Source organism: Panicum virgatum, chromosome 5K (genome assembly GCF_016808335.1).
Source record: "Panicum virgatum strain AP13 chromosome 5K, P.virgatum_v5, whole genome shotgun sequence".
Lineage (NCBI taxonomy): Eukaryota > Viridiplantae > Streptophyta > Magnoliopsida > Poales > Poaceae > Panicum > Panicum virgatum.
Genome location: NC_053140.1, coordinates 23,494,463 through 23,566,200, shown reverse-complemented (window position 1 = coordinate 23,566,200; position 71,738 = coordinate 23,494,463). Strand labels below are relative to the sequence as shown.

At 47.0% G+C, this 71,738-nt stretch overlaps 2 protein-coding genes and 1 long non-coding RNA gene across 11 annotated transcripts; all 3 read right to left on the bottom strand.

Moving 5' to 3' along the window:
- Window positions 1-30,988: 30,988 nt before the first annotated feature.
- Window positions 30,989-31,939, bottom strand: LOC120709487. The gene is made up of 2 exons (XR_005689691.1): window positions 31,545-31,939; window positions 30,989-31,458 (listed from the first exon to the last, which is right to left on the bottom strand). It is a non-coding gene; the product is annotated as an uncharacterized LOC120709487 (long non-coding RNA).
- Window positions 31,940-44,347: 12,408 nt separating this feature from the next.
- On the bottom strand, window positions 44,348-50,961 carry LOC120709486 (nuclear pore complex protein NUP98B-like). 2 transcript variants are annotated; one of them, XM_039995144.1, is made up of 10 exons: window positions 50,903-50,961; window positions 50,691-50,782; window positions 49,599-49,709; window positions 48,146-48,304; window positions 47,034-47,500; window positions 46,813-46,938; window positions 46,605-46,727; window positions 46,411-46,518; window positions 46,161-46,308; window positions 44,348-45,265 (listed from the first exon to the last, which is right to left on the bottom strand). In XM_039995144.1, exons 3-10 carry the CDS (start codon window positions 49,705-49,707, stop codon window positions 44,676-44,678), a joined length of 1,830 nt encoding a protein of 609 aa, XP_039851078.1. In that variant the 5' UTR covers window positions 49,708-49,709; window positions 50,691-50,782; window positions 50,903-50,961; the 3' UTR covers window positions 44,348-44,675. The 2 variants fall into 2 exon arrangements, with proteins under 2 accessions (XP_039851078.1, XP_039851079.1); XM_039995145.1 differs by having other exon boundaries at window positions 46,813-46,875; window positions 50,903-50,960.
- A 5,165-nt stretch (window positions 50,962-56,126) lies between these two features.
- On the bottom strand, window positions 56,127-66,112 carry LOC120709485 (LEC14B protein-like). Of its 8 annotated transcripts, XM_039995135.1 has the most exons (12): window positions 65,956-66,111; window positions 64,513-64,629; window positions 63,406-63,893; window positions 63,162-63,281; window positions 62,289-62,366; window positions 60,274-60,447; window positions 59,326-59,403; window positions 58,692-58,864; window positions 58,443-58,550; window positions 57,797-57,952; window positions 57,249-57,309; window positions 56,127-56,580 (listed from the first exon to the last, which is right to left on the bottom strand). In XM_039995135.1, the coding sequence occupies exons 3-12, from the start codon at window positions 63,769-63,771 to the stop codon at window positions 56,368-56,370; spliced, it is 1,527 nt and encodes a 508-aa protein (XP_039851069.1). In that variant the 5' UTR covers window positions 63,772-63,893; window positions 64,513-64,629; window positions 65,956-66,111; the 3' UTR covers window positions 56,127-56,367. The 8 variants fall into 8 exon arrangements, with proteins under 8 accessions (XP_039851069.1, XP_039851072.1, XP_039851071.1 ...); XM_039995138.1 differs by lacking the exon at window positions 60,274-60,447 and having other exon boundaries at window positions 65,956-66,112; XM_039995137.1 differs by lacking the exon at window positions 58,443-58,550.
- Window positions 66,113-71,738: the final 5,626 nt, after the last annotated feature.

The window sequence follows — 71,738 nt, the reverse complement described above, 5'->3', positions numbered from 1 at the left end:
GCCGCTGTGCTCCCATATCTGACCACTACATATCCACATGCGAGATGCCACCGCTCCCGGAGGAGCTCAAACATGTGCTCCGACATCTGACCACTACATATCCAGCGGTTTGGATCTGAGGATCTCCAAAAAAAAACAGTCAGTTTTAGTCAAATAAGGTATCCATAAATCTAATTTTCACAGTTTGTAACCCAAACAAAATTTTAGAAAAGCAGGCAACACTGAATCCGCACAGCAGCCGAGCGATCACCACGCCTCCCATGCTCACGGCAGCGTGCCCGGCAACATGGTGCATCATTCGTGGCACTAGTGCCTCTTTCGTTGTTGGCAACAGGTTGGGTCATTCATGAATGGCCGTTTGTGCCATGAAATGATTGTTTGGTTGTTTGTTGGCAACCGGATTATTGTTTGGGTCAGCACCACTTGCATCATTATTCATGGTTGTTTGTGCCTTGCCTAGATGAGTGAAGGTTACAACCAATACTACAAAAAAACGATTTGTAGCAACGCCTCGATTTGTTTAGAGGCGGACCAAAAAGTCATCCGCTCCTATAAATGGGGCGAGGATACTGTAAAAATAGTCCGCCCCTAAACATGGCATTTATAGGGGCGGCTGACCCCCTCAGCCGCCCCTGAAAATGGGTGTCATTTTTAGGGGCGGGTGGGGAGGGGAGGTCAGCCGCCCCTACAAACAATCATTTTTAGGGGCGGCTCACCCCCCATCCGTCTCTGAAAATGCCGGCGGTTGAGGGGGTGAGTCGCCCCTAAAAGTATCATTTGTAGGGGCGGCTCATCCGCCCACCTGCCCCTAATAATGTATATAAAATTATGTGACTTCTTCCTCCTCCCGACCCTCCATTATTGGCTCGAGAGAGGTGCTTCTCAAGATCGAAAAAAGAAAAAAAAAGGAGGGGGAGGGTTTCAACTTGATTTCCTTGAACTTTGGGGCTCTAGGAGGTAAGTTGACGCTAATTCCTTATCATTCCTAAGCTCTTTTTGTTAGATTTGTGGCTCAAATGGGGCTCTCTTTCCCTCTAACTAGCTCTAGATCTCCATGGTGTGGATTAGCCATTTGAGACACCATTTACCTCAAACTTTTAGATGAAGTTGTGCTATTTTAGATGGAGAACAATATTTTCTAATCATTAGTATTGGATCTACGTATTTTAGCCACATTTCTAAGTAAAGTACTCACTAGATTTATGGAGGAGAGAGAAGAAGATTTCTTTTTTCCCCTATTTTCACACACATGCATGATAGTTTTTTTAAGATATTGTGGTACAATAATAGGTTTGGTTTTTATTTTCTTATTTAATACTATTTAAATTATATTTTGTTTAATATCTATGCTTATAGATTAGTATATATATTTGTAATGCCATTTATGGTTATTATACTTGGAGAAATGAATTTATGTTTTTTTCTAATTATTTACGTAAGTAGTTGCTTTTTTAATAAATTTAAATTATTTGTTACTGTTCAGAGATGGATAAGACATCGATGTACACTGCAAAAAGGACATACGCCTATTTTTGTGGAGAGCTTAACTGTCGGGTACCGTAATAAGAGGCACCCTAACCTAGGGACTAAAACGCCCCCAAACATGCAAAATGCAATCGGTCACTCGGGCCAAATCCTCCCCTGGAGCAGTGCCATCATCTATGCTTGGATGTCCAAATCCTCTCTAGGTGTAAAAAGCCCAAATACACGCTCGGCCCATGACCTGACGCCACGGTGTGGTTCTTCCGAGGCCTCACAGGCCGCAGAGCAACCTTCGCCTCGCTCGAGGTCTCCCCGCCGAGGCCCCTGGCAGCACGCCACATCTCTGCTTCGCCCAAGGGTGAGGGGTCACCCTCGGAGCGCAGGCGAACTCCGCTTCGCTCGAGGCCCCGTGGGGGGAACTCCGCCTCGTTCGAGACCCCTCCCCCCCTCGGCAGACTGGGGTTGTATCCCAACCACCCGACGGGACTGGCACATTTATTGCTAACCACTCCACAGCATGGAGCGAGAGTCAGACGGCGCCAGCAGCCACGTCGCACAGCGGACATGACCGGAGTCCCGTCTGCCTGTTCTTGTCACTGTGCCGCTATTCCCGGCGCTGTGTGGACCTGCGGTGCGTTGTGCAGACATGTCTGACACTGCACCACCACGGTGCTACCAAATCTTTGTACTTTCTCCTCTGCAGGACCCTCGGCGGGCATGGGAAGCAACCCTCGAACACAGTACGGCCCTTGACTGGGGCAAGGCCACCGTCAGTAGCACCCTCGGCGCCCTGCCTCATCAAACGCAGAGCACAGCGCGCCCTACAGCCACCGCCACGCCGTCGACTAGCGCCACAGGACAGGGACACATCCCGGGCACGGTCAAAGGGCTCCCAAGGATGACGACCACACCCGGCGCCATGCCCCGCAGTGCTTAGCAACAGGAACCATCAACTGTTCTCCCCCGATTCGGGGAGAAAGGGACGACTCCAGAGATCACCCGTGCATGTAACCCGTCCCTCCTTGAGTCTATAAAAGGAGGGAGGAGCACACGAGAAGGACAATGTGGCGGAACCACCCAAAATTACTGGGCCCGGGTGCACTGATCTTTGTTGCTAAGCAACTCTGACCCAAATTGGCACTCACCGGTAGTTCCTCGAGTGAAGCCTCGATAAAAGCCACGCTATTCCAGGATCAGCAGACAACACTCACACGAAGGTGAGCCCAGAGATTACAACACAGAATATTTCATACATCTCAGAGTGATTGCAGCGGAAAGGAAATTTATTACAAACCATGTTCAGAGTAGCAAAGTACTCCGGAGTTCCAACTACTCAATTATTCAAGTCTCATGTTCAGCGGAAGCAGTAAAAGATAACTAGCGAGATATAGTGACGCATCGATAAAGCCCGTACGAATGCGTCACTCAGCGAGAAGGCGATTAGCACCAGCTGAAGGGCCATCCCACTCAACAGACCAACCCGGAGGCAAGGTACAAGGCCAAGTAAGACTTGCAAACAGATCTTCAAAGTTAGTACCTGAAAAACAGTGCCACAAGCAAGGCTGAGTATACTAATACTCAGCAAGACTGACCCGTCTCCGGATATAACATAGTCCGATAACTAGACATACAAGGCTTTTTGGTTGGTGGGGTTTGCTTGCCAAAAATGCCGCTAAGTGTTGATCCTTACTTTCAGGTTTTACTTAGCCGGATTCTAGTGGGATTAACCATTCTAAATTTGCAACTAACTCTACACAAACATGGTAGAGCAATCACTTAATCAACCAGCAGTGCAATCACTTAATCAACCAGCAGTATTATCATCATCATGTTCCACTTGTTACTCTATGTGACCGAAATCATTAAGCAATCTCATACCGTGAGAGGCGGACGATTCCGAATCGAATTTCAACCTGGCCAGGGGAACCTAGACCACACGCATGGGGATCGACTTCGCTCCCGCCCACGCTACTTTTCCCCTTTCTTTCCAGTCCGTGGATCCGGCACACCCTCCCCGACTACAGAGTCCGACCATTCTGTACCCGTACGTCGCGACATAAAAATAAACCCTACTTCTACCAGGAGGGTGCGAGATCGTTCCACTCGCCGGTCCAATCAGGTACTTAAGCTTACCGATTACCATATTTCTCGGTATGTGGCTAGTACTTTCAAACGCTTAACGAAATGAGCCACACACCACGACCTTAGCCATTTTTGACTATACCAGCGGGGTATCACAACTACACAACCCCGCCCGTTATCCTTACATTTCAACAGGAATTAAAGTCAGTACAATTCCTATTTGCTCGCGAGAGGCAGGAAACCACTCGACTTCTACCGTACTTATTAGCATGGCAACTAGTCGATAAAAAGATCCGGTATCAAACATAGGTTCCTAGGGATCATGCATCTAAGGTTTTCGATCAACGCCTAGAAAACTTAAATGCAGAAAACAAAATATTACAATACATTAATAAATAGACAGCTGAATGATAATTCGGAAAAATAGTGGGATTATGCTCTGGGGCTTGCCTTCTTGGGCACTGACAGGCAGAAAAGCCTCTGGGGCTTGGCCCAGGTCTTGAGGCAAGTTAGTACAGTTCAAATTGACCTCCTGCTCCGCTCGAGAGTCCGCGGGCACCAACTCGTAGTCACCGTCCGCGAGATTAACCGTTTCTATATGCAATGCAAGATTATGAGTTATTCATGGATAACAATTTCTGTCCTTCACGATAAAGTTGTAGTCCAACAAAAGTTACTTAAGTGATGATTTCCACAGTTTATTTCATGGGCAGTCATTTATAGAGTAGTAAACCTAACTACGTTTCTTCATGAATGAGTGGGGTTTTGGTTTCCATTTTTAATTTCAACACATAGCATGCTTTCATTATTTCGTAACAACCCAAATTTACTAATGAGCTAGTGAGGAAACACTAAAGTAACCTAGACTCAAATTAAGTACTTATGGTATAGATTTCAGCATTTAACCACAAAGCAAAAACTATAACTATTCGTGCAAGTAGATCACTCTAGTTACTTCATCTTTTTGTACAGAACGTTTAATATGGGTTCTGGTGCTACAAATTTTACGAGAGCAACTTCATAGCATCTACTCAGCACTGAAATTTTTCCAGATTTTATTCACTTATATAACTGAGGTGATAAAAAGAACAAAAACAGCAAGCTTTTAACTAAGATTAATTCTACAGAGAGTTTTACTAGAGATATGGCTCTCAAATTTTTACCAGAGACTAGTCATGAGTTAGAAATACTCCAATTTTTTTTTTCAAGATTTAACTCACTATGGTAAATTAGTTATTCAGTTAACTTAGCATGAGTTTGCATAAATTTCTCAAGGTGCATTTAACCAGTATTGCATATGAACTTTTTATTACAGGTAGAGAATACTCTAAAAAAAATCATGCCCAAAAATAATGATCAGAAACATTGTAGATTACTCAGAACAAAAATATTAAACCTAGCCCTAAGATGCTAAGCATGATTATTCGACAAAGCAAAACTCAGTAACTGCAGCTCCAAATTTTTAGACAGGAACACAGAGCTAAAAAGAGACTTCAGAAATAAATATAGATTTTTCTGAGTATAAGAACTATATATGAGGAATTAAGTTGATTACACAAGCATAAATCATGGTATATAGCAAATGAACTCTAATAAATCTGAAATTTAGGTATTAACAGTGTTTTAGTTTTACATGGACGCAGTAAAAATTTCAGAGCAAGTTCGTGTGTATATTTTCCAGAATTAAATCGAGAAAGCTAACAACAGATTAGAGAATCTTGATTGTTCCAATATGATACTGCTTTGGTTAGGTGCCATATTTTTAATGTTATCTTAGAATTCCATTAGTGATAACCTATCCAAAAATCAAGGTCATTTGATGGGCAGAACTTCATGAACATGCATAAGGTGGTTTTCTTATTCTTTTCCCTAGATTAAATTCGGTTGAGTTTCTGCAAATGTGAATGTTACAAAATTTGTAGATCTTGTTACAAGGAATCCAGATCAGTTGAGTGTGCATTTTTCCGATTTTTCTGTGATTTGTTTCGCATTTTAGGAGTTCACTGGTATACACTGAAAAACTTGCAGAAACACCCTTAGACGAAAAAAAAGAAATTACAACCGGGTCCTTCGCCGGCCTTCTCCGCCGTGGCATCTTGCCGGTGGTGTTCTGCGGTGCAGGGCTTACCGGGGCTGCCACGGGGAGGCGCGTGGGAGAGAAAGGATCGTGGAACACCTACCCTGGTTGACGTTCGAGCGTCTGGTGCACGGGTTCGAGCTCGTCGGCGTCAATGACGGGGTGGTTGTTCGGTTCGCCGGCGCTGGAGGTGAAGGAGGGCTCGGGGTAGGGGAACAAGACGCGCACGAGCACCGCGTGAGCTCGTGGATGCTTCTGGGGTAGCTGTCGTGCTTGGTCTCCTTCGGAGCTGGCCGGTCCGCGGTGAGCCTGAGCTCGCCGGCGGCGGCGCAAAAGGGGAACGGCGTCGGGAGGAGGTTTGGGTTCGATTCCGCGCGCGTGGAGCGTGACTAGGAGGTGGCGAAGCTATTGCGGTGGTCGGAGGGGGCAATGTGGGGCTGGGCTAGCCGGTCCGCGAGAGCTGGATCTCGGCGGCCATGGCGGAGCGGCGGGAGGAGGAAGAAGGGGAAGAAGGGGCGCGACTGTGGGGTTCTGGGGGTCTTTATAGGCCAAAGAGCTCCTGGGTGAGAAATGTAGTGACTGGGGGGGTCGATTTGGCCCTGGGCGACTCGACGGCGAGCGGGCGGAGGAGGCAGCGGCGCTGCGCCAGCCGGGGGTGTCGTGGCGGCTCGGGAAGGGGTCTGTGACGCGTGTGCGCGCGAGGAGGTGCCAAGGGGCGGCCAGGTGGCGCTAAACGGTTTCCCCGGGTCCATTTGGCCGTGGGCGCGCGGTGGATGAAGTCCACCGGCGGCGTACGGCGGGCGGCGGGAAAACAGAGCACCGGGAGAGCGAGAGGTGAAGGTGAGGGCCTATTTGGGATTTCTGAAATTCCAGGGACCTTTCGGTAAACAAAAAATTTCTCCTATTTGGAGGGCTCAAATGGAAAAGTGTTGAATACCACTTTTGCATAACTTTTCAAGATCTACAACTTTCGTGTTATGCAAATTTTCATTTGAACCCCACATTTTGAACTATTGGTACATTTGAATATTTGCACAAAATGACTTTAGTTTTATTCAGTTTTTGACTTGATTTTGGCTGAAGTTCAATTGAGCACATGTCAATTGAAACACCTCTCACGAGCCAACAAAAATTTTGTGCACATTTTTGAATTAAATTTTGAGTAGCTTTTCACTCCTTTTTCTTTTTCCTTTAATTTCTTTTGTATGATTTGTCTTTTATTTGATCCTTTCTCTTTGAATTAATTTCTCAAATTTTTCTTTTAACTTTAACTAAGGTACATTGATTGTATTTAAATGTGCTAACACCTGAGGTGTCACAACCTATCCCCCTAAAAAGAATCTCGTCCCGAGATTGGATGATTGAATTGAGGTGGGGAAAATGATATACCTGAGGTAGAGCTAAGGAAACCCGGATAATGTCGATTAAGATAATCCTCCGTCTCCCAGGTGGCTTCTTCTTCAGTGTGATGAGACCACTGAATTTTATACATTTTTACCACCTTTCGACGAGTACCTCTCTCTTTTTGATCCAGAATTCTGAGTGGATATTCGGTATATGAGAGATCGGGCTCCACTAAAATTTCCTGTTGATCAATGATTTCCGTAGGAACTCGAACACATTTCTTGAGTTGGGATATGTGGAAAACATTATGGATGGCGGCGAGTCGTGAAGGAAGTCGCAAACGATAAGCCACGAGTCCACATTCTTCAATGATTTCATATGGCCCGACATAGCGAGGTGCGAGCTTACCCCTGACTCCGAAACGTTGAACGCCTCGAGTTGGGGACACTCGTAAATAGACGTGGTTACCAACCATGAACTTCAAGGGATCTCTTCTTTTATAGAAATAACTCTTTTGCCGAGACTGGGCTGCTCGAAGATTTGCTTGTACTATTTTTACTTTCTCTTTAGCCTCGACCACTAATTCAGGTCCAAAGATTTGACGTTCTCCAGTCTGGGACCAACTCAAAGGGGTTCGACACCGTCGACCATACAAAGCCTCGAATGGTGCCATCTTCAGACTGGCCTGATAGCTGTTGTTATAAGAAAACTCTGCCAAGGATAAACATTTGTCCCAGTTCTTGTCATAATGGATGACACATGCCCGAAGCATATCCTCAAGAATTTCATTCACTCTTTCGGTCTGTCCGTCAGTCTGTGGATGGTAAGCTTAGCTTCGAATTAATTTGGTTCCGAGAGCCTCGTGGAGTTGCTCCCAAAACCTTGCCACAAACTGAGGACCACGATCCGATATAATGGTTTTGGGTATACCGTGTAGGCAGACAATCCGATCAATATAGATTTCAACATATTTCTTGGCTCGATATTCAGTATGCACTGGAATAAAATGAGCAGTCTTTGTGAGCCTATCAACAATGACCCAAATGGAATCATGGTGCTGAGAAGTATTTGGTAAGCCCACGATGAAATCCATGCTGATATCTTCCCATTTCCAAGGCGGAATTGGTAGAGGTTGGAGAGTTCCAGCAACTTTCAAGTGACTAGCTTTCACTCTCTGGCAGGTGTCACATTCTGTGACATATTTGGCAATCTATCTCTTCATGCGAGTCCACCAAAAATTTTGTCTGAGATCTTGGTACATCTTGGTGCTACCCGGATGAATAGAGAATTTAGAGAGATGTGCTTCGTCTAGGATTTGTTTCCGCAGCTCAGGATTCTTGGGAACGACTAGGCGATCCTCGAACCACAAAATTCCCTTATGGTCCACTCGGAAACACTTATATTTATTTTCACCTTCTACTACTTTCTGCTTGATGATACCAACACTTTTGTTACGTAATTGTGCCATGATGACCTTGTCATAAAGTGTCGGTTCCACCGAAATATGATTCAACGAACCTTGAGGGATGATCTCCAATTTCAGCCTTTGCATTTCAGCACACAATGTGTCATTATACGACTCCACTGAAAGGCAGTTGCAGTGAACCTTGCGACTGAGCGCATCGGCTACAACATTTGCCTTGCCCGGATGATAATGAACCTCCAGGTCATAATCTTTGATTAATTCCAGCCATCTTCGTTGCCTCATATTCAGCTCACTTTGAGTGAAAATGTATTTGAGACTCTTATGGTCGGTATAGATATTGCAATGAGTGCCCATAAGATAATGTCTCCAAAGCTTGAGAGCATGAATAACTGCGGCTAGTTCAAGATCATGAGTGGGATAATTTAGCTCGTGTGGCCGAAGAGCTCGGGAAGCATAGGCTATAACCCGATTATCTTGCATTAGAACACAACCAAGACCAGTGCCTGAAGCATAACAATAAACGTCGTATGGTTTATTGTTGTCAGGTTGAGCCAAGACTGGTGCAATGGTTAGATGTGCTCTCAATGTATGGAATGCTTCATCACACTTTGCGTTCCATTTAAACTTGACATCCTTCCTTAGTAGTTCTGTCATGGGCTTAGCAATTCTGGAGAAGTCCGGAATAAATCTGCGGTAATACCCCGCCAAGCCGAGAAAACTGCGGATCTGATGAACTGAAGTAGGAGGTTTCCAGTCCATCACTTCTTGTACTTTGCTGGAATCAACTGAAATGCCTTCACTAGATATAGTGTGACCCAGAAATTTGACTGTGTCCAGCCAGAATTCACACTTGGAGAATTTTGCGTATGGCTTATGATCTCTGAGACGTTGAAGAACAATGCGCAGATGTTGCTCATGTTCCGCCTCGTTCTTGGAATAGATCAGAATGTCGTCGATAAAAACCACGACAAACTTGTCAAGTTCCGGCATGAATACCGAGTTCATGAGATACATAAAATAAGCAGGAGCATTGGTGAGACCGAAAGACATAACCAAATATTCATAGAGACCATATCGGGTTGAGAAGGCGGTCTTGGGAATATCACAAGGCCGGATTTTAATTTGATGATACCCCGAACGGAGATCAATCTTGGAGAAGATCTTTGCCCCAGCCAACTGATCAAACAGTACATCAATGCGGGGAAGTGGATATTTATTTTTGATGGTCACCGCATTGAGAGGCCGGTAATCAACACACAACCTCAGACTATCATCCTTCTTCTTTACGAACAATGCTGGACAGCCCCAAGGTGAAGCACTTGGGCGAATAAAACCCTTGTCCAACAGTTCTTGTAGCTGGATTTTTAGTTCAGCTAATTCTTTAGGCGACATTCGGTACGGCCTTTTTGAAATAGGTGCTGTACCAGGCTGAAGTTCAATGACAAATTCGATATCCCGGTCTGGCGGCATACCAGGTAAATCGTCCGGAAAAACATCTGCATACTCATGGACTACCGGAATATCTTCGAGATGAATATCTTTCATGGCATAGGCACAAGAGTTGTGACATTGATGATGTGGTAAATATAGAACCGAATGACCATGAGTTGGAGAATTTATTTCAACGGCCCGGGAAGAGATATCTAACATTACCCCATGTCTGTTCATCCAATCCATTCCCAGAATAATGTCCATACCTTCTAGTGGCAGCAATATTAAAGTGGTAGGGACGGTTTTACTACCCAAACTTAGTGGCGCATTATTAACGATTTGGTTTGATGCAACTTTGCCACCCGGAGTAGATATCATGAATGACCCTTTTGTGTGGCAAAAATCTAACCCAACCCTTGCTCCGAATTTAGAACTAATGAAGCTATGAGATGCACCAGAGTCGAATAAGATAACTGTGGGGTGATGGTTTATAGAGAATGTACCCGACATGATTGGTGCTCCCTCGGGTAGTTCAGCAAGGTTGGTGAAGTTAAGTCGGCCCTGCCTGACTTAAATGGTTTGCCTCTTGCCCTTGTTCTGATCGTTCCTGCGAGAAGTCTGCCCTTGAGATTGTCCTGCCTGGGGGCACATCTTGGCAAAGTGATCCGGACTCCCGCATCTGAAACAGCGGTTATTATTATCAGGGCGAGCGGCTGGCTGAGTATTCGGCCTAGGGCCGTTCTGCGGCTGTTGAGGTGCAAATCGAGCTTGCTGAGGAAACCCAAATCGAGTCTGCTGCTGCTGTTGAGGAGGTCGAATAATCCAACGCCCTGGCTGAGGGGCCTTCTGAGAGAGTGCGGGTGGGTTATTCTGCACAATACGATACCTCGGTGCAGAGGCACTCGAGGGTCCAGCAGGTGCCTTGCGCTTCTTTTCAGCGCGGTGTGCAGAAATAAGATCCTCCTGAGAGATAGCCATATTCACCAATTCATTGAAAGAGTCTGCACGGACAAGATTTAGCCTTTCTTGTAACTTGGTGCTAAGGCCTCGACGGAAGCGTTCATGCTTCTTAGCGTCGGTATCCGCATGATGTCCAGCATATTGACACAATTGATGGAATACTTGGGTATACTGCACCACAGTACGAGTGCCCTGAGTCAAGGCCAAGAACTCGTTGAGCTTACGGTCAAGAAGTCCAGCAGGAATATGATGATCTCGAAAAGCCAATTTGAACTCATTCCAGTTCACCACATAATCAGCTGGTAGCATCCCGTGGTAATGATCCCACCACATACGAGCTGATCCGCGAAGCTGCTGCGCGGCATAGCGAGTCTTGTTCGCTTCGGAACAAGGAGTAGTCAATAGAGAAAACTTGGACTCGATCGTGCGAATCCAAGCGTCCGCGTCCAGAGGCTCATCCGCTTTATTGAACAGCGGAGGCTGAGTACTGAGGAAATCTTGGTAGCTCGCTTCCTGTGCGTGATGAGCATGATGCCCACCCCACGGTTGTTGCTGAGCTTGAACCAACTGCCGCAAAATCTCTGTCTGGGCGGCAAGAACCTCAGCAATACCCACTGGTGGAGGTGGATCGCCATTCCCCCCGGCTCCAAAACCACTAGGGGTGCCTCGAGTCGATCCCACCATCTGAAATGTGAGTACTTTTGCATTAGACCCATCATTATCATCATCTCGAATGGGAATTTCAACTCAAGAGGACATGTAAATATTTGGAAATGCTTAAATCACGTCGTGCAGAAAACCAGTGATACAAAAACGCTCATAACTGGAGTTCTGTACATGATATAAACTTGAAATTTTTACAGGAGATAGATAATTTCATGATCTACAACTTTGGTAGTCACCACAATGTCAGATTTCCAGAGTAGGTTAGTCGAAAAATTCATTTACTCCTCCTCTGGTTTTTCTGTTTCACAGAAAACAGAGCTTCTGTAATTTGCGATTATTTCCTGCGATACTAATCCGTTTCGGCTGAAATTTTGCGAGCATGTTCCCGATGAAATTTGGAACAACTTTGGTATTCAACTTAGGAGCTAAATCCGAAAGGAAGAAAGGATAAAAATTCGAACTAGCTGCTGCTTTCAGCTTTTCACAGATCACTGATAATTAACACTAGTAGCATTAGGGGTTCATTACATCCATCGTTCTCTCATTTCTACTTGGTCACTCCTAACATCAGTACTAAGGGGGTTACTCAACTCTAAGTTAGCCTAGCAGCCATGATCCAAAAGTAGGCTACACTAAGAGGAGTCTACAAAAGCTAAGAAACAGCGCCCCGGCCTACATGTTGACCGATGCCTCGCTCGCCGCGGGAGTGTGAACCTCAACCGGTGCGGGCTGCGGCGCCTGGTCCTCGGAGTCCATCTCTTAAATGCCCTCGATCTCCTGGGGCTCGTCCTCCTCGTCCACCTGCATCTCGTCGGGAGGTGCGTGAAGGGCATCCTGCGCGTGCTGTATCGCGTGGAGCTGCCCCTGGGCCTCGTCCAACTCAAGCTGCAGGTTGTGAAACTGGTCCTCCAGGAAGTTAATCGTAGCGTCACGATCCGACACAGTGTCCTGAAACTCGTGAACCTAGCCGTGGAGCTGGGCGATAAGAGTAGCCCTGCTCTCGAGCTCGGTACTAGCCTCCTGAAGCTGCCCATCTCTCAGCTGGACCGCCAGGTGCAGGGCCTGAGCGTGGTCCACCAACTGAGCGACGGCGTAACTCTGGTAAGCGTGAAGTCTGTAAAGACCGTCCAAGCACATCGCTATCATCCGAAGTGCCCCGACCGGGTCAAGGGTAGCGACCACGTCCACGTGTGCCATCCGGTCGAGCCAAAGCGGGTCTGCCGGGTCAGGTGCAGGGAACAACCCGAACGCGGTCAGAACCACCTCCAGAGGGCGCAAAGAGCAAAAGGTGCTCATCGCCCTCATGGCGGTAAGCTCCCAAGTGTCCAGCAGGTAGTGACCGACCATCTGAGTCACGATCGGCTCCCACCCGTTGAGCGGGTGCTGCGGAATCACCATCGTCACACTGCAGCGACGAACTCCGTCCTCCACAAACTCGTGGCCATCGTAAACCGGTGGCTGGAGGTAACCAGCTGCACTCAAAAGCTCCCAAAGACGGCGGGGAAACCCGTCCCAGTGCAGGCAAGCGGAGTGCACGTGCCCCTGCGCGTCAACGACCAGCAGCTCTTCCATCTGTCCCAACAAAAGACCGATGGATCAGCTGATGGTAACAAGAACTACTAACTCTGGAACAGTGAAAGAAATGGCCAAAACTGTAGATAACTTGCTTCAAAAATTCTCAAAAATTTACACAAGATTTCTCTGATATTAAGGAACGATTCATCTAGTCACCACTAAGATCAATTCGGACTCCATGGGGGTGATACGCTCAGGTATTCAGAGTGACGTCAACCAGGAAAACTGGGTGTCCAGAGAGGGTGTATTTTGACCATAACTGTCGAACCAGTTGTCAAAAATTATTAAAATTTTTATGGTAAGATCATTACTTAGTTGTCTACAACTTTCATGTTGAACGATTTTTCGTTTGAACAAATTATAAAGGTCGAAAAATTTCAGTTGTATAGACTGTTGAGAGTTAACAGTTTTACACAGGGTTGATCCAAAAATACAAATACCATGCTAGAAGGCTTCAAAAATTTTCAAATTTTTACAGCAGCTTGATGACTTAGGAAACACCATTTAGTGTTACTACCCCAAGGCGATTTGAGTAACTTAACAGAAGGTTAAAATTCGTGGAAACCAGGTTGCAGACTTTCTGGATACTCCTTAGGATAGTGTTTTAGCTGATTTGCTTGCGATTTCTCCAGAGATTTATTTGCTAACTTTTTTGAGAATGAATGCAGAACCTATACGTCCTCACCAAGGAAAAATTGCCAAGTAACCTTGGTCTTACGCAATGACTTTGGTGGCATACCTATTACGTCTCTCACTATATAGCTACTCGATATAGCTAGATAGCCTATAATTCGATTTCGAGTTAGCGTACCTGCAGAAGATTGACAGTATATAAAATGAACCTTTCGTGCCAGCACTCACGAAAGCGTTCCCATACATTACCGATCACTATAGAATCGGCATCCATACAATTACCGCCGTATGGACAACGTTAATCATACGTTATCGAAACAACGTATTGACTGAGTACCGTCTTTGACGGGGAATTGAATTCCAATTTCGAACCATTACTCCCCATATATTCAACCGAAGTTGGTATATGGGCAGCAGCTCAAGTAGGCCACTGCTTGAGCTCCAGCGTTCGGCTCGCATCACCGACGGGAAGGTCAGACTCCCTCAGCTGACTGAGTAAGCATACCTTCGTGGCGATGATGTAGTTGCAGAATTTAAATTATAGAAGTTAAATACTGAAAGGTAATGTGCTGGAAGTTAGCCATACAAAATAAGCCACCTGATTATACCCATAAGATCCCCTAGGGCTTTACGTCCTAGACTTGTCCTTGGAGATCCTAAACTCTTTCAAAAACCTTAATAGTTTTGAAGTCCAATTTTAAATTGTTGTTTTGAAAACCGAGGTTGCCATCTCTGGTAGGCTGTCTGCGACCTCTGATGCCAGCTGTGGCGGAACCACCCAAAACTACTGGGCCCGGGTGCACTGATCTTTGTTGCTAAGCAACTCTGACCCAAATTGGCACTCACCGGTAGTTCCTCGAGTGAAGCCTCGATAAAAGCCACGCTATTCCAGGATCAGCAGACAACACTCACACGAAGGTGAGCCCAGAGATTACAACACAGAATATTTCATACATCTCAGAGTGATTGCAGCGGAAAGGAAATTTATTACAAACCATGTTCAGAGTAGCAAAGTACTCCGGAGTTCCAACTACTCAATTATTCAAGTCTCATGTTCAGCGGAAGCAGTAAAAGATAACTAGCGAGATATAGTGACGCATCGATAAAGCCTGTACGAATGCGTCACTCAGCGGGAGGGCGATTAGCACCAGCTGAAGGGCCATCCCAATCAACAGACCAACCCGGAGGCAAGGTACAAGGCCAAGTAAGACTTGCAAACAGATCTTCAAAGTTAGTACCTGAAAAATAGTGCCACAAGCAAGGCTGAGTATACTAATACTCAGCAAGACTGACCCGTCTCCGGATATAACATAGTCCGATAACTAGACATGCAAGGCTTTTTGGTTGGTGGGGTTTGCTTGCCAAAAATGCCGCTAAGTGTTGATCCTTACTTTCAGGTTTTACTTAGCCGGATTCTAGTGGGATTAACCATTCTAAATTTGCAACTAACTCTACACAAACATGGTAGAGCAATCACTTAATCAACCAGCAGTATTATCATCATCATGTTCCACTTGTTACTCTATGTCACCGAAATCATTAAGCAATCTCATACCGTGAGAGGCGGACGATTCCGAATCGAATTTCAACCTGGCCAGGGGAACCTAAACCACACGCATGGGGATCGACTTCGCTCCCGCCCACGCTACTTTTCCCCTTACTTTCCAGTCCGTGGATCCGGCACACCCTCCCCGACTACAGAGTCCGACCACTCTGTACCCGTACGTCGCGACATAAAAATAAACCCTACTTCTACCAGGAGGGTGCGAGATCGTTCCACTCGCCGGTCCAATCAGGTAATTAAGCTTACCGATTACCATATTTCTCGGTATGTGGCTAGTACTTTCCAACACTTAACGAAATGAGCCACACACCACGACCTTAGCCATTTTTGACTATACCAATGGGGTATCACAACTACACAACCCCGCCCGTTGTCCTTACATTTCAACAGAAATTAAAGTCAGTACAATTCCTATTTGCTCGCGAGAGGCAGGAAACCACTCGACTTCTACCGTACTTATTAGCATGGCAACTAGTCGATAAAAAGATCCGGTATCAAACATAGGTTCCTAGGGATCATGCATCTAAGGTTTTCGATTAACGCCTAGAAAACTTAAATGCAGAAAACAAAATATTACAATACATTAATAAATAGACAGCTGAATGATAATTCGGAAAAATAGTGGGATTATGCTCCGGGGCTTGCCTTCTTGGGCACTGCCAGGCAGAAAAGCCTCTGGGGCTTGGCCCAGGTCTTGAGGCAAGTTAGTACAGTTCAAATTGACCTCCTGCTCCGCTCGAGAGTCCGCAGGCACCAACTCGTAGTCACCGTCCGCGAGATTAACCGTTTCTATATGCAATGCAAGATTATGAGTTATTCATGGATAACAATTTCTTTTCTTCACGATAAAGTTGTAGTCCAACAAAAGTTACTTAAGTGATGATTTCCACAGTTTATTTCATGGGCAGTCATTTATAGAGTAGTAAACCTAACTACGTTTCTTCATGAATGAGTGGGGTTTTGGTTTCCATTTTTAATTTCAACACATAGCATGCTTTCATTATTTCGTAACAACCCAAATTTACTAATGAGCTAGTGAGGAAACACTAAAGTAATCTAGACTCAAATTAAGTACTTATGGTATAGATTTCAGCATTTAACCACAAAGCAAAAACTATAACTATTCGTGCAAGTAGATCACTCTAGTTACTTCATCTTTTTGTACAGAACGTTTAATATGGGTTCTGGTGCTACAAATTTTACGAGAGCAACATCATAGCATCTACTCAGCACTGAAATTTTTCCAGATTTTATTCACTTATATAACTGAGGTGATAAAAAGAACAAAAATAGTAAGCTTTTAACTAAGATTAATTCTACAGAGAGTTTTACTAGAGACATGGCTCTCAAATTTTTACCAGAGACTAGTAATGAGTTAGAAATACTCCAGAAAATTTTTTAAGATTTAACTCACTATGGTAAATTAGTTATTCAGTTAACTTAGCATGAGTTTGCATAAATTTCTCAAGGTGCATTTAACCAGTATTGCATATGGACTTTTTATTACAGGTAGAGAATACTCTAAACAAAATAATGCCCAAAAATAATGATTAGAAACAGTGTAGATTACGCAGAACAAAAATATTAAACCTAGCCCTAAGATGCTAAGCATGATTATTCGACAAAGCAAAACTCAGTAACTGCAGCTCAAAATTTTTAGACAAGGACACAGAGCTAAAAAGAGACACTAGAAATAAATATAGATTTTTCTGAGCATAAGAACTATATATGAGGAATTAAGTTGATTACACAAGCATAAATCATGGTATATAGCAAATGAACTCTAATAAATATGAAATTTAGGTATTAACAGTGTTTTAGTTTTACATGCACTCAGTAAAAATTTCAGAGCAAGTTCATGTGCATATTTTCCAGAATTAAATCGAGAATGCTAACAACAGATTAGAGAATCTTGATTGTTCCAATATGATACTGCTTTGGTTGGGTGCCATCTTTATAATGTGATCTTAAAATTCCATTAGTGATAACCTATCCAAAAATCAAGGTCATTTGATGGGAAGAACTTCGTGAACATGCATAAGGTGGTTTTCTTATTCTTTTCCCTAGATTAAATTCGGTTGAGTTTATGCAAATGTGAATGTTACAAAATTTGTAGATCTTGTTACAAGGAATCCAGATCAGTTGAGTTTGCATTTTTCTGATTTTTCTGTGATTTGTTTCGCATTTTAGGACTCCACTGGTATACACTGAAAAACTTGCAGAAACACCCTTAGACGAAAAAAAGAAATTACAACCGGGTCCTTTGCCGGCCTTCTCCGCCGTGGCATCTTGCCGGTGATGTTCTGCGGTGCAGGGCTTACCGGGGCTGCCACGGGGAGGCGCGTGGGAGAGAAAGGATCAAGGAACACCTACCCTGGTCGACGTTCGAGCGTCTGGTGCACGGGTTCGAGCTCGTCGGCGTCAATGGCGGGGTGGTTGTTCGGTTCGCCGGCGCTGGAGGTGAAGGAGGGCTCGGGGTAGGGGAACAAGACGCGCACGAGCACCGCGTGAGCTCGTGGATGCTTCTGGGGTAGCTGTCGTGCTCGGTCTCCTTCGGAGCTGGCCGGTCCGCGGTGAGCCTGAGCTCGCCGGCGGCGGCGCAAAAGGGGAACGGCGTAGGGAGGAGGTTTGGGTTCGATTCCGCGCGCGTGGAGCATGACTAGGAGGTGGCGAAGCTGTTGCGGTGGTCGGAGGGGGCAATGTGGGGCTGGGCTAGCCGGTCCGCGAGAGCTGGATCTCGGCGGCCATGGCGGAGCGGCGGGAGGAGGAAGAAGGGGAAGAAGGGGCGCGACTGTGGGGTTCTGGGGGTCTTTATAGGCCAAAGAGCTCCTGGGTGAGGAATGTAGTGACTGGGGGCGGTCGATTTGGCCCTGGGCGACTCGACGGCGAGCGGGCGGAGGAGGCAGCGGCGCTGCGCCGGCCGGGGGTGTCGTGGCGGCTCGGGAAGGGGTCTGGGACGCGTGTGCGCGCGAGGAGGTGCCAAGGGGCGGCCAGGTGGCGCTAAACGGTTTCCCCGGGTCCATTTGGCCGTGGGCGCGCGGTGGACGAAGTCCACCGGCGGCGTACGGCGGGCGGCGGGAAAACAGAGCACCGGGAGAGAGAGGTGAAGGTGAGGGCCTATTTGGGATTTCTGAAATTCCAGGGACCTTTCGGTAAACAAAAATTTTCTCCTATTTGGAGGGCTCAAATGGAAAAGTGTTGAATACCACTTTTGCATAACTTTTCAAGATCTACAACTTTCGTGTTATGCAAATTTTCATTTGAACCCCACATTTTGAACTATTGGTACATTTACATATTTGCACAAAAGGACTTTAGTTTTATTCAGTTTTTGACTTGATTTTGGCTGAAGTTCAATTGAGCACATGTCAATTGAAACACCTCTCATGAGCCAACAAAAATTTTGTGCACATTTTTTAATTAAATTTTGAGTAGCTTTTCACTCCTTTTTCTTTTTCCTTTAATTTCTTTTGTATGATTTGTCTTTTATTTGATCCTTTCTCTTTGAATTAATTTCTCAAAATTTTCTTTTAACTTTAACTAAGGTACATTGATTGTATTTAAATGTGCTAACACCTGAGGTGTCACAGACACTAGCACTCACATCTCCCCATATTGGCACTTGCCTCAATCAACTCTAGCACATCTAGAGACTTGGGAGCTTCTCTCCCTCTCTCGCTCAAGCTTGTACCCCCTACTACAGGCACCCCGGTGCAAAATAATATAGTGCTTCCCTCCCTGCTGGACGTACTGCCTCATCGACCGGAACAAGGATAAATCCGGTGTCATTGTGTTTCCTCTTGCTTCAACCATCTAGGGACTGGGACATGCAGCATCATCACTGGTTGGTGCTAGACCGCGAGGTCCGGACACCGACAGTTGGCGCGCCAGGTAGGGGCGCTGCGTGACAATCATCCTTCATTCCCATTTGATCTCTAGATGGCGGACGAGTCGTGCCCGCTCTCGGCAGGCACGGTGATATGGTTCGGGAGTCTCGAGTTCAGGGCAACTGGCAACGGTTGCGACCTGGAGCTCCTCCCGCCCAGAACCGACCCCGACGCTCCAGCGCCACAGCCTCGGCACCGGAGGCGCTCGGGCCAGCGCGCACGACGAGCGTGCATGGAACGACGCAGGACGGCTCGCCTTAACTCCCCTACATGGGTCGAAGCTAGCGTGCCACAACCTGATGCCACGGTGAAGGACACCACCTCTTCACTACCAAAGGCAACAACGACACTGACGGAGGGGGACGCGTCCAGGCCGCCGCTGTACCCTTACAGGATGCGAGCTCCTGCCAAGACCCACACGTCATCTGTCAGCACCAACATGAGCACGTACGAGGACTTGCCCGGGCATTATTTGCTCTCGGCACGCAACCTCATCGCATCAACACCTGACAACTCATACCCCGACTTTGCAGACGAGGGATCCGTCCCCGTGCACAGTCATGAGACCCCAGAGTGGGACTACTCCGGGATCTGTGATCTCGGAGCCTTTTTTATCATTTCAGGCTGCGACAGACTATTGCCTCACCTGTTTCGACGACTCCAGCGAGGGGGACTGCGATCCAACTCGGAAATGCTTCAGCGCCGAGCTAGGGGGGGCCCAACGACGACGCAGCAGACGCGGCGCATGCCGCGATAGCCGCCCCAGGAGCGACTGCGGCGCCCGGACCGTCCGCCTCGGTAAACTCAGAACTACAGCAAGCACAGCTGGCGCAACTCCAGGAGCTTGAGGCCAAGCTCGAGGAGGAGTGTCGGCAAACGCAGAAGCTGCGCATTGCGCTCGAGCAGGGATGTCCTGGCCGTGGTGCGGGAGCTCGGGAGGTGGGACGCGTTGCCCGGGAGTGGATCATGGTGGATGGCGGCGAAGAAAGCCCCCCGGCCTTGAACAGGGCCAGGCAAAAGATCACCACTGCGGCCATTTTACTCCACGCTATGCCCGAGCCCTCTATGCCCGAGGGTCGCAATCTGCGCAAGGAAGCACAAGCCCTCCTCGAGGATGCTGCGGTACAGCAGGTCGAAAGTTCTGTGTCTCGTATGCGCTCGACGAGAGCTGGTGGGGCTGCACAGCAAGATCGCGAGGTCTCAGTGCACACCCCGACGGCGGGCGGGACAAAGGCACCCATGGTGCATGACCGTGTCAAGTTGCCCCCCGCAAAGGAGTGCCTCCGGGACACGCGCGACAACGCCTACAACGGCGATGCCCGTAATATCCTGAACCAGAAGAAGAAGGACGGTGCCGTTCATGGCTACCACCCTCAACACGGTGGTCGCTACGATAGCAAGGAGGATAGGAGCCCATCACCGGAGCCCCCCCGGGCACTCGTGTGTTCAGCCGGGAAATCCGTGCTGCTCCGTTTTCCCCACGCTTTCGGCAGCCTACCACCCTCACCAAATACTCAGGAGAGACGGATCCCAGGCTCTGCCTCAACAACTACCACCTGGCATGCCAGCTAGGTGGTGCAACTGATGACGCCGTCAACATTCGCAACTTCCTCTTCACCTTGCGGATTCCGCGCGCACGTGGCTCGAATATCTTCCCGCCAATTAGATCCACGATTGGTTCGACCTGGTCAGAACCTTCGTGGGCAACTTTCCGAGGGTGCCATCAGCAACCCGACGAGCCGTTGCGAGACGACATCCGACGCTTCTCCAAGCAGTGCACCGAGCTCCCTAGCGTCACCAACTCCGAAATCATTAGTACCTTTCATTTGGGCACAACGAGCAGGGATCTCGTACACGAGTTGGGACGGAACACACCTTCCAGCGCGAATGAGTTGTTTGACGTAGCAACTAACTTCGCCTCCGGCGAGGAGGCGATCGGTGCTATCTTCGATGGCGAGAAGGGCAATCGCAAGGGAGAAGCGCCCGCGGAGGACAGCAAGACCAAGAGCCTCGCGAAGAAGCCCAAGCGGGGCAGGAAGAAGAAGAAGGGCCCACCAAACTAGTGCGGTCAGGGGCAGGAGGAAGACTCCGACAAGGCCCTCGCCGTCACCCCTGATCACAACGGTCCCCGAGGACGCCCTCGAGGCGGCGGCCTATTCGACAACATGCTAAAGAAGTCGTGCCCTTATCATAGGGGCACGGTTAAACACACCCTCGAGGAGTGTGACATGCTCCGCAAATACTTCAACCGTCTCGGCCGCAAGGACGAGGCTAAGAAGAAGGATGAGGAGGACAAGGGCGGCGATGGTTTCCCCTCGGTGGAGAATGTGTTCTTCATCTTTGGCGGACCAATGGCGAATATGACCACTCGACAACACAAGCGAGAGCGCTGAGAGGTCTTCTCCATCAGCAGGGCTATGCCATCCTACCTCGACTAGTCGGAGGACACCATCTCCTTCAGCTGCGAAGACCACCCCGACTACATCCCGAATCCGGGTCAGTACCAGCTCGTCGTGGATCCGATCATCGGCAACGCCCGGTTCTCCAAGGTGCTCATGGACGGGGGCAGTAGCCTCAACATCATGTACGTGCACACCTTGGAGCTCATGAGGATCAGCTTGGACAGGCTACGCCCAAGCGTGTCGCCGTTTCACGGCGTCACGCCGGGAAAACAATTCCAACCCTCGGACAGATCGACCTGCCCGTCTGCTTTGGCACGCCGGCCAACTTCCGCAAGGAGGTACTCACCTTCGAGGTAGTGGGGTTTCGTGGAGCGTACCACGCCATACTAGGACGGCCATGTTACGCCAAGTTCATGGCGGTCCCCAACTACACCTACCTTAAAAGAAGATGCCGGGTCCGAAGGGCGTCATCACCGTCGGCCCGTCGTTCGAGCACACCTACGAGTGCGACGTCGAATGCGTCGAGTGTGCCGAGGCCCAAGCAGAGGACGAGGCCCTCGCTGCCAGCTTGGAGAAAATGGCGAGCGAAGCCATGGACTCCTCGCACCGACACGCAGCCAGCTTCAAACCTACCGAGGGTGTCAAGAAGGTGCCCCTCGACCCGAACTGCCCGACGACAAGGTGTTGAAGGTCAGCGCCACCCTCGACAGCAAATAGGAAGTGGTGCTCGGTGACTTCCTCTGTGCCAACGCTGACATCTTCGCGTGGAGCCCCTCGGACATGCCTGGCATACCGAGGGAGGTCGCCGAGCACTCCCTTGACATCCAGCCCAACTCCAAGAGCGCCTGCGACGCTTCGACGAGCTCAAGCGCCGAGTGATCAGCGAGGAGGTGCACAAACTTTTGGCGGCCGGATTCATCAAGGAGGTATTCCATCCCGAGTGGCTAGCTAATCCTGTATTAGTTAAGAAAAAGAATGGAAAATGGAGGATGTGCATAGATTATACTAGTTTAAATAAAGCATGTCCGAAAGTTCCCTTTCCTTTGCCACGAATTGATCAAATCGTTGATTCAACTGCGGGATGTGAACTTTTATCCTTTCTTGATGCTTACTCCGGTTACCACCAAATAAAGATGAAAGAATCCGACCAGCTCGCGACTTCTTTTATCACACCCTTTGGCATGTACTGCTATGTCACGATGTCATTTGGCCTTAGAAACGCCGGAGCTACATACCAGCGGTATATGCTCCACGTGTTTGGGGGCCATATCGGGCGGAACGTAGAAGCATATGTCGATGACGTCATTGTAAAATCCAGGAAGGCCGACGACCAGGTAGCCGATCTCAAGATCGCGTTCGACTGCCTTAGAGCCAAGAGGGTAGAGCTCAACCTTGAAAAATGCGTGTTCGGGGTGCCTCGAGGCATGCTCTTGGGCTTCATCGTCTCCCAGTGAGGCATCGAGCCCAACTCTGAGAAAGTCTCAGCCATCAAACGGATGGAGCCGATCCGAGACTTAAAGGGGGTACAGAGAGTCATGGGCTGCCTGGCAGCCCTTAGCCGTTTCATCTCACGCCTCGGTGAGAAAGGCTTGCCTCTGTACCGACTCCTGAGGAAAACCGAGCACTTTTCGTGGACCCTCGAGGCTCAGGAAGTCCACGATAGGCTAAAGGCATCGCTCACTCATGCCCCCATCCTGACACCGCCGATAGGCAGCGAGCCCCTCTACCTATACGTAGCAGCGATGACCCAAGTGGTCAGCGCAACAATTGTTGTGGAAAGACAAGAGGAAGGACATGCTCTGCCTGTCCAACGGCCGGTGTACTACATCAGTTTAGTGCTATCCGAGACCAAGTCGCGATATTCACAGATCCAGAAGCTGCTATATGCAGTGGTCCTGGCTCGGCGCAAGCTGCGCCACTACTTTGAGGTCCATCCCGTCACCGTGGTCTCGTCCTTCTCCTTGGGAGAGATAGTCCACAATAGGGAAGCCACGGGTAGGATTGCCAAGTGGTCAGTGGAGCTAATGGGAGAAGCTCTCACTTATGCGCTTCGCAAGGCGATCAAATCCCAAATCTTGGCCAACTTCGTCGCTGAATGGACCGACACTCAGCTGCCCCCACCACAAATTCAAGCGGAGTGTTGGACCATGTACTTCGATGGGTCGGTGATGAAAACCGGCGCAGGCGCTGGCCTCCTTTTTACGTCGCCCCTCGGAGTGCACATGCGCTATGTGGTCCGCCTCCACTTCCCAGCGTCCAACAATATGGCGGAGTACGAGGCCCTCCTCAATGGCCTCCGCATCGCCATCAAACTTGGCATCAAGCGCCTCGACGTGCGGGGTGACTCTCTTCTCGTCATTGACGAGGTGATGAAGGAGTCTAGCTGTCACGACTTAAAGATGGAGGCATACTGCAATGCGGTGTGCCACCTCGATGACAAGTTTGACGGCCTAGAACTCAACCACATCCCACGCAGGTACAATGAGGATGCGGACGAGCTGGCTAAGATTGTGTCTGGGCGGACCACCGTTCCCCCGAACTTCTTTGCCCCCGACCTCGCCAAACCATCCGTCGATTTCAAGGATCCGGCGGAGTCGGGCACCTTGTCCGCCGAGCCCTTGGTCGGGAACCCCCCGACAGACGAGTCTGAGGCCATGGAGATGGAGACCGAGACCTCCTAGGTGGACGAGGCCGAGCCAATGCAAATTGACGAGGCTCCGTTTCTGCGAGACTGGAGCGACTAGTATCTCGACTGGATCAACCGAGGCGTGCTACCCTCGGATCGCGCTCAGGCGCGGCGCATCACCAGGCGGGCCAAGTCTTTCGCCTTAATCGACAGGCAACTGTACAAACACAGCCCATTGGGAGTCCTACAATGTTGCATCCCCATTCCCGAGGGTAGGGAGCTGCTTCGGGGCATCCACGCCGGAGCCTGCGGCCATCACACGGTGCCACGCACCCTCGTGGGCAACGCATTTAGGCAGGGCTTTTACTGGCCCACAGCAGTCACCGATGCCATGGAGATTGTGCGGACTTGCGAGGGTTGCCAGTTCTACGCCCGTCGGACGCACCTTCCGCTCATGCTCTACAAACCATCCCCATTACATGGCCTTTCGCTGTATGGGGACTGGACCTCGTCGGACCATTGCGGAAAGTGCCCGGGGGCTTCACCCACTTGCTGGTGTCAATCGACAAGTTCTCCAAGTGGATCGAGGCTCGACCCATCGCCAGGATCAAATCCGAGCAGGCCGTGTAGTTCTTCACCGACATAATCTACAGGTTCGGGGTCCCGAACTCGATCAGAACGGAAAATGGCATCCAGTTCACAGGGAAGAAGTTCTTAAAGTTCTGCGATGACTATCACATATGTGTGGATTGGTCGGCTGTGGCACATCCACAAACAAATGGCCAAGTAGAATGTGCCAACGGCATGATCCTGCAAGGCTTCAAGCCAAGAATCTTCAACAAGTTGAACAAGTTTGGCCGGAGATGGCTCACAGAGCTTCCCTCGGTCATCTCGAGTCTAAGAATGACAACGAGTCGAGCAACGGGCTTCAGCCCATTCTTCCTCGTCTATGGCGCTGAGGCTATCCTCCCCACTGACATGGAGTATGGGTCCCCGAGTCTCAAAGCCTACCAAGAGCAGCAGAACCAGCAAGCCCGCGAGGACTCGCTGGATTAGGTGGACCAGGCTCGAGACGTGGCGGTCCTACACTCAGCGCGTTACCAACAGTCTCTGCGAAGATATCAGGCGCAGAGAGTTCGACATCAGGACCTCAACAAGGGAGACCTGTGTTGAGGCTTCGGCAAGATAGCCGAGGGCGCCACAAGCTTAGCCTGCCATGGGAAGGCCCGTACATCGTTGTGGAGGTCCTCATGCCCGGCACCTACAAGCTAGCTAACGAGAAGGGCGAAGTCTTTACCAACGCTTGGAACATTCAGCAGCTACGCCGTTTCTATCCTTGAAATTCCAAGCTAATTGTACATACTTTGTACTCGTATTTTAAATTCCCGAGATAATAAAGAAGTATGCTTTACTTACAAATTTCTCAAGAATCATCGAACCCTTGGGGGCTCGGATGCGTGCACAACATTGAGAGAGCCTTGGCTTTGCCCTCGGCAAAGCCAAGCCTCCCTCGGGGGCTACAATGGGGGGAACCCCAGAAAGTCCCCAAAATGTCGTTGTTTTTCCGAAAAATTTTCGTATCTAAGCCTCTCGAACACTTAGAAAAACAGCCGCAAGGCGTAAGCAACTATGGCACAAGGCCGGCTGAGCCGCGGAACCGCCTACGCCTCCGGAACACGGCATCCCCGGTCACCTCCCTGCGCCTAAGTAGCTTATGAACGCAAAAATCCTTGCAGAAGTTTATTTAAGCAGCACACGAGAGCACGAAAAAATAGTAGAAAAAATGATGCGCAAACACACAAAGGTCTTGAGCGGGCGCACCGTTAAGATTACGACTTTGTTCCTTTACATAGGAAAATAAAATCAAGACAAAGTCCTAACTTATCTACTTGGGCCCCATAGCCCAGGCTATCTATAGGTCCCCTTCTCCACCGCGCGCACACTCGTCCTCGTCATCCACGGTGCCGGGGAGGAGCTCACTTTCGAAAAGCTCGGCCAAGGCGGAGGCGGCGCCCTCGACAACTACATCAGCTTGCTCCATAGCATCAACCTTGGCGTCATCGTTGTTGACACCTACCAACATCACCACTGGAAATCAGCGATGGCGTCCGCAGACGTCAATGGGGTGACAGGTATTTCATGGGCCACGAATAAATCCGCAAGTGCACGGAGTACCGCCGTAATATTTTACCCGAGAGTAACCCGGGGTGTCATTTATATTTCCGCAGAGAAGGCGGCGGTGTATAGAATTTAATTAAGTTAGGAGGAACAACTATGGATTAATGTCAATGATCCAAACAGAGGAATAATATTCATGGTAAAGGGGGTAGTGAACTCACAAGCACAACTAGATAATATGCCTAGGAAAGGAAAGAGCAAGATCAAGGGTAACTAGAGCCATAATCTATCGTACTCTCATGAGCAAACCGAACTGAGTCATTCATAAGCAAAGGAAAAGCCTGATCAATGGATTAGGGAGACCGCATCCAGATGAATAGGAGGAGCCTGATCATCCGACGGCTTTATGTACCTCCTACTCCTCTATCCGAACGTGGAGGATTACTCGGGCTCGGACAAGGCTGTCATCACCTGCTGGCTACCTCTACAAACCGTGGGATAGAGTCGTATTCAAACATGGTCATCAACCCAGCACCACACCTGCCCTAACGAGCACCACTCTAGCCTTGCGCAAGGACACCCTTGTCTATCCGGGGCCTTAGTTCTAGAGCGCCCAATTAAGAAAGATGAAACAAAGCCATGATACACGAAGTAGTCTATGCATATGAATCACTCAAGACAATCATAACTCACAAGAAGGATCACATACACAACAAAAGTATATGAACCAAAGTACTGAATAAATAAATAAGCATCTAGTACAAACTCAGAGAATTACATAAAGAGAATGTAAAAGACATACTGGACTCTCCAAGAAGATTCTAAGACCTCGAACTACGACTCGAATCCGAACTCCTCTAGTCCTAAGACCTCTACAAAAGAAGATGAACTACATCTTGAGAGAGTAGCTTGATTGCTTGGATGATGTGTGTTGGCTTGATGGATGAGTTGCTTGAAATGGAGCCCCTCCCCTCATATATATAGAGGGGAGCCACCCTCTCCTCGGCCGGGAATTGTGCATGAACCACATTGAACCGACATCATCATCCAAGGAGGAGCTGCCACGTCGAAGACTTAAGGCGGTGGGGCCCATGGGCAGGTCGGCCGGCCTCCTAGTGGGCCCACCGACCTTCTCCTTCTTGGGTTGGGCTGCTTCTGGTGTCCACTTACTAATAGTTGTGGTTTGGGCCCTTGTTCTGTTGAATTTCTTCTCTGGTGGCCTTTTGATCCACCCGGTCGCCCAGGGACCTCAGGCGACTGGCCAGCAAGCTGCCCAACGAGCCGCCCTCGCCCTCGACTCCTTGGCACGCGGCCACAGCAGCTCCCTCCAGGTCCTCGTAGTCCTTCTGCACCAACGAGTATGCGACTTGGAGGGCCTCCTTCGCCGCGGTCTCCTCCACCACCGCCTTCTGCAGCTCTGAGCGGAAACGAAGATAAGTCTCGACAAAACCTAGTCAACTAAAGCCAATTTCGATACTTACCCTCGGCGCGCCTCCTCTCCTCATTCAGCTCCGCCTGCGCGACATCGACCTGTTGCAGGAGCGCTGACACAGAGGCCCCCCCTTTCTTCTAGGGCGGTCACTGCGCTGTGGAGGGCATCCCCCTGCACCTCGAGGAGAGTATCATTCTGCACGAGGGTATCGGTAAGCGCTTCGATGGCGGCCTCTTGGTGCTGGGACCGAGCCGCCCTCGCCGCGAGCGCCACCACGTTCTCGCGCAGCGCGGCCACTTGCAGCTCAGCCTCCTTGGCCTTCTGCTCGGCTGTGGCCCTCTGCGCGTCGCGCTCGCCGTTGGCACGGGTGAGCTTGAGCTCCAGCCCACGAGCTTGTGCCTCCATTTTGGATGCCTGGGTGGAGGCTTCGTTCAGCTACAAACCCAGGCTGGCACTCTACCTTTCAAGCTAGACCACCCTGGAATACAACTGGGCCAGCTTGACGCTCTTGTCCCTTGACAGAATCATCTGCTGCTACAAATAAAGGACATGAGCAGACAACATGCAAACATAATCAGAAACAAACAAGAGCAGGAAGGGCACCTACCCTGTTGACGTTATGCTTCTCCTGCCAGTGAAGCTGCAGGACGCGCTGGATGTCGGTGTCCATCTCATCGCCGTGATCGAGTTGCGCTTGGCAGATCTCATCTTCTTCGTGCTTAGCGCGAACAAAATCCTCGGGGACCCCGGGATGGACAATCGTCCAGCTTATCCCCTCGCTGGGCTGCTCGGACGGTCCGGCCCCGAGGTCACCCTCGGATGCAACAGCGATGCGGCCGCTGGTGCTGGCTTCGCCGAGCGCGGCGTTCGAGGCGACCTCTCCTGGGCTCTCGAACCGCTCCGGCGCCGCCATCTCCTCCGCCGCCGTCGTTGCGGCCTCCTCGCCGGGGATGGGGGTATTTTCTTCCACCTGGCCGGGGACGGGGGTATGTTCTTCCACCTGGCCGGTGGACCGCTCTGACGCGGCCCTGCCAGTCCTCCCTTTTCCACCGGCGTTCGGTCGGGCGGTATCTTCTGCGCTGCCTTGGTCGGCCTCTTCCTCAACACCCGGCCGGACAGTGTCCTCCTGCACCCAACTGCGCTCGGCCCATCTCGGCCCCCGGACCATTGCCGCCCGGTACTGCGCGACGATCTCCTCCGCCGTCCGAGGCCTTCCGATCGAGGGCTGCGATGCCGCGCGGCGTAGCGGTCCCCCCCGACTTGAGGGCCTTGGTAGGTGCCAGCAAGGGGGCAGCCGCGGTAACCTTCAGGCTGAGCCAAGCAAGGGGGGCGGTCAAAATCAGAAGGAACAAAGATGCCAACTGAAAGTGGAAAGCGGATGAAGAAGTACTTACCTCGAGGCAGTCCAGCTTGCGCTTCCTCGAGCAGCTCCTTGGGGCTCGTGCTGTCCCACCGGCTCCCATCGAGCAGCCGACGGGCGGCGCACCTAGGCCAACTTGATGCCTCGGCGGCGTAACCCATCCGAGGGTCTCCACGCCTGGCCACGCGGGTGTCCTCTAGCTCATCGTCCGCGCGTGCGTTCTTTCGCCCACCACCAACGCTAGGGCCTCGGTGCCGGCCCGCCGCTGGCCTGACGTTTGGCTTTCGGTCGCCTCCGTGTCGGGGGTTTCGGGCATCGAGTAATCGACGTCGTCAGACCCCGAGGGTGAGAGGTCTGGCTCCGGCGTAGTCTCGGGCATGGGGGAGCGGTGAGAGGCCATCCTCCTCTTGCTCCCGGTTCAACTTCTCCCTCGTCTCCTTTTCCTTCAACTTCCTATCGCGGCGCCGCTTCTCCGCGTCCTTCCGCGCGTCCGCGTACCGGTGGTTCGCAACCCAGATCTCAGGGAGCGGAGGATTCGAGGTATATCCGTGGTGGCTCAGCCCCTGTGAGCAAGACCAGAATTCAGAAGATAAGGACGACACAAGCAACCAATGTTTAGAAACAGATCTTACCAGTTGGATGTGCCTCGCTTCGGGGCGCATCTTGATTCCCCAAAGATCTCCGACGCCGGTCGGAGGAGGGGCCACCGTACGCCCCACCCTCTGGGCGGCGATCTCATGGGAGAGCGGCTCCTCCATCATCTCTGAGCCCTCGGATGGGGCCTCCGGCATTAGCTTGTGGAGAGGAAGCTTCCTCTCCATGAGGGGAAGCACCCTCCGCCGGTGAAAGTTCACGACGACGGCGGCCGCCGTCGGCCCCTTGCCTGCCAGGTGACGCAGCGCATCGGTGTGCACCTTGAGCTTGGCCTGGCACTCGGGGGATGACATCCCGTATCCCCAAGACTCTGGCCTCTCCATCAGAATCTTGCCGGTGTATGCCGGGAGCCGCCCGTCGTCGTTGCGGAGGTAGAACCATGCCTTATCCCAGTCATGATTATTCGTCGTCATCGTGCAAGGATATACAGGTCCTTCCTCGACTCTCACACTCGTTGCATGAGGCCGCTGGCACTAACGGGCCTCCTCACTCCCACCGAGACGGACTCGGTGTAGAGCTCTCCCCGGAACAGGTACCTCCACAGGTCCCAGTGCACCGACACCCCCAGGTAGCCCTCGCAGACGGCGACGAAGACCGTCGCTTACGAGACAGCATTAGGGGCGAAGTTGTGCAGCTCCACCTCGTAGTGGCGGCAGAGCGCGCGGCGGAACCGGCTGGTGGGGACACCGAAGCCCCGCTCGAGCAGCCGTGCCAGGCTGACAACGTAGCCGTTCGGGGGCTTCGGCTCCGTCTCCGTCGACCCCGGATCGGTGTTCGGCGGCAGAACCCCGGTGGCGACCAGTGACTACAGGAACGCCTTGTCGGCGATGGACTTGCCCCATGGCACGGGATCGACCAGCTGCACCATTGCGACGGCGAAAAGGCGAGAGGGCTCGAACGAAAGCGACTACTTCTTCTTCCTCTCGCCTATCTACTCTGGGGCTTTGATGCAGGGCGGCGGTAGTAGGCAAAGGCAAAGGCGAGGTGAGCCGAGCGGACTCCTCCACGCCCGTCTTTTTAGCCACGACGACAGGCGGGTTTGTCGCGGCTATCCCAAATCAACCGCATTAAATGCGGTAGATATCGCTATCTCCACCAGCTAGGCCCCACGATCGGGGAACCCGCGCGCACGCGCAGTAACTGCAGCGGGGCAGTTACCGAAGCGGTACAGGGCCAACAATGTCTAGTAATCATAGATGGTGATGAATATAATAGCTCTAAGGTTAAAGGGCTGACAGATCAAAGGTAGGATGGGATGCACGGTGTGTGTGAATGGTACCATATCATCTTTCTTTGAAGGTTCTCGTATGTTAACATACAAAGTACAAATATAAGTAGAAGCTGCCATGTTCTCGTATGTTAACATACAAAGTACAAATATAATATAAGTAGAAGCTGCCATGTCATATGTGGATCAGGCATGAATGGGTGTAGAGTGCAGAGGATACTGCACGCTCTCTGCGGCAGGTGCCAAGCAGATGCAGACTGCCGGCCATAGGCCGTCGGGAAGATGGCGGCGATGATCCAGCGATGCTAAGCAAATTAAGTAATAGTATTTTTTGCTGCAGCATTCAGTGAGTATGCAAACCGGTTTCCCTAAGAACGAGTCAAAGTTGGGTGCGAGATGAGACCCGGGGAAGCTGGAGCCTGGAGACGACGAACGAGTGGAGCGGTAGCGGGATGTCCAACGGCGTGTGCAACGTGCGCCAAATGGATTGGTTACCGAAAGGGGGCAATTACTGTAATAATATCCTCAAGTCTATAAATTGAGTTTTAAATTACTTCTCACAGATCAACGGTAAGAAAAAAATTAGAAGAAGAGTACTTGGAAATACTCCCGGTACTTGTGCTTTCCAACTATGGTAAAAGAGCTCCATGCTAATCCTTTCAAAAAAAAAAGTCCCATGCTTGAATGCATGAGTCAAACCGTCCACTAGCGGCGACGGCGCTGGGGGGTGGAGGCCGGTTGGGCGGTTCCGGCGGCGGGGGCAACTGGTGGAGGCAGATGGGGTGGGGGAGAGAAGGGTGGGGAGGTGAGGATGGTCCTCGCTGGTGTTGGTGGCGTCGCCGGCGAGGTGGTGGCTGGCGGCAGAGCGAGGGCACTCATCGGAGATTTGGACGGAGAAGGGAAGGGGGATGAGGCGGGGGAGAGGGGCGTCCTCGCGGCATCCGACGCTGGCGTGGCAGGCGGCGGAGCAGGGGCTGGTGCCGCGGGAGGGGGAGGCGGTGCCACTGCAGAGGCCGTGCTGGGCGGCTACATGCGGGTGGAGGAGTGCCGAGCGGATAAGGAATCGTGGTGGGTCGAGTCACGAGTCACTCGTGTTAGCTTAAACGAATGGTACTCTCCCCGTGACACTTATATATTATAAAAAGACACACCCAACAAATCAACTCTTATTTTATCTAAAATAGTTTAAATATATTGTGATCTAAAATAAGAAATAAGATATTTATTTCTGAACGAAGTGGACTGGAATGTACCTAACCAACATCCTACCACCGCTGCTATGCTAACCCCGGCACGATGAGGCTATGCTATAACCAACATCCAGGCGGAGGAAAATAAATGATGACACGGATTTCATTCTGCTTTCCGTTGGTAAATGAACCAAGATGGTCCTATTCTAGAGATGTGTATGTTCCATGTTCTTTCATTTGGGCTCCTCCGTAACTTATATACACGAGCTATAGCATGTCTAAAGAAAAGTATCTACGCTTCAATCAATCAATCAATCGCTCAATTAGATATTCCACAAGCAACACTGCAACACAATAAGAGAGGAAATGCATGCCCATCCCCTCTCAATCAGTTGTACGTAAAAATGTTTCTTTTTGCATGCCAATCATAGTTCTAAGAATGCTCGATTATGTATCGGAGGATTCCATCAGTCAATTGCTTAATTTAATATTTTCATAAGCAACACAGTAAGAAAGGAAATGCATTATCTCTCCTAATTGCCGATTGTAGCTAATCGGCTTTCCATATGAGATCCATGATTATTGGTCACATCGTCCTCTCTTGCCATGACCAATAAATATTGATATTTCCTAAATTAATGTTGACGTTGCCTAAATAAACACATCAAATGTGTTGGGTGGATACGTACGAAAGTCATGGTGAGAAAAGTTAGAGATTTTGGGTGGAAAAAATTTAGAAACTAGTTGAATGCATAAAATGTGTTGGGTGGATATCTCTCTTGTTGTTTTCAGTGCAAAGTCGCAAGCAGCTACTAGATGCGCTGGAATCCTTTGGCCAAAACAAAACGAAAAGGAAATGTTCCCGTGACTTCTTTCCGTGTTCTCCGTGTCTCTAGCCATCGGCGTCCCCTTCTGGGCCGCCCTTTTCCTTAGGGCCATCGACTGTCGTCGAGTGTGCGATGCGTTTTTCAAACTATTTATTTGTGACTGAGTTTAAGTAAGGTCCAGATGAAAATGCTCGATCGTGCAAAAGGCAAGCTTAAAAGCTCAAAAGCTGCAAACAATTTCAAGCCAAACCTACTGAGCGCCCAAAAGTTGACGAGCATCTGCAAGAGGTTATGTAAAACATTAGCTAAATTTACAGATTCTAACTTCTTTGTAAAAATAGAAATCTATCTAAAAAGATAGATTATCCAACTGACTAGGCCCTGTTTGGTTGCATCTAGCGCAACTAGCGCAACGAGAGAATCTTATATGCATGGAGTACTAAATAAAGTTTATTTGCAAAAATTTTTCACATATAGATGTAATTTTCGTGACGAATCTAATGACTGTAATTAATCGATGATTGGCTACAGTGATGCTACAGTAACATTCTCAAATCACACGGTCAAATGTCTCATTAGATTCTTCAGGGTTCCTAGCGCAGGAATTCTGAAGTTATTTTAGTAAACTATCATTATTTATTACCCCTAATTATTGGTCAAAATTGCTACAGTCTGAAGTTATTTTAGTAAACTATCAATATTTATTACCCCTAATTATTGGTCAAAATTGCTACAGTCTAGTGTAGCACAAACCAAACAGGGCCTAGTATATCTTGACTCTACATATTCAAACCCCCCCCCCCACACACCCAGGTCGCTGCGGTAGGGGACAGGCGGCGACTGGGCAGCCACGGTATGTGACGAGCGGCGCCGGCCCGGTGGCTCAATGGCCACGCCAAGAGACGGGAAGGAGTGGCAGCGAGGCAGCCACGCTCGGGGAGGGGGCGGGGGGGGGGGGGGGGGCAGCCACGTGCGCCGAGGCAGACGTGAGGAGAGGAGTGGGGGGAGAGCCGTGCCGGCGGGGAGGGGTGGCGGAGGGGCGCTCACGCGCCTCTGGCATGGTCGGCGGCATGCCACCCCGCCGCGTGTGGGCGAGAGCAGTGAGAGGGGGTGGTGTCAGACCCGGAACAACGGGACTGCCCACGGACACGGAATGTTTCAGAGTAGAGAGTAACACATGGATATGTCATACCTCTTTTGTATCTACCCGAATAGGAGTAGAGCTAGTCGACGTGCTCGGGAGCTAGCCGAACTCCTCGCACTAGGATCCTAACAGAACTCGACTAGAACTTTCCATGTAACCCGATCCCCCCAAGATATATAAGGGCGGACAGGGACCCCTCCAAAAATATCGAACAATACCTTAGGGAATACAAACCACCACACAGGACGTAGGGTATTACGCTCCGGCGGCCTGAACCTGTCTAAATCCTTGTGCCCCTTGCACCATCGCGTTCTGATCTCGGCGAGTCCCAACTCATAACCACTCTCCTCGGGATACCCCTCGGAGAACCCGACGATAAAACATCGACAGCTGGCACCCACCGTGGGGCCTCTCGCCAACAATCGTTAGAAGAACTCGATGGCTTCTCTTGACGACACTCCGGTGCTCGAAAAAGGCACCTCCCTTCGCGTCGGCTCCTGGATCTTCGTCACCGGCGGATCAGGCAGCTTCGAAAGCTATTCAATCAATCAAGATCCTCCAGAAGTTTCAGAAGCTGCAAAATGCCATGAATTTGACGAATTCATCGATCAACTCAAAGAAATCGGATTTTCGAACCTCAACAACGAAGCCCGGATTCAACCCGAATTCGACGAAATCAAAGCCAAAATACTCTCCGAATTGGAAGAGGGCTTGGAAAAACTGCTGGAAGATTCCAAGCAAGAAACTGCCACGGATGGAAAAACACTACCTCCCAATTGCATCCACCGTCGAAGGTCACTTTTTCAAACATCGATAATATCGATGAAAAGATCGAGCACTGCCTTCAGTTGGCTGAACACACGTTCAACATCAACACTTCTCGCGAAGAATTCTACAACCAGGGGACTCTCAACTATGCAAAGCTGGAACAAGATCAAGCTTTCATCAAATATCTCGAAGAATTGGATGAACCAATCTCTGAAAACGAACTAGCCGAATGGTCACACGACATCGACTTGTTTATGGAAGGATTAACCAATCCCGACAAGCTTGAAGCTCTCTGGGAGCAATCCAAAGTGAAGAAACTGTGGGACGATTCACAAAATAAGTCACTGATTCAATTGGATCAATATCAATCACAATCCCACCCTGCAGAAGATTGTTACAATCGAAGACTACATGAGTCGCTGGTGCAACGTCATTCAAACTCCAAATTCACCCACGGATCAATATCTATCACAATCCCACCCTGCAGAAGATTGTTACAATCGAAGACTACATGAGTCGCTGGTGCAACGTCATTCAAACTCCAAATTCACCCACTCCGCAAGAAAATCATCGCACGCCGCAGCTATTTTCTCCGAAAAAAACGTGACAATTTGGACAAATACAACAAATTCATAAATGAACTTTCAGTTCGAATCGAAGGCGGATGGCCCCCAGCGGATTACATCCCACATAACGAGGACCTTCTGCGACATACTCTCGGATTCTCTCCCCGAACCAAGCCAGACAAGGAACTCTACCCGGATTCGGATCAAGTTTTTAAAAGAAACCGGCTCGCTCTACAACCCGATTCGGACAAGAAGACTGAATCCGACAAGGAGTCGACTTCTACAGCCACTACAAAAATGGAACTGCAGTCCTCAGAGGAGCAGCAATTCTCAGAAGACGAAGAACTACCGTTCCAACAGGGCTTTCCACTCAAAGAAGACAATGTTAATTCAAAAATCCGCAGTCACAATCGTGAAATTTTCATGACTTTTCCCTCGAATCCCACAAACCGAAAAAGTGATTCTACAGCACTGGAAGACTTGGACAATGATGAATTCCTCTCTGAACCGGAGACAACTGAAGCAGCAGCAGCTAGCCATGAAAATCCTCCACCGGGAATCACAGTCACCGTTCAACTAGACAACAACCCGAAGATGATTCTCAAGACAGAGCATCATCAACAACTTGGCGACTCGTTCAACTACTCCAACAGTGACTTACACAATGTTATCAACATTGGCCACAACGCAAAGACAGTTGTCATCAACAAAAGGGAAGATCATGAGGAAGTCGAAGCCTACAGTCCAACATCTAATTACCGGATACTTGATATCTACGGGTACAACCCGCGAAAACGACGTCGCGACAAGCCATCACCTCCTTCTCAACCATAGCAGTCGACGATTGATTCTACTCAACAGAAAATCCATTCAAAATGCTTCCTGCATCCCAAAGGAAAGCACTCGAGTTTACAATGCAGCACTCTTCGCAAAGCACTCAGAGCACCTCCAACTTCTGCCAACAAAGAAAACAAAAAAGAGAGCTAACACAAGAAAAATTCTTTCCAACAAGGAATCAGACATGCCAGTTATTCAAACGAGTCATCTATTGGGCTTACCCCCGGTCTTACACCCAATAAAGACTAGGATGGGTTCGCCCGAGCTCTGACTCGAGTCATCTATTGGGCTTACCCCCGGTCTTACACCCAATAAAGGCTAGGATGGGTTCGCCCGAGCTCTGACTCGAGTCATCTATTGGGCTTACCCCCGGTCTTACACCCAATAAAGGCTAGGATGGGTTCGCTCGAGCTCTGACTCAGTTCACTACTCGTGTTGACAGAAGGCAAATACTAAAATGAGTCATCTATTGGGTTTACCCCTGGTCTTACACCCAATAAAGATTAGGATGGGTTCGCCCGAGCTCTGACTCGAGTCATCTATTGGGCTTACCCCTGGTCTTACACCCAATAAAGGCTAGGATGGGTTCGCCCAAGCTCTGACTCAGTTCATCACTCGTGTTGGCAGAAGATAAATATTCAAGTCGATCCCCGGTCCTACACCCAATAAAGGCCAAGATGGGTCCACCCGAGCAAGATTCCAATATAAAGAAATCGAGTGCTTCAAAATTGGATGAAAGGGAAGACTTCGTCGCCAGAGACATGTGCTCCCCCTTCTTAAGGGGTTATTTCTTCAGGAGTTGTCACTCCATCAGTTACTTCAAATACCAACCTTTCATTGTTTACTCAAGGTAAAAGGCACGGCGAATCGAGTAACTGGGGCTAAGGGACATGTGCCTTGCGGCCCTAGAGACAAGTTCTCTACCACCTTCAGGAGTAAAACCTAGAGACATGAGCTCCCCCTCTTCAAGGGTGGTTGCTCCTTCGGTTACCTCGAATACCAACCTTTCTTTGTTTACTCAAAGTCAAAGGCAAGGCGAATCGAGTAATCGGGGCCAAAGGACACGAGACTAATGGCCCTAGAGACAAGTTCTCTACACTCTCTCGTCCATGAGGCGACGACTATTTCGACTACTTCGGTACTCGACCTTCAGAGGGACATGCTGCCCATATCCCAAGAGGATTATCTCATCCACGAGGCGACAAATTCTCGACTACTTCGGTACTCGACCTTCGGAGGGACATGCTCCTCATATCCCAAGAGGATTATCTCGTCCACGAGGCAACAAATTATCAACTACTACAGTCATCGATCTTTGGATGAGACAAGTTCCCTATATCCCAAGAGGATTATCTCGTCCACGAGGCGACAAATTCTCGACTACTTCGGTACTTGACCTTCGGAGGGACATGCTCCCCATATCCCAAGAGGATTATCTCGTCCACGAGGCGACAAATTATCGACTACTACGGTCATCGATCTTTCGATGGGACAAGTTCCCTATCTCTCGAGAGGATTTTTCTCGTCAATGAAATGACAAATTTTTCGACTACTTCGGTACTCAATCTCCGGACGGGACACACTCCCTATCTCCCAAAAGGATTTCTTTGTCCACGAGACGATAATTGATCGACTACTTCGGTACTCGATCTTCGGATGGGACAAGTTCCCTATCTCCAAGGACTTAGTAATCCAAGAGATGACAATTCATCGACTGCTACGCACTCGACTTCGAGAACATACAAAAGAAGAGAATAATCGACTACTACAGTACTCGAAGCAATCTCTCCACCTCCTACAAAGGAACTACTCGTCCACGAGACGACTAGCAAATCGACTACTACGGTACTCGAAGAAATGATTCAAGACAGTTAATGACAAACTTCATGAAAAAGACAAACAGCCAATCGGCCGTCAAAAGAAAGTACTATACATCAGAATGTGAAAAGTACTGCAAAGGACACCCGTCCCCACAAGAGCCAAAGGAATATTACAAACAACTGTTCAAGCCTCTGGCGCAGGCTCCAACTCACTGATAACCTTATCAGCGATGGGTTTCATCGCCGTGACATATCCAGAGAATTTCTTCTCCGAACAGCCCACGGCAACCCCATCACCAATAAGGGATAAGTTCGCTAAAGGAAGAAAGGACTTAACCAATCGTAAGGCATGAGCTAAGTAGTCCCTAGAGGTATCAGAGGAGAAGCTACTGAGCCGCTGGGGGGCTTCACGAAGACACTCCAGCAAACTCTTCTCACCAGCTTCTTCATCTTCGACCATCTCGACGACTACTTGTGCCGCCGCCTCAAGATCAGCTAGCTGTTGAGCCTTCTGATCACGATCAGCCGCCAAGTCCCTGATCTGCTTCATATCACTGACCGCTTGCTTGTCAGCATCAGCCTTGATCTTGGTCAGCTTCTCCACAGCATCTGCGTGATGATACATTATATTTTTAGGATCAGTCACTAGTTCATCCCTTTCCAATAATAATCTTTTAAGCTCTGCCAAAGCAAGCAAAACATAAGCACAGAACAAAACCACTCGAAGGACAAGCACCAAAGAAGGAAAAGAATACCTTTCCTCTCCTTGGCAGCAGCCTTGACCTTCTCCTGCAGCTTGGAGGCCTTGTCCTTCAGAGCAGAATTGTCCTGCTCCAAAGTTTCCACCAGGGCTTCCAGAAGCTTGACCTTTTCTGACTGCTCCCGAGAAGACTTCTCAAGAGCAGCCATCTTCTCAAGCTACAGCGACTGGTCAGCCGACAACCAGAGATCCTCCCTAGTCCGCCGAAGGAACTTGGCTTGCTCAGCAACTTGTCTAGCCAGATCCTGCCAACAAAATGCGATCGAGACAAAGTACTCGACAACTCAACAAAAATACTCGAGTACAAAAAGATACCTACAACGAGAGCAGAATGGTAGCCCAGAATCCCCAGGGCGACAGCAATCGACTCCCCGACCGGCTTCTCCGCCTCTTGCTGCGACGACTCCAGCGGGACCAGATCAACTCTGGCAGAAGCAGGACTCTTCGGTTGGTCCTCGGCCACCTTATCTGAAAAATACAAAGATATCAGCAAAAAGCCCGATGGAAAAATCAGTCGATCACATCAAGACACTCACTAGTGCCAGTGGCATGAGACTCCTTGCCCGCCTCCCCAATGGGCAGATCCCCCACCACGGCATCAGCAGAATCAGCCAACCGATCGCCTTCCTTCGGCGAACCTAGAGGCAGCTGGGCAATATTCTTAAGGGAATCAAAAATCCCCTTCTCTGACTCGTTGAACCCCAGAGCCTCCGAATTGCTAACAAAAGTACTCGACACTTCAACAGCAAAATCAAAGGAAAGCAAAAAGAAGTCGATCAACAGTCACACTTACTGAGAAGAATGCTTCAGCACGAATTTCTTCGGCTTGACAAATTTTGGGACCATGCTCTGGCCCGAAACGCTCTGCCCCTTGGCAGAGCCACTCCCACCGGACTCGGCCGGCGCAGAAGCAGTCGTGACAAAGGGGCTCACAACGGAGCTCACCGCCTGCCTCTTGGAAGGAGAAGGAGGCCTAAGAAGGAGAAAAGCCATCAAAATCAAGCACAACACCACAGAAAAGTACCAACCCGTACTCACCTGTCACTACTCCCAGCAGAAGCGGCGCTCCGTTTCCGCGTCCTCCCAGAATCGACGGCCGGCTCGCCCGCCGCCCGATCCCGGACGTCCGACGCCGTCCGACTAGCTGATGGACCTGCAAACAAAATACAACCGCAATCAATCAAGGATCCAACAGTCAATTTGAACCAAAATGCAAGACAAAATAAGTCAGATGCACACTTGAGTCAGTATACGCCAAAGGCACATCTTCGGGCAGCGGAGGCCTACTCTGATAGTTTTCGGGGTTAATCTACACGAAAGACACCAGATCAACTCGACTACTCGACAAAAGTACTCGAGCTATGCTACAGTCAACTACTCGAAACAGTACCTCTCGAGGACATCTGCCTGCCCTGAACACTCCAGAAAGGCTGGGCCTCTAGCCCACATTCTTCAAAAGCGCAGCCACTCGAGCCTCCAAATCGTCCTCAGAAATCTTCTCCCGAGTATATCGAGTGGGATCCTCCTCGCCCACATACTCAAAGGCAAGATGAACACGCCGCTGAAGAGGCTGGACCCTCCGAATGGTCCAGTGCGCCACCACGGAAGCTCCAGTAATCTGGTGCTCCGCCTTAACTATCTCGATCTCCCCAATGAGAAAGTTAACCTGATCCCCCCCTCGCTTCCCTTGGAATTCCAACTCGGCTTCTTCACAGGGGGACCAAGAGTACGCAGAGAAAGAGAAGAAGAAGGATTCCTAACGTAAAACCACATCTCCTTCCAGTCGATGACCTTGTCACTCAACTCATAGGAGATGTATTGGGGCTTCTTCCCCTGACGGAACTGCAACCCAGGACCCCCAACCACATCTATATTCGATTCGTTAGGGTGGGGTTTCAGATGAAAGAAGTACTAGAAAAGATCAAAATGGGGCTCAATCCCTAAGAAAGCTTCACACAGATGAACAAAGATCGAGATCTGAAGAATTGAATTAGGGTCAAGTGATGCACTTGAACCCCCCGTGATGAAGAAGCCCCGGAAAGAAATCGGAAACAGGAAAACCGAGGCCCCGAAGAACATAAGGAAGGAAAACAACAGATTCGTTTCCATCCTCATGAGGAAAAGTTTCCCTCTTAGATCCATGCCAATGGATCACGCTGCGGGGTTGAAGAAGATGTTTTCCCACCAAATCCAGAAGATGGGAGTCGGTACACTTACTCGACTTCCACCCGTGGACCTCTGCCTCGCCAACGGCAGCGGCGTCCACCTTCCCCTTCGAAGCAAATTTCTTCGGCGCCATGGGAACAGAGAAAAATAGATTCTCTCTTGCTTCACGCTCGGGGGCTAGCGGTGGCTAGTTTCCCATGGCACTTGGAGGCGAAGAGCAGATGATTTTTTTGGCGGCGGCGGAGGAGGTTAAGGAAGCATGCTAAACTTAGATCTACTCGAACAGTTAAATAAGCACACCCCGTGGCAGTACGGTAAATAACAAGAAGTTCAAAGGTCACGTGACAGTTCCAGAACTATTTCAGCAAGCAAATTCCTGACCTCCCCGCAGAACAAGCGGAATCTGCGCAAAAAACAGAAATTTCCTTTCAAGGATTACATTCCAAAACAACAAAATACAAATATCTCAACGGTTTCACCACTCGAAACCACTCGATCTCAACTACAAAGAGGACAACCCAAGGGCTGATACAAAGATACAAAGCTTGTTACTCCCAAAGGGGAATAACCCAGATACATTCAGGGAGAAAAATGCTTGTTGTAAGAACATATGGATGGTCCAGAACATCACAAATCCTCTTCTTGCATCTGCTCTTCTCCCTGATATGTTTTGCAACAAAAATAATGCCATCTCTCCAGAAGCCATCGGGGGGGGGGGGACAACCACAGTTCCCACCCGAAAAAGCTTCTGACACGGCTTCCACCAGCTCCCTATCAAGACAACCAGGATGGCTGCGAAGTGAGAAGCAAAGATGGCGGCCTGAGAGATAACAAGTGTTTGTGCTGCTCGCAAACACTCTTCTAGCACCTACAAGGACAAATCGAGTACTCCCATCAGGAGGTCGGGTACTCTCAAGCGAAGAACTCCACTTGAAACCCATTGCCACAACTGCAAAGATTGAGGAAACAAGTGCTAGAGACACTGCTTAAATAGAAGAAGCAACAGAGCCGCAGCTCAGCCCGTGACAACCAAAGGCAAGGAGACTCACGGGCGAAACAGAAAAGATTCTACAAACAGTACTCGCCACGTGAACCCACGGGCAAACAGTACACTGCACTGACAACTTTTCAGAAGATTCACTGCAGCCTGGATGATTTCAGAAAGATCTCGAGAGGACGAAACACGATTCTCCTGGACCCTTAACCTCAAATCAAGGATTTGAATTCAAGGCTCGGGGGCTGCGGAATACGTGTCATAAATGACAACTTTTTTCAAAAAAAGTTCAAGACTTCAAACGGAAGACCGAAGAACCCAGAAAACCGAGCTGATCCTCAGCCTGATTCATCGAATCAATCTAAGGCTCGAGGGCTACTCCATATGGAGCGCGAGTACATCGCGCATCATATACCAAGACAGATTCGGGGCTTGAGCACCTCATAGCATCGATGCAGCCGAAGAAGCACTCAGAAGACTACACAAAGCACTCGATGGACTCCGAGGATGGACAACCTGCTCCAGAAGCACCCGAAGCACTCGGCTACGCAGACAGAAGTCCAGAAGCTCTTGAAGTACCCGACGAACGTCTTCAGAAATGCTCGATGCCTGTAGGACACGACTACGAAGAGCTCGGGGGCTTGTCAGACCCGGGACAACGGGACTACCCACGGGCACGGAATGTTCTATAGTAGGGAGTAGCACATGGATATGCCATACCTCTTTTGTATCTACCCGAATAGGAGTAGAACTAGTCGACATGCTCGGGAGCTAGCCGAACTCCTCGGACTAGGATTCTAACAGAACTCGACTAGGACTTTCCATGTAACCCGGTCCCCCCAAGATATATAAGGGCGGACAGGGACCCCTCTAAAAACATCGAACAATACCTGAGGGAATACAAACCACCACATAGGACGTAGGGTATTATGTTCCGGCGGCCTGAACCTGTCTAAATCCTTGTGTTCCTTGCACCATCGCATTCTGATCTCGACGAGTCCCTACTCATAACCACTCTCCTCGGGATACCCCTCGGAGAACCCGACGGTAAAACACCGATAGGTGGCGCCAGCGTGAGGGGCGGGAGTGGAGAGAGGGCGAGAATGCGGCACGGGAAGGAGTGTGTGCGGGACCGCGAGGGTGCCGAGGTGCGTGGAAGCAAAATTTGGCGTGGGAATAGGCATTTGCGAGGGAGGAAGAAGATGGTGAGGGGAGGGCGCTTGGCAAAATTAGATAGCGGAGGGGAGAAGATGAAGCTGGATAGCGAGGAGAGGCAGGAGAGTTTCACCGCTGCTTTTCCAAATTTACCCAGCCACTGAGGCTCTCAAATTATTAAAGCAAGTAATCTATAAAACAAAGCACTCAGTCAATTGTAAAAGTCCCAAGACTTTGCTGCATCACAAGGCAGACATACTATGGGCATGTTTGAATCTCAGGGATTATTTCTATCACACTCCTTTCTAGCCCAAAATAGCTCAAAATCTTCAAACATAAGGGTTAATTCTTGGCTATTTGCAAATAGCCTACCCAAAAAATTATCCCACCAAAGGGATGATTATTTGGACTATTTTTGGTGAACCCCACAGGAGCAACTTTTTCTCCTCCCCACGTGATTTCAATCAGGGGTCTGGATCCATTGCGGCGGGGCGGCGGCCGCACCTCGCCCTCCTCTCCCCGTCTCGATCCGCGTCGGCCGCCTTCGCGATCTATCACCACCGGCGACCCGCCCTGCTGCCTCAACCCCCCCCCCCCCCCCCCCCCCGCGCGGCACCCCCTCCATGTCCCTCGACCCGCGCCGACGCCACTGTCCCCGCTCAGACCGGCCCCAAGCCGGCGCCGCCGGCCCCATGCCGGCGCCACCCTCACTCGCCCAGGCCAGCCCAGCAGCATAGCAGCAGCGCAGCATAGGCACGCACAACCCAGCCACACGAAGGGCCACGACGTAGCAAGGCAAGGCTGGATCCGGCGAGAAGAGTGGTTAGTTGAAGTCAAATGATTGGAAAAGTACTTTATGGGCCAAGTAGCTCCAAATAGTCCTTGAATCCAAACATGTGAAGGACTATTTGGAGGGCTATTTGCTTGGACTAAATAGCTCTAGCTCAAATAGCCAAGGCTAGTTCTCCAAATACACCCTTTATCCATACAAATTATGTCCTATTTCTATTAAGGACTTATTCCTGACATTGGTTGTGGTCAATAGGTTTCAGTAATAAACGAGGTGGATATTGGCCTATCTACAATTCTGGTAGTCGTTAACCTCCCGTCTAGTTTCCTTGTCCGAGAACCGTACAACCGAACTTTAAAACTGCATATCTCGTATACTTGCAATTTCTTTAACATCATCTTCTGCATTTATGTGGCGAAGCAACATTAATCATCTAAAACTGCATATTTGCAATTCCACATCTTCTGAAGTCTAAGGCAGCAATCTGTACACCTAATACGCAACAAAACCACGGCACGAAACTAAAATGTCACCAGAGCTGGACCCTGCGTCAACCGTACATTGGAGTTAAATATTCCCAAGCTAATTTCACTGAGAATTTTGCCTCAGCAGCTAATGCTAAGACGCCTGCCTAGAGTGCATAGCTATTTCTGAGACACCAGAGGGGTGAGAGCCTACTGTACAGACTAGGACCTTAGAACTGCAAGCACCCTACTGGCTGAAATTCTTGACTTTGAACTTCCACTCCCCCTTCATCGGGTCAAAGGACACGAACTCCGCGTCGTGCTCCTTGGTCCATTGCACCAGGGTCTCCTTGTATCTGTCGACTGTCGGCCCACCTGTGAACTGCAACCCAGTCTTCTGGTCGATGCACTTCACGTTTAGGAGAGTGACCTCTGCAGGTTTGTTCAATCCCTGCCCAACAGGTGGCGTCTTGCTCTGATCTCTGTATACAAGGATCTCACGGTTGCTAAACTCCACAATTGATGCGATATCGAGCTTCCGCACATCAGTCTCCCCATCAAACCTGACGCTGCCATAGCCATGCCTGCCTACCGTGAAGTGCGGCACACGGGAGCAGTAACCTGGCTCTTCACTCTCCTTCACGGCAAGTTCCACAATTGACGGCACAGTGTAGTAATCTGCATTGTAGAGCCGAGGCAGCACACTCCCGGTGTTCACTTCACATTCTGGTGCAGCTAATGATTTCTGGGTCGAATGGGCATCACCATTATTCCCCTCCTGATTCCCAGTAGATCTTGATGGTGGATGACCAATGCTATTGTGAACTTTGCTGGGATCTGCAATAATTATGAATCAATGACTACAGGAGTATGAATAATCTTCAGTTACAATATATATCAATATACTTCGCCATTTCAAGTTGCTAAAAAGGTGAAATTATGTTTCTCAACGGAGCAAGGTAATGGCAAATAAATAAACAATGATGCTTCCAAATTATGTATTTGATTGTGATTCATCAATCCTCTCTCTTGTTTTTCCTCTAATGATACAGGAGAGCTGCATATCATTTCATCAAAGGAGAAAAATCGAGTATAACAAGTCAGGTAAAGATAACCCCCCGCCGCGCCCCGCACACGCACACAAGAAAACTAGATTACATTCATGCCACAGACAAAAGACAAGAACCTCGATCGTGATCCATCAATTCTCATTACATTTGTCCATAATTGCTTAAACAAATATAAACTGCGATGCAACACATGATTATTTGAATAAACATTCTCTATAGTACCAGTGTACCACCATAAATTTCTCTACATAAATGACAATGTATTTCCTCCGACATTTTTTTTATTTTCACAAATATAAGTTGGAAAACATCAAGAAGCACACTTCACTAACATACTTGCATTCCTAATTAGCTAACTATAAAGAAAATGAAACATAACCTTGCTGCAAGGTATAACAGTATGACAGAAACACAAGAAGCGGATACAAAATTATTTCATTTGTTTCATTTGGATCCTGAAACCAAACTTGGGAGTATATTTGCACTACTTATCAAAACTGATTATCTTGTAGATAAGAAATACCACTTCTCCCCCTGAAAACCCCACTCATTTAACCAAAAACTGTGTTCTGAGTAATATTTTGAATGAGGCCATCTTCTCAAGTAGGTATATAAATCAGAATCTCAGATTAGTACCAGATGTCAAGAAATTCAAATATTACCAGATCCACCAGTTGAACTAGACTGTTTGCTCATTTGATCCTTAGCAGGTCTCGCAACCGATTGGATAGTCAGCTCATGATTCTCCCCGGGATAGATAGATAGAGAAATAGGTGCTTCTGTAGATTTAGCAACATGATCAGAATGAACCTGCCAAGAAGGATAACAGCATGCATGTCAGCACACAAAATCAGAAATAGTATCGTATTACCAGACAACATCATTCTGGACTCTGCAGATATAATATCCTGCCTGTGAATTTCCAGCGCCATCATTGCTCGACGAAAAATGAATGTGTACTAATCTGACATTGACTGGAAGATGCAACTCTAAAGTATTATTGGGATAGTCAACATTGACCTGCAAACAGAATTATCTAGTACAATGAGTTATGAAAGCAGCACCTCAGGAAAAAGAGTGTTATTCAGGGATAGCAGGATACTTACGCTAGTACAATGAGCATCTGAAGATAGAGCTGGTTTTGAATGGGCGGTTGAAGAACCAATCAATGGACCTTTTCCAGGTTGAGTAGATGTTGTGGGAAAGTTTCGACCGAATGTACCCTGCCGCTATTGATAAAGAAACACAAATATGAAACCTTCTTATATATGACAGCATAACAAACAAATAATCAAACTTTTTAGTGATACTTACAGTAGAAGTTGCTTCTGCTAAAGCTGTATTTAATGCACCTGCTGAGTTGCTGAATATATTGTCCTGACACATAGTAGGTACAGAAGTGTCAGTCGAAAAATGGGGGCACAGTAATGTTGCAGTGGTCTGCTAACAACAAACCAACATAAAGGGAAATAGTTACAAATCACATAGGCAAATGTCCATTTTCGCATGTGAATAAACTTTATAGGAAGACTTACCATAGATTGTGTCGATGCTGAAACTGAATGTGCCCCTCCCACTTGTGCAGTAAAAGGTGACTGGTATGAGCTAGGACAATAGGTGGAGGGATTCTTTTGAAACTCGGTGTGTGATGGAGGTGGTGTTTGGATTCCCATGGATGCTAGCTTTGAGGGCAGGTAATGATAAAATGGCAGTCCAGGAGTGTAAGAACTATGACCTTTTGTTAAGGATTGCAAATCTCCAGATGAAAATGATGACTGAGCAGATGGGAGCCAGAATGGGTTGGAACTGGAGGAGGAACCTCGTGTTGAGGGCTGTAATTCTGCAGGGGGGTGCTCAGTGGACTCTGGAAATGGAGCAATGCAGTGAGTCGCCGGCCTGAAAGTGAAATATGGTGTACTTGAACAGGATAAACCAAATGATGGTGATGAGGACACAGGAAATATAGGAGCTGGATTAATGCTTTTCTGCAGGCTGTCACCTCCTAGAGCATGCAAAAGTAGCTTATTAGGATTAAAAAACAAAGTAAAAAAAGACAAACACACAATTCAGGAATACAATATTAACAGATCAACATAAATGTGAATATTATTCTCATTCAAAATGTTTAGGTGTACTCACTATTCAGACACAAAATAAGATCAACAGTAAATTGTTGATGCTAATAAGTTGCATATATGCTTCAGAGTTCAGATTACGTAACAGGATATTTAAAAGGTACACTGCAATGCAAAATAAAACCTGGAAGTCACACTAATCATCTTTGTAGCTTATAAGAAGGTGCTTCTGATGAGTGATGATAATTGGAAAAGCTACTAAGCAATGGGAGATTAAGAACAAAAGGACCCTTCGGAATTGGGATCATGTGAAATTTCAGTGTAGGAAAACCAAGACTTGTAGAGAAATAAGGATCCAATTGGACAACGTGATACTTCCATGCCTTCTTTACTAGATGTTACTCTCATGTCTGCAACTTTACATTGTTTTTAAGTGCAAAAAATCCCTTTATAAATTTGGTACAGTTAAATTTTCAAGTGTAACATTTCTTTCTTTAAAAAGATATTCCATATTTAATAGATCAAAAGTTCCAGAACAAGTTTGAGGTTCAGAGATTGTTTCAGATACTTACCTCTGTCCCCTCTCTCATAATCTTCATGTCGAAGCTCTTCATGAGACTTATTGCAGTTTACCAGCATTGCCGAAATTGATTGAATCTGATACAAATTAGGAGGATCATCAATAGCGGTAGGCGCATAAGCACAGACCCTGCTGCCCTGTTCAGATGCCCCTACAAAATTAGGATAGGAAAAGAGAAACACAGATATAAGATGACGAAATCTGAAAAGGAAGTCAGTCAGATGAGCAAACAATTACAACCAAAATGGGAGTTGTAGTTGCAAACAGAAAAGAAACATTTGCCAACTTGTGAGCCGTGGAATTAGCCAGTCACAGAGGTGGAAAGTAGGTGTAGACATGACTGCTTATAAGTACTTTGCAAAGTGAGGGTTATTGACTTATTTCAACCAACTGCTTTCATTACTATCTGTAAACATTTAATGGTAGCAGCTGAAACTCTGAAGTGATTCCTTATTGTATCCAGTAACATAACAACTAATGAAAACCAGAAAGTACTTGGGAGTATTGCAGACTAGAAACAGGTAAAGCTCAATATGGCACTCAGACAAATTACAATGGCCTTGTCAGTAAACACCCACTAAATAAAAAAACAAATGCCCGTCTATGTTTTTAAAGCGGTAAGGCGAGGCGAGGCGATCCACCACCGCCTTATCGCCTAGGCGACGCCTAGGCGGGCTAAGGCAGGCTAAGGCGAGACCTTAAGCAAGGCGAGCCGCCACCGCCTTGTCGCCTAGGCGACGCCTTGAAAACAGAGTTGCCCGTGCACAAACAGAACACAAGAGCAGGAATGTTTGTGGACAGGAATCTTGCATCCAGCATATTGTTTTGGAAGTGGCAAAGATAAGAAGTAAGAATCCAGCAAGCCTACTTTAGCAGAATTAAAAATAGCCTAAAATAGAATGATGGCATTAAAGATATAGTCGAAACCATAGTCACAGAATTCGGGGTCGATGCCTCGTCCTACGACCCGGGAATGCCGTTCCGATTCGAGGGTCGGCGTCGAAGAGGGTCAGTGTCCCATTAAAGGTTGGATCGCGTCCTGGTTTGAGAGGGGTCGCAGTCCCATACTCCCATTGCTAGCAGATTTAATTGGGATAAGAAGGTTATTGATAGCGGATTGAGGTGGTTTTTATTAGATAATAAGCTGAGTACGTGTAGTATGATCTAAATGTAGTATTTTGTATTTTTTTATATGCTTGTGCAGATTAGTTTCTTCATTAGTAGCACATATATATTAGTTTTTGTCTTTTTAAAGACGCATCGACCCGAAAATATCGACCCGGATGAATCAGAGTCGCGTTCCACATAATAATTTATCATTCCATAGAGGTATACCTCCTTCGTACCACAATTTTATAAAGTGATGTCCCTCGACCCCGTTCCTCGACCCGGTCGACCCAGGAACTTTGTGACTATGGTCGAAACTCGAAAGAAATGCTACTTGCCCCATGGAGTGAAGGAGACAGAGCCCACGGTTTGCCCAAAGCCTGCGCCAAGACAAGATGAAGAGGACCCAAAGGTTTGGGCAGACCAAGATGAAGAAGAGCCCATCATAGCTGCAGAAAGCAAGATCACATCCAATTAGATGAATCAGAAGTCAATCACTAATGCTAATCCATTAAGTTCTTAGTCAGTTGTACAAGAAATTGCTAGTAGAGATGAAACCAAGACACTTGCCATGCTAACCAAAAACTAAAATACTTCTGAGGAAAAAAAAAGGCATGACCCCACTTCACAATTGAGAATAGTTGTGCATTAAGAAATCAGAAATCCACTCTACGGGAACTTGCTGGATAACATGTAATTCCTATGAAATAAAATGGGTTACAATTTGAACTTCAAATCTGCAACCTGCACCTGATTTAGAGAACCAAAATATTTGCTACGTGATATTGCATGGAAACATACAGAGTAGTAGTTATGGTTCCTGAATAATATAGCCGAAACACCAAATCCGCCCCGCCTGATTTAAAGGACTAGTAGAGCAGCACGAAGACATCAGCAGCAACACCCCCCCCCCCAACCCCCACCCCACCCCCATATAGCATATGTGCAATCCAAGCAACCCTAAATGACAATCAATTGCCTAAATCATAACAGAACTAGAACAGGCACCCCAAAATGCGTCGACACCATCCAGACGGGCATCGACGATCAAATGGGGGATCCGGAATTCCGTCCATGATTTTGGAACTAAATCCACAACCCCCTCAATGAAAGTTGCAATCGCAGCACCGCATGCTAGAACCAAAAACACCGGTCATCCGGGCGGGCATTAACGATGAAATGGGGAACCAGGGTTTCTGAACCGGATTTTGGAACGAAACCCACACAAAGCGCCCCCCCCCCCCCCCCCCGTGCACTGAATCCCGCGTGAGGCACTGAAGCAAGAGGAAAACGGACTGGTCTGCATTTGCCACGGCCACGAAACCCGCGCGCGCAGCCGTGGAACCAAACCCGACCCCGAGAATCCCCAAATGCCGCTGGATTCCGAACGAACGCATCGTCGATAGGCCGGAGTGGAAAGGAGACCTCACCGAGCGCGAGCGGTGGTGGCGAGTCGATCGAAGAAGCGGCGGCGGCCCAGCTCGCCCCCAACTCGCAGCCTCACTCTCCTCGCGCCTGCACCGGATCCGCTGCAGTTACCTCCCCGGCAGTTGGGTCACTGCCACGTGGGCCCCACTCGTGCAGGCCCCACACGCAGTGACTCAACTGCACGGCGGCCAACTGCAGGGAGCCTCGTCCCACCTCCTCCCGGTTCTTTTTCTTTCGCTGCCTACTGGAGTAGCCTGAGCCCCGTGCGCTCTGACTTCATACAAAGCGGGGTCTCCGCCTCTGCGCGTGGGCCCGCGCCATTCCTGGTCGCGTAAAATATGACCGGGCACCGCCAGGTTAGCTTTGTTCCAACGCAACATAGTCGGTAGGGAAAAGCAATCTATTATATACCAGTGAAAATGGTGGCACGTGTTTTAGAAAAATCAATAAATAAGATCCTAATTGCTACACGGAGAGCCCTATCCATTTAGGCTGTGTTTAGATTCTATAAAAATTTGGACGAAATTCACTGTAGCAATTTTCAACCAAAGGTTAGGACTAAATATAATTTAATTATAAAACTAATTACACGAATGGACGGAAAATCACAAGACGAATCTAGCTATTAAGTCTAATTAATCCGTCATTAGAGGTTGTTTACTGTAGCACGACATTGTCTAATCATAGTCCAATTAGGCTTAAAAGATTCGTCTCTCAATTACATCTGGGGGTTGTGGAATGAGTTTTATCAAACATTCGAATTTACTGTAGCATTATAAAATTTTGGGATCTAAACAAGGCCTTAGCACTGTGTGGAGAGTCCTCTTCTTATACTTTTTTTTATCTTAATCCTCTTCTTATACTTTTATGAATACACACAAGAGAGTAACAGAAGTGGACAAGAAGTAACTCTGCTGCACTTCTACCCCGGGGAGCACCTTCTTCTCCGAGAACGGGCAAGCGAGAAGTGGGCAGAGTGGCCGGCAGCAAGGTTTAGGGGTGACCAGGGGCTTTAATGGTCACCGGGTTTAGAGGGATGGCCGGGCAGGTGGTGGGGGAGGCCGGTTGGGTGGTACCGGCGGCGGGGGCAATGGGTGGAGACGAATAGGGTGGGGAGGACAGGGCGGTCCTCGCCGGTGTTGGTGGCGTCGCCGGCGAGGTGGTGGCTAGTGGCGGGGCGAGGGCACTCACCGAAGATCTGGACGGAGAAGGAAGAGAAAGGGATGAGACGAGAGAGAGAGTGGCGTCCTCATGGCATCCGACGCGGGCGAGGCAGGCAGCGGATCCAGGGGCTGGTGCCGCCGCACACAGATTCAGTGACATTGTCCCGTGACATTGAGTCACTGACATGTGGGACCCGCATATTCTAGGTCCATGTGGATCTCACATGTCAGCGTGACTCAATATCACGGGAAATGTCACGTCGGAAATGTCGCCGAATCCCAGTCCTGCCGCCGCTGCTAGGCGTGCCGCGGGCGGGCGGAGGTGGCGCCAAGCGGAGGCCATGCTGCGTGCGCACCGAGCGGATATGGAATTGTGGTGGGTCGAGTTACGAGTCTCTCGCATTGGCTTAATCGGAGGGTACTCTCCCTGTGACACTTCTATTATAAAAAGACACACCGGACAAATCAACTCTTATTTTATCCAAAATAGTTTAAATATATTGTGATCTAAAATAAGATATTTATTTCTGAACGAAGCGGGCTAGACTGTGCCTAACCAACATCCTACCACCACTGCTATGCTAACCCCGGCACCATGAGGCTATGCTATAAAAAACATCCAGGGCACCGGATGATACAGATTCTGCTTTCCGTTGATAAATGAACCAAGATGGTCCTTCTATTCTAGAGATGTGTTATGTTCCATGTTCTTTCATTTGGGCTCCTCCGTGACTTATATACACGAGCTATAGCATATCTAAAGAAAAGTATCTACGCTTCAATCAATCAATCGCTTAATTAGATATTCCATAAGCAACACAATAAGAAAGGAAATGCATGCCCATCCCCTCTCAATCAGTTGTACGTAAAAATGTTTCTTTTTGCATGCCAATCATAGTTCTAAGAATGCTCGATTATGCATCGGAGGATTCGCTTAATTTAATATTTTCATAAGCAACACAATAAGAAAGGAAATGCATTATCTCTCCTAATTGCCGATTGTAGCTAATCGGCTTTCTATATGAGATCCATGATTATTGGTCGCATCCTCTCTTGCCATGACCAATAAATATTGATATTTCCTAAATTAATGTTGACGTTGCCTAAATAAACACATCAAATGTGTTGGGTGGATATGTACGGGAGCCATGGTGAGAAAAGTTAGAGATTTTGGGTGGGAATATTTTAAAAACTAGTTGAATGCCCCGCGCATTGCTGATGGCTGATGAACTTGGTCCTTCATCCATATCTATCTATTCTAAATAGATATCATATAGATAAAGTGATTGGACATGAGGAATAGAAGACGCTAGCTGATGCCTGTTGGCCTCCTATTGGCCTCTGTGTCAAAGGGAGTAGCCGAGGGACTCCATGTCAGGTGAAGTGGAAGAGGGACTTGGTGTCAGGTGAAGTAGATGATGGACGATGGCGAGAGTACATACAGATACATGCGAGGGGTCGCGCCCTGATGGAAAATAGCTAGCTGCACCTTAGCGTAATTGCTTGTTTGTTGAGGTACTCCATCGCGATGGTGGCGCAATGGTGGTGTGAAGTACAGCTCCGGTTGTTCTCCCAGCCTCCGGTCGGGTCCTTGCCGATCGCCCACGTGTTCACCAGCACCCTCGCGCTTCCCCGTCGGCGCATCGTAGCTGCAGATGGTAACGTAGTGCACCCACTGCATGGCTCCTCGAGTCATGCATGGAGGAAACGTAGCACACGCTCATGTAACACCCGCGCCTGCTCGCAATCCTGCTTCCTGTAGGGGAAGAAGATAGAAAGATACGAGAATTAAAATCAAAGTGATCATTTATTTTGAGTGGAGTACATAAGATGAAAAAGTGATCATTTGTTTTGAATGGAGCACAGAAGATAAAAGACATAAGCTAGAATGATGAATCAACAGTCATGATTAAACTTGGGCTTAAGATCGAATGGACACAATTTGTTGATGATGTGATGCAATGTATGTTGAGAGAAATCAAAGTTAATGATCCTTAGTGGGGAGCTTCTATATAGATTTTATTATTAATTGTTTTCATCTATCCACCATCTTGAGACTTGCCATGTGGGATCATATGTGAGGGGTAGGGTGGTCCACTTTGGGTGAGAATTATTTCAAATTGTTTGAACTTCTATAGTACTATTATATTATACTCTATACATTAATATAAAAGTATTATAAAAGTTGAAATAACTAAAATCATTTCTCACCAAGATTAGCATACGTTACTCCTCACGGAGGACCCACTTGTCAGCACGGGAGGTTAGACAGGAGGTGTGGAGACCCATGGTTTGACGTTTTTAAAACTAGTGGAGTTGTACATGCCACATGCATATATTTAATTTTTCTTCCATCAAGCAATGATGCACAGTAAAGAAACGCGCTTTCACTCCGCAGTCTCATCGAGGAGGGGAAGCATGTGGAAAAAAGGTGCGGGCTTTTCTGTAGCCTGATCTGGAGTGGGCGTCTTCACCAAGTCTGTTAGTGTTTTAGTTTTGTCTGTCAGGGTGTTCTGGCTATGTCTTCTCTAGCGAGTTCGGTGGACCTTACGCTCTTCTTTTTATTTTGTACGCTATGTTGCTTGTGACTTCCGGCTGGCAGCCCTCTGTGCTTCCCCCAGGAGGAAGTACGTTCGTGCCTCTTTTGCGCAGACTTGTTATAATTGTTTCTCCCGAACTATGTAATTTCGTTGCTGATGTAATGAAATCAGGGCAAAGTCCCGGTTTGGAAAAATCATTGCTTTATGGAAGAAAAAGAAACATATGTGTTGTTTTTGAAAGAAAAATAAATAACATCGTTGCTTGATGAAAGGAAAACAAACAAGAACGTGTAGCTTTTTTTGGAAAGTTGATATCTTTCCATCTCACGCGTGCGGTGCCTTCCTTGCAAAGTCAGGGACCATCGTATGGGGTGCATGATCACCGTAATTGGCAATTAACCTTCCATTTTTCCTATCACGCGGATTGCACACACAATAGATGCTCTGCCCCAAGTCCGCACCGGAGGGAGCGCAGTGTGACGCAGCACTGCAGCATAAGCCGTCAAACACGATCTGTTCTTGGTGCCGGCGATGACTACTATGCTAACTAAATCAATTTATACCCCTTAATAAGATTTTTTTCTCTCCACGCACAAGTGGAGTTTTTAGTTAAAATCACACATGATGATATTAGATCTCACAACATATGTTAAAAAAAATACGTGTAGAATTCCTCATCATTATTTGGATAGGCTAGTACATATAATAAAAAATAATCCTTAGGACATATAGATGTATAAAAAATAAATGATGGAAAATTTGTAATATATTTTATTGATATAAATTATGAAGTCCTCTATCACCCTACAAAACTTTTAACATAAAACTCCACTTGTGCATGGAGAAACAAAAGACAAATCTCGTTAAGGTATAAATTGGACCAACTGGTATAGGTGGGAGTAAACAGAATAAAAAATAGTTTAGGGTTTATCATAACATTGTCCATACATGGAATCCACCTGTTTCACTAGGGTGATCTGAAATTTCCTAGGAAAAAATTGTTTCCCTGGGGTTTACATCAAGTGTAGGGAAATGTTGATTTCCTTAGAAATCTAACTAAATTCCTATGGAGATATTGTATCTTTCCCTAGAAAAATATCATTTCCTAGGGAAATAATCTCATCCCCTCACACATCTATGTTATTCTCATCTCCTCTCCCTCACTCCTCTATCTCATCCCCTCACTCTTCACCTCTCTCCCCAGCAGATGCAGTGGCGCGTGGCGGGATAGCTGATGAAGCTGAAGCTGTTTTCAAAATCTTTTAACTAAACGTGGGCTTGCAGGAGAGCTGGGCGAAGCTACGATTTCCGGCTCCTCCCCAATAAACTGGAAACAGCTTCACCAGGTGCTCCTCCCCAATAAACTGGAAACAGCTTCACCAGGTGCGTCATTATGAAACTGCTAGCAAAATACCCATTTGGCACAGCTTCATATGAAGCTGCCCATGAAACTGAGCTAAAAGGGGCCTAAACCCCATCAACTGATCTACAATGGTTGAACTACCAATAAACATCTTTATTAGTTTTTTTTAAGAATAAAAATCTGCACTACTCCCTCCATCCCAAAAAGCACTACTCCCTCCGTCCAAAAAACAGTCATCTTAGAAATTCTAGTATAGATTAACAAAAAGATAAAATGACCATGTCTACCCATACTTGTTATCTATATTTGGCACTAATTGATTTTTTAATTGATTTTTGCATGCACATGTTCTTTCTAAATAGGGTAAGATGATTTTTTAGGGCAAAATTTGAATCCTAGAATGACTTATTTTTTTAGGACGGAGGGAGTACAATTTTGCGAGTCTAAGTACCGCCTCAACAATTCAATCTTGATCACTTTTATACAGCACGAAATTTTGAAAAGAAAAAGGACTTTTTCGAGCCAGAGGCTTGTGGAGCCTGCAAGGTGAACAAGTGGAGCCACAAGAGACCCTAGAGAGCTTCACTTCTGAAGGACAAACGAAGCTTCACTTCTAAAGGACAAACGACATTGTGTATCCCTCTGGATGCATCCTCTGCTTCCCTGTCCTGAGCATGGAGGGGTCTCTGTCATCCTCTGTTGCCTCCCACCGGACCAAATAGCCGTCCCAAGAAGAGCTGACAAGTGTGGGGAGGTACGGGTGCCATGAGCAGTCTCTAATGATGGACCCGTGCCATCTCAGTTTTTCAACAACCTTACCTGTCGCCTGGAAGAATGAACAGATGAGGTTTATAGGGAGCAGGAGGCAAATTTAAGCAGTAGCATGAAATATCACAATGGCATCCAATAAAGAGGGACGTGCACGTTAATGTTTTGATGAAAGGAATTGCTATTGTTGTCAAGGTGAAACTTGTTGAACTGTTAAGCCAACAGAGAGCAAACTATGATAGTTATTTACAAATTCATTTATATAGTCATGGTATGCATTCAGGTCCACAATCCATTCATTTAGTGTGAATAACCCATACCAACACAGGCTTCCTCCTTGATAATGATAGGAATACCTAGCTAAAATTTCTTATAGTTACAACTATAATTTCCACTATGAGGAAACTTTGGAGAAAATATTGCCTGGTAGCTTGTAATCTAAACAAATAAGCCACTAGATTGTATTCGGTTTTGAGCCAACTAATAGAATCAAAAGGATCTCATAATGTTCGGAGAGGAGAATTTTTTGGTTCTTGATACTATAAATGAATATAGAATGGAAATTTTGCATTGTGCAAATAACAATACAAGTACTATATGCATCAACTTTTGGCTATTTATGGAGTAATTGCACAAACATATCAGCACAAAATATTCTATTATCTGTAGAAAGTAAAAATAATGTCATAGGAAAAGTGGTTCAGGTGAAGCATCTATGGTGCATACCACATCATAAATATAGACACATTGGTCACTGGATCCTGTGTATATGTACCTCTGCCCCGTGCTGCAATTATGAACATGACCAAAACATTAAAAATTATGTTGTAAACATCATTTAATCTCACAACTTCAATTACAAACCAAACAAATATTACCAGTAACATATGCATCACCTGTTGTTTTGCATAAGGTGCTTAGAATTATAAATTTGAGATTGAAACTTCACAGATTTTGATAAACAATTACTCCAATAGTTTTAGAGGATGAGTAGCATAAAGTGATGCAATTCGAGAACAATCTGAAAGCACTTCCATATGGTCATAGCTCTGTACGTATCAAAAATATTATGTGCCTTAAAATAGATGTTCCATGTTCACTTTGATAGCTACCAAGTCAAGATTGTGCATAAAAAATATTATGTGCCTTAAAATAGATGTTCCATGTTCAGTTTGATAGCTACCAAGTCAAGATTGTGCGTTACAAGAACATATCTATAAAATTAGTAAATAAAAAAGGTGAACAAGTGGTCTATGATAAATAATCCTACTAACCTGTGCATTGGTGAAAAATAACAACGGATAAGTGTGCGCAATACAGAATGGCCTCTGAATGTGGCTAGTGACTGATCATATGGATGCTTCAAATATCGGGCTTCTGACGGGTATGTCATCCATCTGTAATCCCATTCATACGCTTTAGGTGTGCAGCTGAAAAGATAGTTACAATGATAAATGAGAAAAAATGAATTTAAATGAGTTCTAATTAGAGGGAAGCTAACAAGTATCAATAAGTTAGGCCATAAAAATTCCACACAAACATGAATGTGCAATAATTTTCAAGTCCTCAATTCGTAAGTATAATTAATTGCTAGCCATATTTAATAGATGCGATAAGCACAAAAGGTTGAAATTCTGTAGTGCTACTTGAGTTAATTTTTAATCCCTCGGTCCCTCTGGTGACAAATTAGTGTCATTTTGGGTTTCATGCACACACGTGTAAATTAAGCAGCAATACATCTTTTCATATTGAGATTGAATATTTTATAACGATACCGGTAGGTTCTTCTTGACTAATATGCCACGATATTATAATTTGTGGTTAGCAGTATGTTTGGGCCTCTTGGGAACTCTTGATATCCAAAATGACATTTATGGAATTGGGATAAGGGAAACTCCAATATATTATATTAGTACTAGCCTCTTGTAAGCATTAGAGGTTAATCTGAAAATATTTCCTTTCCCCATTGGGCAGGCGTGCTGTAGTACTGTTTTTATCCTCCTCACAATACAATGCAACATAGTTCTCCTGTGTGTTCAAGAAAATGCAAATGAAAATATTCTGACATTAGCTTTTAGAACTTTCCTACAATGTTCTGCATTTCACTTTAACTACAACCATATGAGCTTCCTTGTCAAAATAATCATGTAAAACAAGAGATGTAGTTACTCTTTTGTAGTGGAGGACATTTTCCTGAGATCCCATAATTTAATAGTCTGATCCTTGCAGTTTGAGATAAAATAGTGCCCATCTCCACGGCTATCAATAAATGTAATCCCATCTAAATGACCGGTCAAAACACCTACTGGTTTTTGTTTCTTGTGGCAGCGCCTATCCCAAACCTACAATTGCAAAATATCATCAGTCAGGGTAAGCCTCCATCATTCACTTATTTCACATCTCTCGGTATCAATCAAGATGATGCTGGAGTTTGATGCATCGAATAAACTACATTGGAGCATGAAGAAAATGCCAATTTTTTACAAGAATACACAGGAGGACTGCACATTCTTGATTTCATGAAGAATGAGACCGCGACCTCAACCAACACAAAACTTTGTGTTTTACCACTTGGCCTTGGCCACATGGGCTTCCCTAGTTTTCTAGTATTTACAATTCAACGTAACTGTCCTCAAATTGCTACAGAACCAGCTCAGTAGTTTCTGAACCCTTAATTTTTCGGATCTGTTTGTTCAGATCCTATGTAAATTGGCAATCATTACTAAATTAGAGAAATGGACCCTTTGAAAGAGAATTGAAAAAAATTAACAGATCAATTTACATAATTTGTGATTAGGCCCACCTTACAAAGGCTATCATCACTTCCAGAGTACAAGATATCATTTGTTTCATCAGCGAAGGTGACCACATTGACATCAGCCTGCAAAAGCCAAAAGGAGAGAAAATAAGATTCCAGAAATGAAACATAAACAATAGCTAAATCACAAATGAACAAGTAGTTATTATCAATGCAAATGATCAAAACCATGTAGCGTCTAACAGTATTAGATATATTAAATATCTTACATTGCACAATTTTCAAAACTCTTCCAACAAATATTTCACATCCAACTTAACTGCAATACTTTAGTGGCAAGTTGATTATGGATTTCTGCAGTTGCATTGTTTCCTCAGTATGAATTAACGGCAAGCAATAGAACATTCATAGGGCATAAAGCTAGTGAATTTTATTGTAGTAAGCAGAGTAACAATAATCCTGAGTGCCCTAATTATTTCTTCAGCCACCCAATGCAACATTAACAATTATTTCTTCAGCCACCAAATGCAACAATAACCATTCTCATATTGGATTCATTTTACATTGCATATGAATATGATTGCTAAGAAACTATGTCCCCAAGTCATGGTGGAAGTTTGCTGGGGCTAAGGGGCTTACTACCCTATTCCTCAAGTTGGGAGGAACCTAAGCTTAGGTTTATTGAGCTTAGTGGTCTGGTCCTGCGTGTTTGTATTTTCTGTAATAGCCTTCTTACTAGAACTTTGCATTACTCACTCTGGTCCAAGGTGAGGTGTGTGTGTTTTGTAATTTGACCACTCTCTCTCTTAATATAAAGATACGCAGCTCTCCTGCGTGTTCGAGAAAAAAATGGTGGTGCTTTGTATTTCTAATCGGCATCAACTGCACCACCTTTTCGAAATGGTCGCCGAAGAAGCAAAAGAGAAGAAATAGTCATACAATAGATTCTAAACAATAAAATATGTGGCTTACTCATGCCTTTAATTTTCATACCACATGTGCATTAATGCGTTCTGTTACTTTGTTTGCTCCAAGATCATAAATACATATTGATTCATTGTTGTTTCCCACAACAAGTTCTCGCCCATCTTTTGAGAATTTTACAGAGAATATCCCAAAGGAGAATTCGTCATCATCGTCAGAAAACTCCAGACCCTCATGAATTTCCTACATAACAAAAAAAAATGATATAGCCAAACACTAGCAGATATATATGAGAAAAAGGTTAGTAAAAATAAACTGATATAACTAGAATAAAAATGTTCGTTTTCTTTCTCGAGCACGCAGGTGAGCTGCATATCATTATATTAAGAAGGAAAAAAAAGGGTATGAGCCCTTACAAAACCCACACACATTCACGCCAACAGTCTTACACAATCAAGCACACCTTTATAAACAAAGAAACAACCCTGATCTGTGCTCAATGCTTGTTACTTGTTAGGCACTGAGGCGACAAGATGAGTAATCCCTCGAGCCCCAACCAAACCCCAAGACTGCAGCTCCTCACTAGCCAGTAATAAGGCTCTAGCTACGTTTGAGGATGCACCATCAAACACACACTTATTATGGTGAAGAAAAAATGCTCTGTTGGCAACTATGCAAAAGAAGGTATGCGGAGCAGGTGTGTATGCTGTGTTCCCTTTTCATTTGGTGAATCAGTGCTACCAGAGGGTACCACTTGACTTAAAATTTGCTTCTAGATTCTTTAAATAAAACTAGGTATCATAGTGTAATTGTTGCAATGCAATTGACCACATGGTGCAAGCTACGATGAATTTGAATTAACTTCAAAGCTTGGAATTATTGGATGTTCAATTAGCCTATTTCACAAATGTTACTGCCTTAAGCTCCTTTATTTTTGTAAGGCTTAGTACTATGAAAGATATTCAAATAAAGCATTACACATCCGAACACCTCGATGATTCACAATGATGGAAAAACAAACTTAGAAGATTCATTTTGTTGTCAACCTAGATCAAAATGGGACAGCGCCATTCTGAATGCGGCCAAACATCACAGACCAAAGGAAATTATAGTTGTTGAAGAGGGAACCGACTACAGTATAGGATAAAAGAACTTCGTATGAGAAAGTACTTCATTGTTCTTTTTTTATAACTAATATGTTGTCCCTTCTATTGAGGTTACTTGAACTAACCCTTAAAAAGTAGTAACAAGCTCAAGGGAACATTTATGTTACACAGAAACAAAAAATTAACAAACCAAATCCATCTAGAAAAAAATCAATTATTTTTATCAATGTAAGAAATAGCTGGCTAAGATATTTAGCGGAAGCTCTTCCAAAAAGCTAAAAGAGCTATAGCGAAAGCTATAGCGGAGGCTAAACATTTAGCAGAATGATAAAATACTTAATAATTACATACAAAATAAGAAGCATCATTGGTCTAACACTCTAAAATAGACTCAACACGTCTCTTTACTGCCTAACTATGCTCGTGTTGTTTTGTCTACGGTCCACCCTAGTTATATTAATTCTTTATTTCTCTTGACTACATCTTTAGTGGACATAGCGGACATATGTTACCACTAAATGCTATAAAAATCCCTTTAGCGGATATAGCGGAGAAATGTTGTGTAGCGTAGCGGACTATAGCGGGCTATTTTGTACATTGATTTTTATATCTATCCCATCTAAGATCACAAAAAAAACACAAAAATTGAGAGAACTGATGTAGGCAGCTGGTAATGGCATCAAGGTGGTGCTTGCCAGCCAGGGTCCAATCCCGGTGCCCGCAAGCCTTCAACAAAGGTGGGGGACTAACGAGAATAAAAAATTTCAATTAGTGCATTTCTAAAATTGATACAATCAGTTCCCTCTTTCATCTGTTAAGTAACATTTAATGCAAAAAAAAAAAGTTCACCACAATGTTCTTTGACAGTTAGCTATGTTTGGTCTATAAGCATTCATTTGATGAAAGTAAACTTCATAATCAATTATGCACAGGTTAACTTGAGCATGTTTGAAAATTAAAAGGATGGAGAGGACATACTGTAATGTTAGCATGTGATTCCCTTACAGCATTCTGGACATTTACAATGTGAACAGTAGGCGACAAACTAGAATAAGCCTGAAAAAATGACCGTAGCACTTTAGTATTTAGAATAAAGATACAGACAAGGAAATACAAAACCACTTATACATGTACTATTAGCTCTCAAAAGAACTGAGATTTGTGCAAGAACATTTGTTAAAAGGTAGGATGAAAGTTTGCATCAAACTTGACACATGTCATAGTGATGATACATATACCTACATACACCTACGCTAATACAGCTTCATGAATTCAGTATGACAACTAAGAATAACTTGCAGAAATCATGAGTGCAAAATTTTGTAGATGTGCCTCTAAAATTGTGAATCAAAATGAGAAAATCATGCAGTTCTGATATTAGGAATCAAATTAAACCTATATATCTTTTAATTAGTTCACAAAGATCACCCATATCGCCAAGATAACCTAGGATTTTTTCAAATGAAACATAAAATAGTGTGAGAGTTTTCACATAATTATGATTGGCTTCTATATCTTTGAAGAACAATTTTTTGATAGGGAAGAAATTCTCATTCCCAATCCCACATTGCTGGGCATTTGAAAGTGCTAACATAGTACTTTTGAAGTGCTAATCTGGTATGATGCATGAAGCATTATGTAGTAAACTAATGGAAAATGTTTATAATAATCATATGAGGGCCCCTATGTAGAAAAGATCAAGCAAACATAGACACATGCCAATAAGAAAATACTTCTTTTCCTCGAATACACAGGAGAGCTGCTTCACAAAACCTAGGAAGTTCAAATGGAGTAAACAGAAAGCTCGATTTCCAAGCCTATTATTTCAAAAAAAATGTATAAGAGAATTACCAGGAACTGTTGATCAGGTGAGAGAGCAATATCTGAAATTGTCCAGCGCAGACGTTTGCAGGTTATATCTTTATGAACCTTCCAATTTTTTTCGGAGTTATAGACTCTGATGTGGCTTCCCTGAATATATTTAGGCAGGTACTGTTTAGCCACCAACATGATAACAAGCTGCCAATCCAAGTTATGTGAAAAAAACAATACAATTTATGGTTAGATTGTTCCCCATAATAGCAGAATCACATACCCGGAACCCACCAATTAAAAGTGAACCATCTGCAGAGAACTGTGAGATGTAAGCTTCACTATCCATGTCATCCACACACCATGGGCCTTTCACTGGTAGGTGTTTCCGAAGAGCATAAGAGCAATCAGCTGAAGAGAACCTGCCCATCCCCGAGCAATTGGATTCTCTCCCAGATAATAGCTTGAATGTAGAGACAGGTCTCTTCTGGCCAGCATAAATGGATGCACGAGTCCTCTGACTTGGTTCAGATTTAATTCTACACAGATGGGAAACCTCCTTGTCAATGGCACATACTTCATCCGCAAGTGGACTGACCTGTTGTTGTTTAGATGGTCCTCCATGATGTATCTTTCGTTTCCACCGCATGTTTCACCACTCAATTAATGAACACTAGTTAGTAAACCATTGGTCATTTCTCAGAATAACCATTGAACATCCCACTACCTAAGCTTCAAAGAACAATTCAGTCGATATAGCAGTATGGTATCCTGCATGTGTGAGAATGAACGATTAGTAAGTCTTCTTACTCATCCAAAGAAACTCTCTGAGAAGGAGACGTTATCATGCTTCAATAATAAAAGCAACAATGATAATTGATCCATCAGTTCTTTCTGTGTGTGGGTGTTAAATTATAGTACAAATGAATATTATTGCTAGATAAAGAACTAATCACTAGGAGACAAAACAATGAATTAGAGGGCAATAAGGGACTTCCAAGCCAAGATGGTACCGCACTGCCCAAAGATGGGCTGCATGAGAACTAAATGTCAAACATTACCTTACTGGGAGAGAAACCAACAAAAAAGGGGATAAAAGGAAGCATATTTCCTTTCCTCAAAAGAAAAAAAAAATACCAAGAACCCATTTGGAAGAGCAGAATTTCCTTGAGAATTATCAGGATTTAGTTCAAATCCAAACCAAATCTCTGAATCATCCAATTCAAATAGGCAATAAGAAGCCGTCTTTTGCAATGAAAATGAATGTCACTAGACGATGCCACCAAAATACTAACCATACATGTCATACTCTATGCACAGCCACATATCTAGTGAAATGGAAATGCAATATATGAAGACAACAGAAAAAAAAAATGAAAGCGCCATTCACCTCCACTAGAAGACTTTAACGTGGACACAGACTTGCAATCCAGCTGTCCAGGCAATTCCAACCAGGACAGTACAATTGATAGCCTGAGGCTTGGACCCTTCTACTGCCAGTCATCCCCTACACAATTCGACAAATAATTTAATAACCTAAAGGAAAAGGACAAAAATACCATTACTAGTGCTTCCGGTGACTGCGAGCATGGTAACTAGTTCTTTAAGATAAAGAACAGACAATAACTACAGCAATCCACTACTTACGGTTTCAAAGTAACAGATAAACTTGTAACTAACTCTATAGCAGCACAGGAAACTGGAAACTGTTGAAGCCGCTATTGAACAATTGATAAGCATGTCTATGATGGACGAATAACCGAATTTCCAAAACCAACCAGCGAGAATAGTGTATTGCAGAGTAGCAAGTTAAGCAAACAAAAGAACAAGTGCCTCTAAGCTAATAAACAAACGAGCTGGAGAATATTCTATAAAATTGCAGATCCAATAGATACTGGTGGGGAAAAAAACAAAAGCACATGCCTGCCCATGCCTCCGAAACGTCCCCAAAACTTTGCTGACTCAACAAAACCAGCCACGACAGGCAGCTCAATGGTCAACAATCGTCCTCAAAAGCACATATTTTCAATTTTTAGCGAACAAGAGCTGTCCAACTCCAAGTGACGCAACAGCATTAAAAGGAGATGAGACGACAACAACAACCAGCATGGATAATTCGGAATCAACTACAAATCCACAGAAACTGCAGCTGCAGAAATAGATTGTCATAATGCTCCAAATTCCACCAGGTGCCTACATGGATGCATATGTGCAGCTGAAATTCCAGAACATGACACAAAACGGACGCCTAAGTACCAACTGTGTCAACTAGGCAGCATGTTTCTTGGATAGAGCATGAAACGCAATACATATACACCAGAACACCCAGCCCAACCGACTGACGCAAAAAAATTCATGGATGCACGCGCTCATGTGTGCCACGGAAGCACAGTAGAGGCCTTAATAAAATGCTTCAGCATCCAGCAGCGAAAAGAGCCTCCTCAACAATTCCCGTACGTGGTGGGACTGGGGAGGAATCCCATGATCCGCCACGCGGCCTGGAAGAAACAAACATTCCTCGGGAAGCAAAAACAACGAGCACACGACCCTCGCCCCCCAAAAAAAAAACAATTCATAGGCCTCTCCCTTCAAGACTAATTCCATTCATTAGCATCAAACCGCCCGGGAAATCTAGCCTTAATTAACCGCGACGAAAAAGTCGCTGGACGAAAACTGCCTCGCGCGCGCGCGCCCCGTTCCCTTCCCTTCCCAAAATCGAACCCCACAACCGCGCCGTGAGGCAAGGGGTGGGGAATAGTAAGAATAAAACAAAGCCGCAGGAGGAGGACGAACGACGACGAGAGACAAGAGAAGAGGAGGAGGAAGTGGTTACCAAAGCTTGGCGGAGGCGTCAATGTCGCGTCCCCCTGGCCGGGAATGCGGAGAGGAGGAAGGAAGGGGGAGGGAGGGAGGAGGGGAACGGAAGGGAGGGGGGAGGCGTTAACTGGTTAGAGGCGGGCGCCGGTTTAACAATACGGCAACACGCCGGGGGTGCCGTGCATATAAATTAAATAAAAAAGAAAAAAATGAAAACGCCTCTGGAGCCTGGCGCGCGGGGGCCCACGAGGGCGCCGCCGGCGGTGTGGAGGGTTTGGTTGGTGAGACGAGACCGCGAGAGAGGCGAGGCTAGCACACGTGGCGCGCGCCGGTGGAGCCGCGTATGCGCGCAGCGCAGGCCACACGCGCCGGCGCCCGCATGGGATGCGGGGGCGGGGCGCTGTCGACTCCCGGCGGTCGCAGCTCGGCAGCTGGAGAGAGCTGAGTTGATCGTGTCGCACGCCGTGATGTCATCCCGGGTCGGGTGACGCCAGCGCCACGCGAAGCGTGTGCTCTTTTTTGCTTGGGGCCCTTTCCGTGGCGGCCTACTGGCCTCTTATTATCCGCGTGCTTCGTTAGCTCTTGGGAATGGCTGGCTGGTATATGTGTGTTTGGTTGGTGGAATGAGTGCACCTCCAAGAGCTTGTTCAATTTAAATTAGTCAAATTCCATTTAGCTATCCAAAGAATGAAAAATCTAGGCTATCCCCAACAGGAGACCCATCACGCTACCCATACCCAGAATGGGTACTCCACAGTCAAAAAATGCCCTCCAGCAGGGTAGACAAAGAGGAGACCCATTTTGCGTTCCAGGGAAGAGGTAAGCCAAATTTGTGTTCTCTCTCCTCAATCCAAATCAAAGCAGCATGGGAGGCGGGCCCGCAATGGGGAGCTGCTGCTGCGGCCAGGTGGGACCGTGGCGGGGAGCCGGCTGCGAGGCAGGGCGTGGCCGATGACGCCGAGGCGGAGAGCGGCGGCGAGGTGGGGCGCGGCCGACGACGCTGACGCGGGGAGCGGCGGCGAGGCAGGGCGTGGCCGACGGCGGCGGCGAGGCAAGGAGCTGCGGCGAGGCGGGGTGTGGCCGACGGCGACGGCGGGTTGTGGCCAGGCGGGAGCGATGGGGAGTGGGGCACGACGAGGAGCCGGCAGCGAGCAGCGGTGCAAATGGTTTGCATCCGTTGTTGGAGAAGAGCAGTTTTGGGTGCCTGACCCTTTGGTTGCTCGCGACCCAAACTAGCAAATGGGTCTGGTATTTGGGGTTTCACTTTTGGAGACAGAGCATCTCCAAGAGAGTAGATACTTTTTACTCTCTATTTGACTATCTTTTTAACTCTCTATAAAAATTTATCTCCAGATTGAGTTGATTAACTCAACAGACTATCCATTTTACGTTCTCCAAATCCCAACTGCACGTTCAACTCTCTCCTAACCCCCCCCCCACACTGACATGTGGGTCCCACCCGTCATCACTCTCCTTTCTGTTTCGTTATGCGCCCCAGGCTCCCCCCTCCTCCCCAGGCTCCCCTCTCTGTCGTGACCTCCGTGCTCGCCGGCCTCCTAGAGATTGCACGGGCGACTCATGGAAAGACCAATCCATGGTTTTCCCTCGTGGCCTCCCTTGTCCCGAGGAAAATTAGTGAGCAGCAAGCTTGCGGTGATCCATCCCACCGTGGATTCGTTTATGGTCTTGGCCTCTCCCTGCGCCTGCGGCGATTCATCCACATCGCTGCGATGCCCTGTCTCCCTATCGCTCCCCTTCGCTTCCTTTCTTCCCGTCGTCCAACTCGCCGCTCCGCCGCTTGTCCTGCGCCACCTTGCCTTCTCGCGCCAAGGGTCGCGTCAACGTTGGAGGCCCTCGTGCTAGAGTCAGACGACGACGATGAGGAAGAAGCACAGCTCAGTCGCATCCATGGCAAGCGAGAGCTGCTGTTGGTGGGAAAGGAGATGGACACGGGAGGGCTGGACTCGCGATGGCGAGGCGGAGCAGGTCGGAGTCTTTGTCGAGCGATGCCGAGGGAATACCGACCGTGATGGCGAGGGGAGCAGGATACCGAGACTATTGGATGAGAATTTTACTGGTGTTTTTTTCTTCTTTTATCTATCTGATCAGGGATACATAAGCTATTGGAGATGCTCTAACAATTTTTCCATCCATCCCCTCCTCCACTCCATCCCATTCTCCCGCTGAGTAGTGGGCCCCCGATCCATCTCCTTCTTCGCGAGCTACATCCACCCCCTTCGGCAGCCCACCGCTGGCCACCCCATTTCCCTCTGGCAGCCTGCCGCCATCCACGTCCTTCCCCTATGCCGCCGCCGACCGCGTCCCCCCCCCCCTCGCCGCCCGGGAGCCGAGCTCACTGGAGGCCGCGTCCTCCCCTATGACATCTCGGCACAGGACTTAATAGGATTAATAGGATACTCATACCAACAAGTTGCAACTTCTTTTCCGGAAGCCAATTTCCAAAGAACTCCGAGCTTAAGCGTGCTTAACCCAGAGAAATTTGGGGGTGACAGACCGGGAAGTTCTTCCCGAATGCGCACGAGTGAGGACAAAGTGTGCAGAAAAGACTGGTGTTGATCTGTGAGAGCAGTCTATGTTCTAGAAAGCTGCCAGATGTAAGCGGGCCCGGCCTCGGGGAGGCGGGATGTTACAGAATGGTATCAGAGCCGACTCTCGCGGTTTCACGGGCACGTACGGCGTGTAAGTGCGCGAGCATGAACACGGTCGCGTGGGGGCACAGATGCCACCGGCACGTGGACGGGCGCGTGGCGGGTCAGTGCACGGGCATCTGGGATGCGCCGTTGGCACTGGACGCACGGACGTGGCACAGGGACCGTTGGCACTGAACGCACGGACGTGGCACATGGGTCGTTGGCACTGGACATACGGAACGTGGCCAAGAGATGACGTTCCTGGCTTGAGATTGACCGACGAGGACGTCGGTCTCTTAAGGGGGTGAGTATGTGACACCTCGGCTCAGGGCTTAATATGATTAATAGGATACTCATACCAACAAGGTGCAATTTTTTTTCGGAAGCCGGTCTCCAAAGAACTCTGAGGTTAAGTGTGCTTAACCCAGAGAAATTTGGGGATGGGTGACTGACCGGGAAGTTTTTCCCGGGTGCGCACGAGTGAGGACACAGTGTGTAGAAAAGACTGGTATTGATCTGTGAGGACAGTCTATGTTCTAAAAAGCTGCCAGATGTAAGCAGGCTCGGCCTCGGGGAGGCGGGACGTTACATCCCCCCTCGCCCCTCCGCCATCCGCGTCCTCCCCTGCATAACGGCGTGAGTGGCACAACAGCCAGCGGCATCAAGATCTCGCCGAGCAGCATCGTTGGATGGAGCGTAGGAGGCCACGGGATGGCGGGAGCAGCGCTTCCGAGGGAGAGCGAGGCAACTTCATTCGTGAAATTTGCCGAAGGTGCGGGTGCCGATAGCGACTCAGATGTTGAGGAGGCGTCGATGTTGGAAGCCATTTTTTGCAAGTTCTTTTTCTTTTTCTAGCTATCCCATCAAGATAGAGAAGCTGTTGGAGTTGCTCCGTGAATGAAATGAAGCGGCTTTTATATTTGTTTGGTTATTGTAGTATTAATATAGCAAATTGTCGATTAGTTAGGCTAATTAAATTTGTCTCGCAAATTAGCATTCATCTACGCAAAAAAAATTATAAATAGATTTTATTTAGTAATTCTTAATAGTAAGATTCTCGTTGAAGGTAACGGGGCTATACTTTTTAAACCTACCAACCTGTTCGAGGTGTCTTGGTGGCAAACTGTTGTATATTTTATTTGATTGAAAGGAGTAAGCATGGATGTCAATATGTCATGGATTGTACATCTGCTCACTGTGAGTCTCGTAGCAAGGTTTTATAATTTAATCACACGGCTCGACCAATTTTTTATATATTTAACATTATTGATAAAATGTTGGTGTGTTCTGTTCACCTAGCATGCACGCAAAAGAGAGGCAGTAATTTGTTTATATACATTGGACTCATATTTTCCTAGAATCTACAGCAGCACTGGTTGCCGAATCAAAGCCAGGTCGAAGAGCCAGCGGCAGACGGAGCGAGCCCCAACGGCCGCCGGAGCACGCGAGAGCGACGCGGCGCCTGCGCGTGACCTCACGCGTGAGTCCCCGGGCGCGGTGTGACGAACGCGGTGACGGCCGCCGAGCCCGTGGCGGGCCAGCCGCTGACCCCGCGTCCCCGCCCCTTGTGCCGCTGCCTTTTCTTCTTTTTGTTTTTTTCCCCCAGTTTCTCCGTCCGTCCGAATCCCAGCCGTGCCTGCCGGCCGCCGTCAAGGCCGAGTTGGAAGTCTCTTTACATACACTCATAAGGGTGGTAAAATGCCCAAAATTTTAAACTAGAAAATTTAATAGCCGGATCTTAAAAGTGCCCGCTCTAATTTTATATAATTTTGAACTAAATAATTTAAGAGTTTTGTTGGGCTGTGAAGATACTACTAGAGTCACCCCTACTTACAAATTACGAACTTTATCTCTACAAGTATGTTTTAAAATTGATGAAATTAATATATACATCTCGACATGAATGTCAACTACCACTAAAAGCACAATACCATTAAATTTTAGAATATTTATTTTTCTCGATATCTAAAATGATACTTAAGCTCTTATAATCACTAATCTACATACCCTTGTACGGATCTCAGTTTTCATCATTTTTTTAGACGCGGACAAAATCTTGACTGGATTTCGTGTTCAGACCTTCGTACTCGCTCCATAACGGGAAAACGGGCGTCTGGGAGGGCCCCTGCTGATCTTGCTTAGAGTCTCTCGTTCTAGAAGGGTTGGTTAGCTCCTTCAAAAATAAAAAGAAGTTGGTTAGCATCGTCAAACAACGGACGCGTGCACCTACCCCCCTTGTCCGTTTGAAACGTTTGATTCCTTGCAGTCCTCCACTGGAGTTGTGTAATTATATATATTGATTACTAGAACTCAAAACTACGCTCCAACATATTACCAAAAAAGTCTAGTGATCATTAGAACGCGGATAGGGGATTCATCCCTCTACCTTATTGACTAGTGATTCGATTTTGATATTCTACTATAAAATAAAATAATTATAATTATTAGTTATGGAGAGAGATCATTGTTTTTAGTACAAAATATGAAAATCAGATGGTGATGCTTTCAAGCTAGTGGAAATTCATAGGATGACCGGTATGGGAGCATTTGCACTATGGAACATTTCCAACATACTATACTAGTTGGCACGTCACCACGAGAACGGGTCACTCGGCGGTTAACCCCCTCGGTAGGACAGTACAATAGGAGTAGGATGTATCTTGTAGATTCTACTAAATTTGAGTTTTCTCGAGTCTCATACGGTCACATTTTAAACATGTGCGTTCTTCTTTCATTTAGTGAAGATCTTTCCTTTCCAATAAATCATTTCCCTCTATTTAAGCAGATATAAGATCATCTTTCCTCGGTTGCAGAATCCAAAGAATCCAAGAAATACTTAGCAATGCATCAGCGATCGGTCCAGCTTGGGACAATTTCCTCTTCTTGATTGTGCGCAGTAGGACCCAATTCCCTTTGCCTGCATCTTTTCGTACATCCTTCGTGAGTCAAAATTTGGAAACACCAACTGACGAACACTTGATTTTGAACTTTGACTCATATAAGTATCTAGGTTTTCTTGGGGAAGTTTGGGTTTTCTTATCCACCACCTTACAGTGTCACATACTCACATTCTTGGCATCTTTGATTCTTGCTTCATTTCATGACATTAGTTTGATGCAACTAGTTTCAGAACTTATTCTACAACTAG

Bases quoted from the DNA above. Each gene is read 5' to 3' on its own strand.
- LOC120709486 (XM_039995144.1), bottom strand. From the start codon at position 49,707: ATGATGGGCTCTTCTTCATCTTGGTCTGCCCAAACCTTTGGGTCCTCT. The intron at 46,309-46,410 runs GCAGGATATTAT...CCTTCTTGGCAG, and splicing joins ATGGCGCTGGAAATTCACAG to GTTCATTCTGATCATGTTGC. The intron at 45,266-46,160 runs GTAATATTTGAA...TAATTATTGCAG, and splicing joins TAGTTCAACTGGTGGATCTG to ATCCCAGCAAAGTTCACAAT.
- LOC120709485 (XM_039995135.1), bottom strand. From the start codon at position 63,771: ATGCGGTGGAAACGAAAGATACATCATGGAGGACCATCTAAACAACAA. The intron at 58,551-58,691 runs GTAACTACATCT...TTGAACACACAG, and splicing joins ATGTCCTCCACTACAAAAGA to GAGAACTATGTTGCATTGTA. The intron at 57,953-58,442 runs GCTAGTACTAAT...CTATCTTTTCAG, and splicing joins ACCTCTAATGCTTACAAGAG to CTGCACACCTAAAGCGTATG.